Source organism: Trematomus bernacchii, unplaced genomic scaffold (assembly GCF_902827165.1).
Source record: "Trematomus bernacchii unplaced genomic scaffold, fTreBer1.1, whole genome shotgun sequence".
NCBI classification, from domain to species: domain Eukaryota; kingdom Metazoa; phylum Chordata; class Actinopteri; order Perciformes; family Nototheniidae; genus Trematomus; species Trematomus bernacchii.
In genome coordinates, this window is record NW_022987635.1 from 86679 (window position 1) to 158767 (window position 72089).

Sequence of the window (72089 nt, forward strand, 5' to 3'; positions counted from 1 at the left end):
AGATAGCAGAAAACATGCATTATTGTACTCATGGGTGGAGTTTGACAAAGGATTACTCAAAAAGTACACAGTAAAAGTACTTGATTGTACTTGTGGTAGTAGTCCAAGTAGTACTGAGTCCAACAGTATCAATTTCACTAAGAACATATTGCAAAAAATCATTTTATCTCTCATCAAAGATATCAGAATACATTAATTTGTGTACTCAGGACAGGAGTTTAAACGAGTATTACTCAAAAAGTACACAGTAAAAACACTTGACTGTACTTGTGGTAGTAGTCCAAGTAGTACTGAGTCCAACAGTATCAACTTCATGTAGAACTTATTGCAAAAAATCATTTTTATCTCATCAAAGAGGGCAGACAACATGCATTATTGTACTCAGGAAGGGAGTTTGACAGGGGATTACTCAAAAAGTACACAGTAAAAGTACTTGATTGTACTTGTGGTAGTAGTCCAAGTAGTACTGAGTCCAACAGTATCCATTTCATGTAGAACGTTTTGCAAAATAATAATTGTATCTCTCATCAAATATAGCAGAAGTGGCATGATTTTGTTCTCAGGAGGGGAATTTGAGAGTATTACCCAGAAAAAACACAGTAAAAGTACTTCATTTTATTGTTGGTAGCAGTCAAACTAGGACTGAGTCAAACAGTGTCAGTTTTATTAAGAAGTTATGATAACAATTATTTGTATCGCAAATAAAACAGAAAAAACATGCATTATTTTACTCTTGTACTACTGTCAGTGCCGCTTCTCGGTGATTACCGTAAAGATGCTATTAATCGCGCACTCAAAAATGAAGAGCTGCTCATTTGACTAAGCAAATGCGAGAGACGGCTGAGTTGACCGCAGTGCAGTTAAAGACTGTCATATTGTCGTCTCACTGGGTCTGTGGATAGACGGTCTAATAAACTCTCCAGTGTAGGTCTATCATAGACCTACACTGGAGAGTTTACTTTATTTTAAAACATGACATGGTAACTAATGGCGGGACAACTGCAGCTGTAATGTTGCAAAATCATATCTCAGAAATAGTTAAAACGTCTTAATTTTCGGTTTCGCTGAACTAGCTCCCTCCCACTTTCAGCACTTCTCTTTTCCACAGAGGCATTGCGCTTTTACGCACAGTCTCTGCCACTGTGGAGGAGAGCGGAGCGCCATGAGGACCGTAAGTGTGTGAGAGTGTTGCTGCACCGTGCAACAAGATGATCCTGCTGCCTATTCTGTTGTCTTGTCTCTGGGGAGAACCGAGTCGGTGCCTGGCGGAGGTCGGAGGCTTCACCACTGAAAAAAACATCCGCCACTTCGCCGTGGCCACCAATACGGTTTACGTCGCTGCGGAAGATAAGCTGTACCAGCTGAACCACGACCTGACTTTGGTTCAAAATCTGACCCTGAGAGGTATCCTGAAGAACGATGCGCGGTTTTACCGGGGTTCTGTGACAAACGAATCGAATGCAACTTTCAGCGTGAACATATTGTTGCCGTTTGTTATAAATGGCACTCTGGTCAGCTGTGGTGTTATCGAGTGCGGGTACTGCGAGTGCGGGTACTGCGAGGTGTTGGACCTGAAGAACATTTCAAATGTTCTGTACAGGGAACACATCCAGGTGGGGTCTCCATTGCGCAACAGTGCGTCTGTCGGCTTCCTGGTGAATGAAGAGGGAAAGCATGCTTACATTCTGGCTGCCTTACAGAAAGACGTAACGAAATCCACAGGGAGCAGCTGTCCCACTGGACCAGAAGCCGTGCACCTTCATAACACCAATAACATCCAGAGAGGATCTATTTTTTCTACTGTTGGCGAGCACAATACCCATGTGATCAAACGTGAGGGCAGTGTGGAGTTTGTAGATGGGTTTCAGATCAATTCCATAATTTATCTGTTCTCCAACTTACCCTCAAGAAACACGGTCCGTCTCATTTGGCTCGAGGGCAAAGCGACTAAGAAGCAGACTCTGGAGTCTCTGCGGGGCGCGAACCTCAGCCTCTCCGCGGATGGAGGGAGAGGCGGAAGACTCCTCTCCTCCTCTGTGATTCCGGGGGGGCCGCCGGTGCTCTGGAGCGGCGTGTTCAGTGTGGACGGAGGAAAGACCAACACCGAGCTGCTGCTGTTTGACATCAGCCCGGATCTCAACATGACGGCCGATGCAGATCCGGACTTCTGCAGTGTGTGCCCCGTGAAGAAAACGAAGACGGTGGGTCCTTAGAGTCATTTGTTACATATGTTTCCCCTGGGAAAAACATTAGAATATGACGAGACTAATACTACTAATAATAATAAAAACAATAATAATAATATCAATAATGAATGTATTTATATTCAATTAAAGAAAATTAGCGAATTAATTAATTAAATAACAATGTCAGACGTACCAAGCACATAATTAAAGTTTATACTTAATTTCAAGCATTACCACAATGTAACCTAATACAAAAATATGATTATTTAAAATTCATTTGAAAATGCATTCTATTATTATATATATGCATATATGAGGAAAGCACTACATTGCGTCCTGATCTGATCATTTTATGGTAATGTTTTAAGAAAGGTGAGTTGTACATTTTCGAGGCTCTTGTGGAGTTGACTGCTATAGAAATGTTGTATAAAAGAATGACCGCAGTCACTGCACTTGTATCAGCTACAAAGGTACTAATTCATTATCAGCAAATTAGTTAGCATCCTATTTATATACTTAATTAGATGCATTTAGCGGTGAACAACAGTGGCAAATATAGTGGCATTTGATTGGAAATCTAAATGTAAACACATTCTGTTTGTGCATTACTTGTTACAACATTACATTTAATTTTCTTAAATTCTGTCCAATTATAATCCAAACCAGTTTGGACCTGGTAGACATTTAAATAAAAGTAATGTTGAATGGGATATGTACCCAAATAAATGATATATCATATGCAGATGCCAGCACTGCAGCTCGACAGGGCGACATTATGAAATGTTAAAATAAAAAATAAATACATGTGATTTCCCGTAACTACACCTAGTAACCTAGCGATGCATTTAACTGAGATTCAAGTAATGATAAGCTTTTTCAAGTATTATATTTAAAGCTTTCGTCTTCATGAAACAGTAAATACCTGTTGGATTCAGGTTTGATGATGAGCGTCTGTGTCTCTCAGGCAGAGACATTGAAGCCGAAGGTGGTGCTGTTCAGGCAGAAGTCCATGACCTCTGTGCTGGCAGTGAGACACAAGGCCTGGATGGTTTTCTTCATTGGGACGGGAGATGGTCAGCTCATGAAGGTGTGTATAACTAGTGATAACTATCAATGCCTAGAATACTTCAACAACACAGATGATAGTATGAATTGAATGCTCTCTTAAACTAACCAGTGTCTATGGAATAACTTAAAGGGGACCTATCATGCAAAATGCACTTTTGTACGTCTTTTATACATGAATATGTGTCCCCGGTGTTCCAGGGAACTCACCAAGTGTCAGAAAACACAACCCTCTCTATTTTCCTCCATACCCAAATCTCTAAAAAAGGGGCTGCAACGGATCTGATAAAAACTGATCCAGATTTGAACACTTCTATGTCGTCACAGAGGTGGCGCTACGGCTATTGGGCCAACTCTCCACCTATCAGGGGAATGTGGGGTTGGGCCACGGCCGGCCATTGCCGCTCGAAAGCGCTGGAGACGCTGTAGTACATATGCCAGGCCTGTAAGTGGCGCTGTAGTCTGCCACAAAAGCAGCGAAGAAGACTTCCCGCCCATAGTTACCATGGTTACCCTTCTGTTTATTCTCCGCTGTGGCTTTTTTTCTGCCTCCCCGAGGCAAGCGTTTGCTCCCGCTGCTTTAATTCAATGCAATCCCTCCCCGTCGAGGCAAGCACTGTAATTATCTCCGGTTAGTCCACCAGCAGATGACAAACACCCACCTCTCCGCCTCTTCCAAGGAACGAGGGGACCGTGCGGCAGAGTTTCAGTTTCTTTCGCCGGTCAAGATGTCCGTTAAAGTTTAAATCTTCCGGACAAAATTAGAAAAGTGCCGGTCAAAGGTCTTCTTTGTTATTTATTGAGCTTTAAAACAAATGAATAACGACTCTATAGGCCTATAATAATATAATAAAACCATAGACTGTATATATAAATAAAACACGGAGGACGGAGATCTTTTTTTCTCCCCCTCTGACTTGATCAGAGCACGGCTTCCCTCTCCTGCAGGGGGGCGTGGTCAGCTGCAGCTCACAGAGATCAGCCCCGTAGACAGCAAAGAGCACATAGAGCGAAATGAGGCATGGCTAAAATGCATGATCTGTTTGGTATTTTGAAAACAGAAACGTATAAATATACCTTATATAGGTATGGCCCTACAATATATCATTTAAATATAGCATGATAGGTCCACTTTAATAAAGTCACAAAAAAAATCTTTATATATATATATTTCCTGAACAACAGTGTTTTTTTAATGACAGTTAGAAGGGTGATGCTCCAAAAGAAGTAATATTCTCTTAAAAGCTTCCATTACAACTTTGAATTTTTTGAACTTTGGAACCATAATGTGATTTATTTGATGGGGTTGAGTGCAAAATACATTGGTAAATTTACATTTCAGTCTTCTTAGTGACGTATAAAAAATAATTTCCAATTTCTTGTTTTAGTCAAGACCCCCTTCTTGATGTTGTCCAACTCCTAGATACAACTATTGATATGCCCTAGAAACTCTTTATACCGTAAGTGCTCCCTCGCAGGATTAAAGACTCAAACATAAGTCTCCGCTGTAACCCGCTCCTGGACACAATAGGCTCTTTCATGCTGAGTTTACTCTTACAAGTTTCCATAAAACCCCTTGGTGTTTCTCCCAGCGTGCAGCTAAGAGAGAATAATTGCTTTTTTATTGACTCAATGACAAATGTAACACATGAGGTAAAGACCTCTGATAGTTTGTAGAAGAAATGACCAGTCTTTCCTTTTATGCGATTTTATGTGTGGTGTACACCTAAATGGAAGCTGACATTGTATGAGACAAACTATGCATTTTGCCATAATCATCATCTCGCTCAGTGTACAGAGTGTAATACTGTTTAACGCCTGTCCTATTTATCATGAAATCAAATGTGATGCAACACATCCTGTAGTGGGACAGCAGGCTCACTGACATGTCACTATGGCTGTTTACAGGGTTGAGTGGAGCAGGACTAACCACTAACCAAACTAATGAGAAGAAAGCCACTTATTGACCCCACAACAAACCCACTTCCTGCCCTTTACCTATAAATATCTTAGATCCATGTAACAGTTCAACAGAGGCACAGCCGAATTGCAGAAGAAAGAGTTCAAGGCCATTTTACTGCAGTATTTGTCACTTAAAGGGGACCTATCATGCAAAATGCACTTTTGTACGTCTTTTATACATGAATATGTGTCCCCGGTGTTCCAGGGAACTCACCAAGTGTCAGAAAACACAACCCTCTCTATTTTCCTCCATACCCAAAAAAGGGGCTGCAACGGATCTGATAAAAACTGATCCAGATTTGAACACTTTACTGACGTCAGTAAAGTGGCGCTACGGCTATTGGGCCAACTCTCCACCTATCAGGGGAATGTGGGGTTGGGCCACGGCCGGCCATTGCCGCTCGAAAGCGCTGGAGACGCTGTAGTACATATGCCAGGCCTGTAAGTGGCGCTGTAGTCTGCCACAAAAGCAGCGAAGAAGACTTCCCGCGCATAGTTACCATGGTTACCCTTCTGTTTATTCTCCGCTGTGGCTTTTTTTCTCCCTCCCCGAGGCAAGCGTTTGCTCCCGCTGCTTTAATTCAATGCAATCCCTCCCCGTCGAGGCAAGCACTGTAATTCTCTCCGGTTAGTCCACCAGCAGATGACAAACACCCACCTCTCCGCCTCTTCCAAGGAACGAGGGGACCGTGCGGCAGAGTTTCAGTTTCAGTTTCTTTCGCCGGTCAAGATGTCCGTTAAAGTTTAAATCTTCCGGACAAAATTAGAAAAGTGCCGGTCAAAGGTCTTTTTTGTTATTTATTGAGCTTTAAAACAAATGAATAACGACTCTATATAATAATAGGCTATAATAAAACACGGAAGACGGAGATCTATTTTTCTCCCTCTCTTCTGACTTGATCAGAGCACGCTCCCCTCTCCTGCAGGGGGGCGTGGTCAGCTGCAGCTCACAAAATCAGACCCCTGCAAAAACAGTGCTGGAAAACAACAAATAGAGCGAAATGAGGCATGGCTTAAAATCATGATCTGTTTGGTATTTTGAAAACAGAAATGTATAAATATACCTTATATAGGTATGGCCCTACAATATATCATTTAAATATAGCATGATAGGTCCACTTTAATAATTCTCAAGCGACGGCCAGTCAGAACAGGCTAAATAGGTTTACAAATCCGACCCAGGCCACAAAAGTGTTAAGATCCTGAAGCGATTTTAAAATGCGAATGCACCACACATAAAGAGAAACATAACAGATATTCTTATCTCTTATCTGAAAGACGCAACCAAGAGTTGATCAAAGTGTTGCATCACACACTGCAGGGTGTTATCATACCAGAGAGAGCAAGCATCACCTCTAAACTAGGGATGTCCCGATCACCTTTTTTTGCTCCCGATCCGATTCCGATCATTTGATTTTGACAATCTGCCGATACCGATTTTTCCCGATCCGATCTTTATGCAATGCATTAAGAGAAAAAAAAGGAGAAAAGCATTCAAGTTGTCCCTTAAACCCCACGGATAACGGCTGGTCATCCAATGCGATAAATTCAGCTATTCTTGGCTGTTATTTTTTTGGCCTTTTCACTGTTCTGGGGCAGTTTCTCTTTCCTTTTAAAAGTCTCTGAAAGTGTCGGTTGTTTCAGTGCCGTTACCTGAATGGCCGCTGTGTACTTGTCGTGTTGTTGTAGGTGTTTGTTTCTCAGGTGGCGTATTAGATTGGTCGTGTTGAACGTAGCTCTGTTCTTTCCACCACGCGGAACCTCCGCCTTGCAAACATTGCATATGGCTGTTACACTGCCTTCACTTTCAATTTCATAATACTTCCAAACTCCTGACATTTTCTCTGTCCCGGGTCACCAGCTGAACGTAGCCTCTCGTTACACCAGCTGAACGTAGCCTCTCGTTAGCTTACTGCTACTATTAGACACTGCGCCCTGCCCACTCTGTTGCCAGATTTGAGAGAAATAAGCAACCAGGTCTATGAAAATAAGCCCAAAAGAAGCAACACATACATGATGTTGTGTAATTTAAAACCAAAACTAAGGCCTCAGGATGACTTTAAGACGTGGACATGGTCATTTTTGTTTTGTAACATTAAATAAAATAAGAAAAATATTTTATAAAAAAAAAAAAAAAAAAAAAAAAAAATTCCGATCCCCGATTTTTTTCTCCCGATTCCGATCTTTTGAAAATCACGTGATCGGCTCCGATCCCCGATCACGTGATCGGATCGGGACATCTCTACTCTAACCCAATTGTAAACTAAATGGAGACCAGCATAGTGATGTAGTCATGCTTTGGGATGTGAATAAAAAGCAGGAGGCTCAACAGGTCTGAATGAGACAAATGGTTGTGGAGACAGCCAAAGTGGGTGGTCTATTCTTCAGTGATAACTGTGAGTTTAGATATTTGTCAGTACAGTAGCATGCCAGCTAACCACCGCATGGCAACAACAGCATCTGCCATGAATCTTTCTTATTGGCTATTGGAGTCAAACATGTGATGATGTGATCAAACATTAATTAATGTTGATTAATGGAGCAGACCCAATAAAACAATCTGCAAACAGTTTGTGATGTTAGGAACTGGATCTGTTCTCCCACCACCAGATCATCTGAGAGGAACATCCGTACTGTCCTGGGTCCTAAACTAGATTTGTTCTCCTAGTGACAGGGGGGCTGAATCCAAACTCTCTCTGAGTCTGTCTTAAAGGCTGCTGTCTGTATACACTGAGACAGATTGCGAAAATTAGGTGTGGCTGGGCTGATATGTGAGTGGTCAGGTTATTTCCATAGCCAGAATATAGCAGAATCATAACCTGTGCATTGGTAAATGGGAAAGTAGAGCAACACAGTGGAAGTGACATGATGTGAAGATAAGGACAAACGTCCAAATTGAGAAATACTTTTTCTATATTGGTGTGAGATATTAGTGGTGTCAGCGGACAACACATCATCACCATTAGAACAAAAAGGATAATGGATTAAGGTTTTCTTCAACAACCTAAATGGTTTTGGTTATTAGCAAATGGCTGGACATGTGAGAGAGGCCTAAACCACAGACTCACCAGGAAATGCATCTTTCTCTCTCCTGAAACACCACACAGTTTTCTGAAGAAATTGTGGTGTGACAGCTGTAGAGCTGAGTATAAATGCTGGCTTCATTGTGAGAGAAGAAGCTGAGGAAGTATAATTCCGTGGAAGAAACACCCATTGTCATAGGCGGCGCATGAGGCTGTGCGGAGTTTAAAGCTATCAAGTCATATTACAGGAAAAAGGAAATACAGTTTAAACTGCCGTATGCAGGGAAGACGCAGACGTGTCGCACCTATCATTCATTTCACATTATCAATCATATCATATCATAATAGGCTATATCATATATTTCCAGTCAGCTTCTCGAGCCGTATCTGTCCGTGCAACACTTAGTGTCACATACTGTATGCAGAAGTATTATTTTAAGCAACACATTAAGTTGACGAAACACTCAACTCAAATGTAATTAAAGTCAGATCCACTCGTGTCTTAGACGGGGCAATGATATCATAAACCTGTTAATGTACGCATTCAAACCATAGATTCAAACACTCGCTAGTTTAGTTATTTTTTTACCAGCTGTTCTGTATTCACCTTGCAGGTGAAACTATGTGGCTTTTATCCTGGATTATGTGTTTAAGTCATGGATGTTTAAAGTGTAACTTCTTTATATTTGTCTAATATTATAGTTTACTTTTATGTTTAATGAAGTATGACGCTGCGCTTTCAGTGTGCTTGTCCATGTTTGTGATTGGTCAAATGTTGCTAACCCCGCCCCTTTCACGTGAACACGCTCTCCGACGGAAATAGAAACCATGGGTCGATTTACCGAGTTGATAACCAGCGTCGTAGGACCGCTTAGCGAGATCTCGTTTGTTAGGGTTAGTTAAGATAACTCAAACATATCCAGGGTCTGTTGAACTGGTTTCGTAGTACAGGGCACTGGTGGATAGCAGCGCTAATGTCAAAGAAACATACATCACATTTGAATTTGACCAGGATTCAGTGACAAAAATATTTGGGAAGGCTTAGCCTTCCCTAGCCTACAGTACCCGCCGCCCCTGCCCATTGTATTAAAAAGTTGTATACAGCTCCCAATGTGTAAGGATATGATACAGTTCAAGTTTTAAATAGAGCAGTGGACAAAAGTTGTCACTACATAAAAAAACAGCTGAAGACATGACCTCAGTCACCTCAAGATACAGTTACCTTCTGGTGGTTTTATTTTAGCATAGTCCGACTGTCCATAGAAGTTCTGACTGGAGGATCCAAGAGTTCAGGCAGGACTGTGTCTATGACAGTATACCAATGGAACAGGGTAACAATTAATGTCATTGATTACACCTGTGCTAACCCTACTTTTCATACAAACACTTGCAATGCTTCTCAAAATAAACAACAGAATTATAATATGTGTTGAAAAAAATCTGCAGCCAACATACTTGTCACATGTTATGAATTAAATCAAAATAATATTTATGTTGTCACTAACACTGTTATTCTCCTCTGACTGAGATAGTGCTATCAGAAACTCCTTTTGTCCTTACCCTGGTCCAGGTCACCTGGTCTGCCCTGGCGTTGCCATACAAGCTTACAGCTGGTTGCTCTTTGAACATGAATGTCATGGTTTTAAATGATATATTTATATTGAGAGTATTTCCTTTACTCCAGCAAGCAAAAAAAACCTTTTAATCCAATCAGTAAACCATAACTTTGATAATTAACAGCAGGGCACCTCTGTCTGTCAAAAACCTGACAAAGCTGCGTTCCTGTTGTCAGCTTTCTGTGGACCAGAACTTTCAGAGCTCCTGTCCCAGGGTGCTCTACAGGGCCGATAATGACCGCAGAGTGTTTCCCAAAATGCATCTGGATCCAGTGGATCTTAAACATGTGTACATGTCATTCGAAAACCAGGTAGGTGCTTTTACATGTACAGTACAATGTGTAAAGCGAGCACTGGAGATTATAAACGTTTTTCAGATTTGTTTGTGTTTAAAAAGTGTTGTTAGATTGCTATGTTTGTGATTTGTCCTAGATGAAGCGTGTAGCTGTGTCAAAGTGCGGCACATATACAGATGTGCAGGCCTGCTGGTCTGCACAGGATCCTCACTGTGTCTGGTGCGCGTCTACCATAAGGTCAGGAACACAACACCTGCACGCCAGTCCTTCAAACAAACATAAGTATCATACTCTCTATTAAAATGTCATTTTCTCTTGCATAGTTGCACATTTGAAGATGACTGCCCAAATTCAGACTGGTTATCCATCCCTGATGATTCTCAACAGAAAATGGTTTCCTACAAAGTTATGAAGGACAGCACTGGCCAGGTAGAGATTATATTAATATTGAAATATAATGACAATAATCATCATGTATGACTGTCAGTTATTGGTTTTACACTCACATCATTCCTCTCTCAGGTCACACTAAACATCCACACACACCTGACTGTGGGACGGCAGGCGCTGGATAAATATTCCTGTAATTTCTCTACAAGTTCAAGTGACTTCAGTGAGCTTTGTAGCAGGGAGAGCCCCTTTCCAAAGTTCCCACAATGCACCTGCATTCTTTCAAATAGCTCACTTCCTGCTGAAGGTCAGTGACTTCTAATGAATATATTAATGCAGTGAATTAAATACCATGATTAATGACAATTGGGTCCCCTGAAAGGCGCTATATACATTTAAGTTATTATTATTATTATTATTATTATTATTATTAATTGTAAAAGATTCCTATAAGATAAAAAGTGAACAAAGCTGTCGTCTCACAACAAATATCAAATCATTGCATAAAAATGTGCATGTTGCTGCTGACAACTACAACCAAGACTCTAACAATTACTGTATAATGTTCCCTCAACAGGCCGCCATGTCACTGTTAGGATTAGACTTGGGACAACAATATTAATGGAAAAACTGAAGCTCTCCAACTGCCCTGACATCAGGGGACGGCCAGCTTATGTCCTGTAAGTCCACTGCCAACATGTCAAAATATATGTAGAAAGATTATTGATTCATAGAAGATGCCCAAATTGAACAAGCAAAGAACATTTGAAGGAGAGAGGCAGAGGCATGTCTCAGTGACGCATACAGCATTGCTATCTTAGGGTCTACGTGTTGTGTCAAGTCCTGGTGATTCATATTCTAGGTAACAGCCTCAGCTAACAGCATTGGTTTTCTCTCAGGTGTGGAGAGTGTGTCAGGGCTGGATGTGGCTGGAGCAGAAACGGCTGTACCTGGGCAAACCAAGAAGTGGGGAATGTAATAATGCATGTTTTTTTCTAACATAGTCTCCTCCAAGTGTTTCATTCTTACATCAATTGACTGAAACCACTGCTTTCAAAATTGTCAAAACAGATGAACTAGTTAGGAAATAACCCTATTTTAGGTCTAACCCAGCCTGATTTAACTGATCATCAAAACAAAATGTCAGGTTTGGTTTAATTTGAATGAGAAGCTCTAACAAAAATACAAATAAGACATTATAGTTACTGGAAGCAAGCTGCTTCTTAGTTATTTAGCCCAGCTAACATTAGCCGTAACAGGTGCTAAATTCACTGTTGACAGTATCTTTAAAGTGAGTGTCACCCTGCCTAATTCTCCCCTCACTTGCTCTTGCAGGACAGTGTTTGCCAAAAAATGGAGTCAATGATGAACTTTTCAGTGAGTTTGACCCTCAGTTATCATACACATTATTTCTCTCATAATACCCTAATTCACATTCAGTAAAGAATCAGCATAAAGGAATGTAATAAACCTGATTTATCTTTGCGTGTGTTTCACTGTCAGAGACCAGAGATCTCCTCCATCACACCCAGCAATGTGTCTTTCTACGGCAGGAATCACGCCGTGTTGTCGGGTTCTAACCTCAGGGACGTGATCAGAGTGAGGATTCAGGGCGACACGGAGTGCACTCCACAAGAGTGAGTCAGTTCACCAGTGGTAATATGAGTGGTATATTACACCTTGATATGCTCGACAATCTGACAGCATTGACAATTCATTGGATAATTATCAAGTACTTTCCAGTCCATGCTATAATGTGCACTGATCTTTCCTACAGCTAGGAACAGGATTTATGTAAAATATTGTTTTGCTCCACAAACGTATTCTTTAAGGTTTTAAGAAAAATGAGGCTTATGTTGGGGTTCACACGTGCTAGCAAATCTGGATTCATTTGGTGTTAAGGAAAACCCATTCTCTGTCCCATTTTCACACATTGCAATCATCAGCACTGGAACAGAAGTACATTTTGGCATCAACTTGAAACTAAACAGTTTTCAAAAATATTATAATTGTTTTACTTTGTTGTATGCTCAGAATTTAAGTTTTGAAACACAAATGTTTTGCTGTTTGCTATGTTAAAGGCATTCTCCATTTTATCATTCTTTTATAACGAAGTCTTCACCATGAGTACAAAAGCAGTTTTAATTGGAATTGGCAATGCCTGAGAGTCTGGGTAAGGGTTGTGTTACAAACACAAAGAAAGTTAAAGTGAGTTTGGAGTTGAGGGTGGAGAAGAGGTATAAAAAGGTCGAGGAGAGAGATGAAAATGTGCCTCAACATAATTATGCTCTGGTTATTTGCATATTTCTTGTATTTAATGGTTGTTGTGATTTATTTAGTTCCCTTACATAAGGTGAATATTGATCTCAGCTGCAACTGCTCTCTCTGTTCTCTGATCAGATCTCCTGTGTGGAACAACACTGGTGGGAGACTCACCTTCCACATTCCCAGGGCAGATATTAAAGGCGTGGTCAAAGTATGTGCTGTCCTCCCAGATGGTAGTTGCCATGGCAACACTAAAATCACCTACCAGTCATCCCCATCATGCACCGATATTACACCAAGCAGCACCTGGATCAGGTAAGCCTGGATTGGTTTGCATGTTTTCATCCCAACAAGAACATCATGGATGAAAATCTTGAATCCATTTAGTATTTCCATCAGCTACTGAGCTGCAGAAAAGGTTCCAACAAACAGAAATGTTTCAGAAACGTTATGTTCTGATGTCAACTAGGGCTGCACGATATATCGTGTTGTGACGATAATCGCGATATGCGCATGCGCGAGTCACATCGCAGGATGTAGGCAAATTAACTCAAACACGTCATGTTACAATTATTTTGCTGCTTGCTACAAAAGGAAAACTTGCGGCTCTCATTTCAGGGGTACTTGAGTGAGTGGCATGCAGGCTCTGCATGCACAGCAAACCACCAATCAAATCTCCAAAGCAAACGGACCCCGTGATTAAAGGTAGAAACACTGAATAAAGTAGTTTCATGTGTTTCTCCAGGGCAGTTCGGCGCTGCTAACCGAGCTAGCTCAGCTTGTTGCTCTGACAACTTAAGATCCAGACGTCTGTGACTAAAATCCTTCATCTGGTTAAATATAGTTAGAAAAATACCAATTGTATAGCATTAAAGTTCAAGAAAGGATGGTTTGCGGACAAACATATTTTTTCATATCGCAATATATATCGCAGGGGGAAACAAATATCGCAATATCAGTTTTTTCCAATATTGTGCAGCCCTAATGTCAACAGAACATAACAGAACATAACGTTCTGTTATGTTCTGTTATGTTCTGAAAAGCTTCTGCTGCTAAAAGAAGCTTTTCTGGTTGCATCTCTAATGGAGACACCTCCACTTGGCATTATTCTTGTTCAACTTTCATATACTAGTTCATGTTAAACAGTACACACAGTACACACACACATACTTGGATTTATAAGCTCATTGGGAAAAGGTATTGAAAGTGAAAGACCATCAGAAATCACAATCTAATCAATCATTATTGAGATTAACTATGAACAAACAAGACCATCACTGTATTCAGCCTCTGCGGATCCATTCAATGGAGAGGAGTGATGAGGCAACATGGGTGATAAGAAAAGTGCTATAGGAAACATGATGGTTACATCATGGTAATTACAAAGATATAATTACTGATATGACATTTGATTTGATACTTAAAAACATCTAAAATACAGTGAGAACATAAATAGGCGATCTTCTGACAGTGAGTTGTTAGTAACACGACATGGCTGAGACTTATTCTAAGAACCAATGTCAGTGAGGAGGGGACATTTACGGGTCGAGGGTCATGTCGTGGGCAAGGACAGCCACTTCCCAGAAACAACGTCTTTCACCATGAGACCACTTCCCTCTGCAGTTGCACTAACTGAAAGTGCGACTTCTGCTTTTGTTATAACACGTCTTTCCACACTGTTGCATGGGTGCAAAAATGATATGTTCAAATCAAGAGGCGATAAGCTAAGGCGACTGCATTGGTAAAGAGCTGTTCTAGTCTTAGTGAGCAGTCAAATCACTTCACAACACACAGAGGCTCTGCTCATATAAACATCACACACAGACATCAGGAGCAGTCTTTTGTTCAGTTTCTTCCAATGTAGAACCACAGAACCTCTGGCTGCTGGAACACTTCTCTACCTTACAATGATGTGATAGCATACTTAAAGAGGCCCTATTCTGCTTTTTGTGGTGTTCCATCTCCTGTAGAGTGTTCTTTAGGTTTTTGTGCATGTGAATGGTCAGCACAGGCTAAAATCCCTGTGTTCCCTCCAGAGGGAGTTTATCCCTCTTTAAGAATATCGGTTGTCACTTATCCAGTGAGTGTGCACAGCTTTTCAATGCGCTACTTTATTTGTTCTGATCATTGTGACACAAGTTCCTGGATGCTATACAGTATGTATTTTGGCATGTTAGCTGTAAGGCCTAATAATGTTTTACATGACCTCCCAACCATTCTTCTTTGATGGCAACAATTATTTAGTGGGAATGCTGATACAGCATTCCAACTATATGTTATGCTACGGACAAAAAGTTTATTATTATTATTCCGCCGACTTATTTTGGCCCTCTTCTCCTCCCACATTCAACATCGCAGAAACTCCGTTCAAACATCAAAACGTTCAGCTCGGTCGGGAATCGCAGGCTATTACTTTTCTCATTCATAACTTTCATAATTCCAGAGATACATCCCATAATTCATCACATTTTTAACCATTGAAGTCAATGGAGATATTCTTCAGACTTCAACAAATCTTCATGCGACTTCAACTGCTAACTGTTCATTCATACTTTCACTCAGAAACCTCATTCCAACTTTAAAATGTTACACATCTTTCTGACATTATTCGTATTAGACAACTTTTAAATCTGATTCTTACTTTTAGAGATATTAAACATTGTTCAGACCTTGTTAAAGAGGTTTTCTTCAGATTTTAACATTAACTAGAGTGCGTGATGTCACAGCTAGAGTGGAGCAAATCTTGAAATTTGCCTTCATATATATTTTTTAAACTGCCATAATTCCCAAACCCTACATTCCTGAGACATAATTTTTCATGACAAACGTAGGAAAACATCTCGTAGCTTGAAAAATGACAAATAATTAAGCAAAATAATTAAACAAAATGCCTCTTGAGGGCATGAAGTGACAAAAACGTTCAACATGTCTCCATTAAAACCCATTGTAATTTCAGGCTGATATTTCCTCACAGCAGCAGCCGCACACCTTTAGTTAAACTGCCAAAAAGGCCACATTATTTACCCGAAAGTACACAAAAATTACACTTCAGATGCTCAACTTCCTTGACATGCTTCACGTTTGGAAATTTCACAGATATCTGTTATCGTTCTTCCACAAAACGTTCACATGTAAGAGGTTTATCTCTCATTCAGAACAATGCAAACCTTTGATCTCTTCATAGCTCGTTAGCTCAACTATAAACACCTGTGTAATGGAACACGATGATGTCATCACTCCAACTGACAGCAGTCAGTTCTTCTCTCTCTCTCTCTCTCTCTCTCTCTCTCTCTCTCTCTCTCTCTCTCTCTCTCTCTCTCTCTCTCTCTCTTTTATTTAATGTATTTGGGTCTACAACAGATCATACAAATGTTTGTGTCAGTAAATGTGTACTAACTAAATGTGTACTAACAGAGTGTTTGTGAAAATAACGGGGACAGAGCTGGCTGCTGTCAGGCGACAGCTGTGCGGCGTCATCACAAACGGACGTCGCTTCACGTGACGCTCCGGAGGAAAGGACGTCCCATTGCTCTTAAAACTAATTTCCCTGCTTCTCGTGGTTTCCTTGCGTCTCTCCATGCTTCCCTGGTGGGAGGGACTAAACGCAGGGAAACGACGCAAGTGAGGGACGCAAGGATTCCATTTAATCGACCTGAGATGCAGCCACAGACACACACTCTCTCTCTCTCTCTCTCACACACAATGTTCCAAACGGCCCAAAACTTCACAGGTTTGGTAACGATGCAGCCATCAACGCATCTAAGCGTAGTATGGGGTGTCATCAAATGCCGTTGCCATGGCGACAGACCACTCGCCATGAAACACGATGTCGCTGTAAGTCCAATGGACACGGTCCAATCATCCCCCAATCTTCACTTGTATATCACCGGTCCATGCCTCAACAGCTCTACGCGAAATGTGAAATCTCACCATATGCCGTTTCCATGGAAACGAATCCCTCGCCATAAAACACGATGTCCCTTTAACTCCTATGAAAATGTTAAAAAAGTGCTCAAAATTCACATGTGTGCTAACAGTCCAGCCGTGAAGACATCTACGAGACAGTTTTGAGATTTCTTCAAATGCCGTTGCCATGGCAACACAATGCTCGCCATGAAACACGGTTTTCTCATAACTTCAGTGAAAATGCTTCAAACGGCCCAAAACTTCACAGGTTTGGTAACGATGCAGCCATCAACGCATCTAACCGTATTATGGGGTGTCATCAAATGCTGTTGCCATGGCGACAGACCACTCGCCATGAAGCACGATGTCGCTGTAAGTCCAATGGACACGGTCCGATCGTCCCCCAAACTTTGCTTGTATATCACCGGTCCAGCCCTCAACAGCTCTACGTCAATTATGGGGTTTCTTCAAATGCCGTTGCCATGGCAACACAATGCTCGCCATGAAACACGGTTTTCTCATAACTTCAGTGAAAATGCTCCAAACGGCCCAAAACTGCACAGGTTTGGTAACGATGCAGCCATCCACACATCTAAGCGTATTATGGGATGTCATCAAATGCTGTTGGCATGGCGACAGATCATTCACCATCAAGTTAGTTCAAAAGTTTGCAGTTCAAATATTCTGCTGCTTTTCCAAGCCTTTTTACTTTCTTTTCTTCTCTCATCACACATTCAAGCCCCCCAGTGTTCATGTATCATTTCAATCTAAATTCTTCACTTTCTTCTTACACATTACATTTCAGCATAGCAGTTTAGCATCAGATTTTCAGCATAAAGCATTCCCACTAGCAATTTCTTCAGGAATTGCATTCTCTAGTTATTCTCATTATTCTGTTGTTTGTTACCTTTATACTGTATAAAGTAGTCACAGGTGTGTGTCATATCACGCTCCATGGTAAGAAAACGCTTTCTCTGGTATTGAATGTGTATGTCCTCTTCTCTGATTGGTTGCTGCTCTGTGTCATGTAGTGGGAAGAGGAACATCACTCTCATGGGTTCCCACCTGGAGCTTGTGGAAGGGGTCATGCACTGCCGCTGCTTGGAAGGGGTCATGCACAGCCACTGCTTGGAAGGGGTCATGCACAGCCACTGCTTGCAGGAAGTCATACCCAGAAACAGCAACTATCAGGTGGGTCTCTTTACACCACACTATTCCAGTGTGTTGTTCTCTTACTTTATGTCATATCACATCATGTCATGCTGCTTTGCTCTGTCTCATTATACGTCATGCTATAATGTGTTATTTTTGTTACGCTACAGTATGTCTTGTTATGTTGTTGTTGTTTTACATTAACCAGTGTAACATTGTTTCATGTATAATGTTGTATTTCCTCGTTTCCCACTACATTTCTTTATTTACCATGTCAACATCATCACCATGTCATGTAATGCCATATACAGATGTTTTTAATTGTGTGCAGAATCTCACATATGAGTCCCCTGCAGCTGGAAAGGGGGTTTCTGCTGTCGAAGTGTTTCTGAAAGTAGCCAATAAGAGCTTGCCCTGCCACAAAACAATGAGCTACCATCCAGAGCCCGAGTTCATCAGCTTCACATCCACAGTGACAGGAGAAGATTTGCGCATCACCATACAGGTAACGCATATTTTTGTACATGCACAAACAAAGGACATGTTTACACAAAGGTCATTGTTTGTCTAATGTTTCCGCACTCGCCACATTACTGAAACTGCTCTACTCAAGGTCACAAATTACATTCTCCTCTCTGCTGACTCTGGTTCCTTCTCCATCCTCATCCTTCTTGACCTAACCGCCGCCTTCGACACCATTAACCACTCCATCCTTCAGTCCTTAATTGGCATAACCGGCACCGCCATCTCATGGCTCAAATCCTATCTCTCTGGCAGAAAACAATTCATTTCCATCAACAACTGCAAATCCCCCACCGGTGAGTCAGTCACTCACGGCGTCCCCCAGGGCTCTGTAACTGGTCCCCTACTTTTCATCATCTACATCCTCCCAGACAGATCCTCCGTCAACACCAACTCCGGTTCCACTGTTATGCCGACGACACCCAACTCTACCTCTCTAGAAAAACTATTTCTGCAACCACCCACTCACCAACTGCCTCACTGACATCAAAACATGGATGCAAAACAACTTTCTGAAACTAAACTGTGACAAATCTGAAAAAATCATGGACCAAACTCACTAACCTGCTCCATCCAGGACTTCTCTCTAAACATTGACGGCTACATCGTCAACCCCGCTCTCACTTTCCTCCCTCACGTCAACCAGGTCACAAAAACCGCCTTCTTCCACTTAAAGAACATTGCCCGCATCAGACCCTCCCTCTCATCCACCGCTGCTGAAACTCTGATCCATGCCTTCATTACATCCCGACTGGATTACTGCAACAGCATCCTCTATGGTTCACCTGCATACATCCTCAATAAACTACAATATGTCCAAGACTCCGCTGCCCATATGTTCACCTCCACCCGACGCTCCGACCACATCTCCCATATCCTCCAGGGCCTCCAGTGGCTCCCCATCAAACACCGGATTGACTTCAAAATATTACCTCTCACCAGAGTTGGGTGTAACGCGTACAAAGTAACGCGTTACTGTAATAATATTACTTTTGTCGGTAACGGAGTAATGTAACGCGTTACTTTTATAATTCAGTAATCACACTACAGTTACTAACATTGCCCGACACGCGTTACTTCGTTACTTTTATAAAATCAGTAATCACACTACAGTTAGCCTACTAACATAAATAATTACTAGATTCTCCCTTTGACAGACAAGAGGGATTTCCGCCGCAGGTTTTTATTTACGTAACATTTGCGCGACTTGCAGTGCATAAACATGGCTGAGACAGCGATAACTTTCGAGGGGTGGAGCGGTATGCCCATTATTTTGAGTTCGTCCGAAGAAAAACACGCAAAAACAGCAAAACAGCAAACACGCAAAGTTATATGATTAGGCCCTCTGTGTCGCGAGCGTCGACGGACGGACGGGGGTGCTAGTGGAGCATTTGCGCTTCAGATGAGGCTCCCTCCGCAAAATGAAGCACCCTCTGCAGTCTGCGTGATCTGCCTGCAGGGAGCGACGGCCCAGCGAGTAAAGTAACGAGTAAAGTAACGCGTTACTTTATGTAGAGAGTAACGAAGTAAAGTAATATATTACTTTTTTTTAAAGTAATATGTAATAAATGTACTTTCTGCCTCTCACCTACAAAACCATCAACAACCTTGCCCCCCCCCTTTACCTCTCTGGCCTCATCCAACCACACACCCCTACCCGTCGCCTCAGGTCTGCTGACACTAACCTACTACAGCCCATCAGGACCAAGCTCTGGACCTGGGATGACAGGGCCTTTGCTGCAGCCCCCCCCTCCCTCTGGAACTCCCTTCCCAGTCACTCACATCGAAAGGCCAACACTCTTGAATCCTTCAAAAAATCTCTCCCCCCCCATTTTACTCCGCACTTGGATTAGGACTACTGTTTAGTTCTTGGTTTTTCTTTGTACTGTTTCTGGTCTGATTTGAGGTAAATTGTCTTTGAGCATTAGGAAAAGCGCTATAAAAATCCAATGTATTATTATTATAATGTTGTCATTTCAGAAAAAGGCAGACGGACTGGCGATGAGGGAAGCAGAGTTGTCTGTGTATGGTGTTCAGGAAGGAAACACTTACCCCTGTGTAATGAAGGACAAAGAGACCAGTAATGAGATTGACTTCCTCATCTGTGAGATTGAAAGGACACCCTTTACTAAATTTCAGAAGTTAATGGTAAATCTTGTAACACCAAGCCACAATAGAGAAATAAAATGTTAGTTTTATTGAAAAAAGTAAACATGTAATACTGCTCTCGAGAATTCCTTTCAAATATGTTTTTTTTCTGCAGATAAAATATGGGGACAGGACAGTAACCCTGAACGCCAGATCTTCAATCCATCTGTACCCGGTGCTGCTTGTCCTTCTGCTGATACCCTGCATTTGTGTTGGTAAGTATAGGGTGTTATGATTTACCCACTTCCAGCTTCAGGTCGAACTGAACTGGAAAATAAACTTTTTTAATTTGATGCCTCTGCACCAGAGGCATTTTGTGTCCGTGGTGGCCCCTCTGTCTGTCTCATTTTTTGCGAACACGATATCTCAGGATCACCCGAAAGAGAATATCTTCAAATTGTACACAAACGTCTCTGTCTTTCAGTGGTGGTGATCATCTACCGAAATCAACAGAAGAAGCTTACTGCTAAGATGAACAGGCGTATGGAAGACCTGGAGCTGGACATCAGGAATGACATTAGACAAGGTCAGTAGCAAACATCATGGCATCTGTTGTTTAACGTAGATGAGGAAAAACCAGGTGCTTCAGATACTCACATTTTAAAAGCAGTGTGGGGGAGTGTTGTTCGCAAAAAGCTTGTGAAATATAAAGATATCTCTTGTTGTGCCGCATCGATATTGATATTGTAACTTGTAACCTTTTTTTAAGCTCTATCCAGTCGAACAATATGATAGATAAACCGGTGGAGGACTTTTCTAACTTTTCATTTCGCATAAGGTCAAGATTGGTGATTTGTATTCAATTATTTGCTTTATGAACAAATACCTATATAATACTAATCAATACCACATCTGGCTCAGCTGTGTTTGGTTTTTGTTCGCATGCCATCACTAAGACTAAGATGGTGAACGTGGTTTTGGATGTTGAAACTGTATCTGATCGTACCTGATAAGCAGTGGCGAACCGTGACTTTTATACCTAGGCCCTCTGACCCCAGTATTTTAAATACAATTAAATCAAGTTATTTTGGTAAAACATTTTTTTTTTATTGTTTTCAAATATTATTATTTAGAATATCTTAGGCCCTCAGAGAGCTCGCCACTGCTGATAAGTGACTCAACCTTATCAGACTCTGGCTCTTGTGTTTAACAACTTCAATAGACACACGCACATGCAGTTCCCTTTTCTTTAGGTATTGTTGGTTCAGAGAGGGCCTTTATCAGTTGAAAGGGGGAGAAAGAGAGGAGGACATTGCCTGGTTGTTCGGCCGGCTCTGGATTTGAACCGGTTTACTCGGCAGCGGTTTACGTATATGGGCCATGCAGTTCCTCTTTATGATGTGAAATGCCCTTGTTCCTTTTTTCTAATCTAAAACCAGAAGGCCTCATTTCTGTTGGTAATGAAGTGTGAGATCAGTTAGTGAGCAGCTCCTGTTTTCTTTTCCTCTTTTTATTTTTGACCTGTCTAATGCTTTAATCTGGCATCAAAGAGAAATATGAATAATGTCTAACACACACATGTCTGATTCTCTGAACCGTCCTCCTCAGGTTTTGTGGATCTGCAGACAGAGAAGGCTGACCTGATGGAAAATGTCGGAGCGATTCCTTTCTTGGACTACAAGCACTTTGCCTCCAGAATCTTCTTTCCTGAGGTACATTGTAAAATGTGAAACATTAAACATAATACGATCTCTGGCAGATTTCCAATGCTATGTTTTGTTATTCAGGATGACTCTCTGATGAGGCTGTGTATCAAAGACATTGGGCAGGTAAGGTTTACCACCAGCTGTTGATGATGTCAGCACCATGTGTAGCTCTTTCAGTGATGGGTTGTTGTGTCTGACCTGAATCAGGATGTTGTAAAGGTCCAACTTGACGATTGTTGCCAAGGCTTGTCCAGGCTGCTCCAGGATCAGCTCTTCCTCACATCCATGGTGCACGCTCTGGAGGAGCAGAAGAGCTTCACCATCAAAGACAAGTCAGTGTTAAACTGGGCCTGTGATATTCAGTATCAGCCCATCAGATGACTAACTGTTTTAGGTCTAAAGATGTCTTTAGTCCATTAGTACCTTTTTCATGCTGAATGACTTCTTACCCAGAACCCTTTCATGAGCATCCTGCCTGTCGCAGTCTCTTCACTTTTATCCTTCTGATGATTCATGGTTTTCTTGTCAGTTGGTCAGTCATGACAGCTGGGTCTATAAAATACAAATAAACTCATGGTGATGCTTTTTTTTTGCTTGCTTGTTCACCCAACAGTCCAGAACCCTTAGATCCAGCCAATCATAGGAGCTGAGAGCAGATAGTGCTTGTACCAAAAAGTACATTGGTTTTGAAAATAGTTGCCGGTTGCTGTCTGACTAATTGATACGTTGATGAATTGTTGAGAATGCTAGACTTTTTTTTCTCTTCCATATTGTCCTTCTTAATCTTTAACCAGTTTGTCAATGCTATTATCCTGTTGCATAATCATTTTATTTTCTCTTTGCTTCATATCCTCTGCATTCACATCCTGTATGCTGTCCCGTTCTACGTTGGTCTCCTCACCTCTATATATTATTTTTCAGATGTGCTTTGGCGTCATTGCTAACCGTAGCGCTCCACCATAACTTGTCGTACCTGACGGAGGTGATGGAGGCTCTGCTGAAGGCGCTGACGCAGCAGAACAGCAACGCTCAGCCCAAACTCCTGCTGCGGCGCACCGAGTCCACCGTGGAGAAGCTGCTGACCAACTGGATGTCCATCTGCCTTTATGGCTTCCTCCGGGTGAGCTGCTGTCACCTCTTCTGTTCCATAAAACTCTGGCTGGATACACTTTTCATGCCGAATAAAAGTTGTCCTTGTCCTTTAAATGTGATGCAGCAAAGCATGTCTGTCCTGTGATGGACCTTTGATTATTCAGATATTGGTTTCCAGGCCTTTACTACATATGTATAAAGTTGAGTTTTATATTGATCTGGGTCTACAGTTACATCTAGGATTAACTTGCCATGCATCAACATACCTTTCTGGTGCATAGGTGAGAGTGGGGTAAGATGAGACATGTTTTACTTATGTTGTCCTCTAGGCAAGGAAAAACAAGATTGAAGACAACAAATAACCTATACTTCAGGTTGTCTTCAATCAATCAAATGAAAATAATGCATCTATCACAGAGGGCCATGAAAATATGACTTCTAAGTGGTCTTGTGGCAGAAAGAGATAGTGAGGCCCACTCACTTCCTGTTTCTGACTGTGCAGGAGAGCGTTGGCCAGCACTTGTACCTGATGGCGAGCGCCGTCACACAGCAGACCGCTAAAGGCCCCGTGGACTGTGTGACCGAGAAGGCTCTGTACACACTGAGCGAGGACTGGCTGCTGTGGCAGGCTCAGGACTTCAGCTGCCTGGTACACACACACACACACACACACACACACACACACACACACACACACACACACACACACACACACACACACACACACACACACACACACACACACACACACCCACACACACACACACACACACACACACACACACACACACACACACACACACACACACACACACACACACACTAAGTAGAACTACCAAATGAGGTGTGTCACAGGTTGAGTCAGTTGGGCTGTTACATGTGGAAGTGATCATTAACACTTTCCAAATCTTATTTCTTTTGTAGTCTTTAATGTGGTACGTAGTCTACAAACTGCACCTACTTAATGCCATGTCTAATGATGAAGTACAAACACATGATTTTACATTTCAGAATTGTGGGTAACATGCTCCTATGCTCATGATTAGAAATCATCCTTAGCGGGGGTTGTTCCGCTGACAGTGTTGAGTCAGTGCGCTGCGGCTGGTGCTAAACCACTTCCCCCTCCATATGATTTCAGGCCCTTTGGAACATGCAGTGTACAGCTTTAAATGTTTGACTTTGCTGTATTTATTGCTTTTATTACAACATATGTTGCACAACAGAGAAGTTTTGAAATAGTTCAAAAAACACACTTGCAAAACATAAATACACATGTCAGATGATTTTATTGCAAAAAATCTAAATGTGTGGAAATGAATTCAGGTTATTCACCTTCAGACATGTCAAGCAGAGTTCAAACAGCTCTGGACTTCTGTTCATCTCTCTATGTGCTGCTGTAAGACATAAGGCTGGAAATGAGGGTGAAAGGTGTGTTATGAATGGTGACAAGACACTAACTAGTAGAAAGGCATGGGTTGGTCAACAGCCTATTGGTATATTAACCATAAGATGTCTTTTACTGAACAAATGTCACATGACACACCAATATAGGATAGCCAGTTTGTTATTCAAAAAATGACAGTTTTAGTAGTAGTAGTGGACGAACAATCTTAAAAGGCTTTAGAAAATAGGAAAAACAATAGTTAATAAGAGGACATTCCATATGTCTTTTCTTCACTTTAATGCACTATTTCTGAAGAGGAGTAAACTAAAACACATGCCATTTCAGGCTTTGACAGAAGGGGTTAAAGGAAGCAGCTCACAGTCAGACTCATGAAAAAACATCTGACTCAAAGAAGTGAAGTGTCTCAGCATTTCTAAGATTAAACTGAAATGACCTCTCAAACGTTCTGAACAACCTTCCTCTGAGCTCCTCACAGCCGGAGAGAAGCTCCTGACACCGGCAGGCGGCGGTCATTTAGTCTCAGTTATTTGATGATTTAGGTAAAAGAATAGAATTTAAGTGATGAAATACAACCACAAGAAAAATAATCACCTTACACTGAGACAAGAAGACAACAGGATTTAAGTTGTTAAGTTGTTGTTAAAATGAAACAATGTGCAGGTCAGTGCATCGAGTTCAATGCATGTCAGGCACACACTGAACCAACTGAAACCTTGACTTAAAGGTTAGTTGAAAGCAATAATATTAAGTTGAACAAATGTTTTTTATTTTAACTAAATAGTATTTCTTTCAACTAACCTAACATAATTATGTGTAATCTGTTGATATAATACGTGTAATAAAAATCAACGTTTCAGTTGTTTCAGTGCAGCCTAGCTGTGCTAACAAACATGTAAGGGATGGACACATAATGTAGTTATAAAGCATGTAATATTATTGAAACTGAGAGAGCAGAAATGTACGATTGAGTAGCTTAGCATGACTTGGCATGTTCAGAAACCTGAGAACTCTACTTCAGCAAAACCTGTGCATGCTTTCCCCCATATTGTAACTGTTACTCCCGACTGTATTGTCTTTAAGAGACTTCAGTCTCAGTCTAAAGCTAGAGTAAGGATACTGCTATCAGTAGCACCGTGTTATGTGAGCTTGCCGCTAACAGAAGCTAACTAATGCTACTAAGTTAGGCAGAAATCAATCAATTAATCAATTTTATCAATTTTAAAATCATCAAAAATATTGAAAAATTACACCAAATCAGTGTATTAAATAGTATCAACCTATAAATAAATATATAAAACAATTAATGAGACTTAAAAACGCCATAATTAATAATAATGTTCTAATCCCTTAAACACTCAAAACGTGAACATTTGAATATCCGCTTCACCAATACACAATATGTTTCACAAATGTCTCCCACTAAAGATCCCCTGTTTCCTCCCCGCCAAAATAAGACAGAACTGCGTATCTGTGAGTCTCTAAGAGTTAATGTTGTTTTCGCACATTCAATGTACATTTGCAGGAGTCAACACACCAACACTGATGGGTTATCTTCTAATGTAACACTACACTGTTCCATCCTCAGCACTTTGTGTGTGTGTGTGTGTGTGTGTGTGTGTGTGTGTGTGTGTGTGTGTGTGTGTGTGTGTGTGTGTGTGTGTGTGTGTGTGTGTGTGTGTGTGTGTGTGTGTGTGTGTGTGTGTGTGTGTGTGTGTGTGTGTGTGTGTGTGTGTGTGTGTGTGTGCGCGTGCGCGTGTGCGTGTGCCCCCCCCCACTGCAGCCGCTCCCCCCACAGCAGCCACTTTATCTGATCTTATAAACCACCATCTCACTTACTACTCACTTCCAACCATTGAATGGTGTGTGCATTACATGCAAAACTGCCGAAAGGAAATAAGATGCTGTCCGATGACACATTAACTGTGAAATCCCTGCTGTTCAGAGGCTGAAGGTGCTGTTCGCAGTGGGGGGGGGACGGAGAGCTCAGCGAGCCTCTGGAGGTCGGCGCTCTCAGCTGTGACTCGGTGGAGCAGGTCAAAGAGAAGATCCTCAACACCTTCAAGGCCAAGTTTGGGTTCCCCTACAACACCCCCCTCAGGGACATCCATATTGGTGAGTGACAGACCGGCTTCTCAACCCTTTATATATTTTAAGAACCAACAAAGAACTGATCCCACTAACATCCTTGTCTCTATGGATGAAGCCTGATATTTATAATTCCTCTGTGCCAATGAGCGCCGTTGTTGTCCAAAATGGTGAAATACATCAGTGGGTCACACTGTTGCACTATGGGACATTTCCTTCAAAAAGAGGAATACTTTCTCCTGTTTGGAAAACGCGCTTTCACACCGGAGTACTTTTCCCAGGAATAGTTCCGATAGTTCTTTGGATTTTGCGCTCACACCAAAAAGATCTGGAACTAGAACCTAGTTTTTGCGAACCTTTTCACCCCCAGATAGTCCCAGCTAGAGAGCAGGGACTTTCCTGGGGAGAAAAAGGTTCCAATTTCTGATTGGCTGGGCGAATTGCAAACCACGCCCCGTAAAACTCTGAAAAGTTTTGTGAAGCCGCCATTTTTATTTGCTCGCATTAGCATTATTAGCATTAGCCCAGCGCACCAACAGAGAGAGACTAACTTATGGCAACACAAAAGAAAACATGGGAGCGGTGGAGTGATGAGGAGGTGTCGGCGCTTCTGGCGATTTACTCGGAAGGCTTCTACTGAAGCCAGTCGGACTGGCCCAGTCCCCAACTCCGGGGGACTCCGGGACTTCGGGTGGTGGTATACGCCGTGAAGTTGTTTGCGGCCTGCCAGTAAACCCAAAGCAGAAGAAGAAGAAGTGACGTCAGCGGCTTCATTTGCGTAATCCTCCCTCAGGGACTTATTTCGGTGTGAACGCGATCTACTAGGACAGTTCCGGGACTAAAGAGTTCGGCGGGACTAAGTACTGGGAACTAAGTACAGCAAAGTACTTGGTGTGAAAGCGGCTTTTAACTAAGAACTATAAAAAGAGGCCTTTTAGATAAATTACTGAGCTGCTGATAAAATCAAACTATAGATTATTGACTCATTTTCTGACTTTTTAAAGGTAACTCTAAAATCTAAAATACATATTTAGCTTACTGACCTGTAGTGTTATAAATATATCTAGATTGTTTTGGTGTATGTCTCAATTCTTTGGAATGAAGTAGTGCCCAAAGGGACTCACATTTGTGGTGAGCTACTTTTCACACTGTGTGTAACCATAACCTGCTTCCCTTTTCCTACCAGAGTATGAACGGGATGGGTTATTTTTTCCTCTGGAGGAGGTGGATGCGAGCTCTGAGGTCATTGGGGAGGTGACCATGCTGAACACACTCAGGCACTACAAGGTGAGGACAGGGGGAGGGGTGGAGAGGGGGCAGAGCACACTCAGGCGTTGTTCCTCAGACCCCATTTAAACGGGAGCGCAAACAGACCGAATTCGTTATCAAAAAAGTATTCCGTTCACACGCATTCGGCTCATTTAACGTGTCCGTTCACACGAGACCACTGGAAACGCTGTAGTATGCCGTGCCTGTAAGTGGCGCTGTACTTCCGCACGAGACCACTCGAAAGCGCTGGAGACGCTGTAGTACATATGCCGGGCCTGTAAGTGGCGCTGAACTTCTGCCACAAAATACACCAAAAGCAGCGAAGAAGACCCCCGAGCATGGTTGCCATGGTTGCCCTTCTGTTTAAGCCCCGCGGTGGATTTAGCAACATGTAGTTCATGTAATTCTCCATGTCCACTTGTTGCTGATGGTTGTGGTAGAGGAGCTGTAGATTTTGCACTAACATCTGTAGCATGGTCAGTAGCTACTGACAGTAGCTACTGACCATGCTACAGCAGTGAGCAGCGGAGGCGGGGCTATGGCTTCATCGTTATCAGGAAATGATCGTATAGGGCGTACACACTGAGCCGTTTGGCCCCCCAGAGCGTTCCGTTTGCAGATCTATCTACCTTGGGACCCGTTATCGTTTGCAGGGTCCGTTTCCGTGGTTCCGTGGCGGCCTCGTGTAAACACCGCCTCAGACTAATCCCATTGAGGGGGGGCAGTGTTTATCAGCTGGACCAGCTCCTCTCTCAAAGACACTAATGTCGCTGTTCCTGCTTCCTCCTTCAGGACAGGAGCATACAGGTATTTTCTGTGGTGCGCAATGGCTTGACAAAAACTGGATTTAAAATGTAAATAACAAACCCCTCATTGCAAAGCCCACCCTCCATAATTAAACATTGACAGCTTGAATCTTCACATGCTGGAACACCTGAAAAGTCTCCAGAAGAAGTGGTTTAAAGAAACAAACAAAAAGGTGACGCAGCACATTTCCATACAGAAACGTCTCTGCTGAATGCAACCTGTTATCCATATTTATTTATCAAGTGATTTCACAAGTGCTCAAAGACGCTTTTTGATTGGCGACTGCAATCCAAAGGCTTCTTGGAGCACTTCTTAATTTGCTGTTAAGACTCATCATTTTCTGTAGCAACAACAGAATAGAGATGGACCGACTGAATGTACTGCATGTTATTGAAAGCAGAGGGGAAGTTTCTCCATTACTTAAATCTAACAGGAAGAGAGCATTTGATATAAAAGAGGAGAAGTACTGGAGGGAAGAGTGGTTCCTAATGGCTTCATAATGGGACTATGGAGGCGTGTTGTGCTCGATGTGTCTCTTCTGTCAGAGAACCGTCACAGATGGACTTCAGCATGAGATCATTTACAGTCAGGCAGACAATAGAACAGAGGTGTCGCTCTCTGGGGAAATCCTTGTTACATCTAATTCTGAGAAAATAATGTTTTAATTAAATTACAATAGAGCAAAAGTCAAATGAAAATATTTTCCTAAGTTTAGTCTAGGTGTAGTGATGGACTCTGACCTGAGTTTCAACAGTCACATTACAATTATTAAGTCTGCATACTATCACCTAAAGAACATATCTAGGATTAAAAGACTAATGTCACAGCAGGATCTGGTAAAACTTGTCCATGTTTTTTTTTTGCGACTACTGTAATGGTGTCTTCACAGGTCTCACAAAAAAATCTATTAGAAAGCTGCAGCTGATTCTTACTAACACTAAGAAAGTGGATCACATCACTCCTGTTCTGAAGTCCTTACACTGGCTTCCTGTGTGTCAAAGAATAGATTTTAAAGTACTGCTGCTGGTTTATAAAGCACTGAATGGTTTAGGACCAATTTATATTAACGAGCTCCTGTAAAACTATGAACCATCCAGGAGTCTCAGGTCTTCTGGGACGGGTCTGCTTTCTGTTCCCAGAGTCAGAACTAAACATGGAGAAGCAGCGTTTAGCTAGTATGCCCCGACTATCTGGAACAAACTCCCATAATCCTGCAGGTCAGCTGCAACTGTTAATACTTTTAAATCCAGACTAAAAACGTATCTTTTTGCCGCTGCATTTGAGTGAGCTGTTCATATCCACACTGCAGTATGGCTTTTATTCATGTATTCTATATCTGTTGTGTTTATTTGATTATCTTTGCTTTGTAATGCCTGTTTTTAAATGCCATTTTATAATGTGTTTCTGCTGTATTTATTCTTTAAGGTCTTTTATTTAAATTTGCATAGCACTTTGAATTGCCATGTGCTGAAAGGTGCTATATAAATAAACTTGCCTTGCCTTGCCTAAGTTCCAGAAAAGCAGATGTCTCTCTGCTTCTCATCGCAAACATATCCATAAGGGATGGGCACGCATTCTGTGCAAGGCACCTGGGCGACACACAGTATCAGGGGGTTTCTAAGGCTGACTGGTTTCTTGTTACCAACACACACACACACACACACACACACACACACACACACACACACACACACACACACACACACACACACACACACACACACACACACACACACACACACACACACACACACACACACACACACACACACACACACACACACACACACACACACACACACACAATAAAACCAAACAGTGAAATGTGAAAACGACAGCGTGGATGATGTACATTCATGCTTTCATTTGAACTTTTAAAACATATTTCTAGCCATTTCATCATGCAATTATTTGTTCTCATCTCATGCTGTTATAGTCACTTCACAGACTATTTCCCTTTTTTACAAGATGATGCATGAACATTTAACATGTTGCTATTTATGAACCTGTGTGTGTCGGTGTGCTCCTGAAGGTTCCTGATAGAGCGACAGTTAAAGTTCTTTCCAGGAAAACTCATCCTCCTCTGAGCCCGCAGGGAAGTCTAAAGGGTAAGAGCTGACACTTCAAACTGTTTGTGAAGCGAATGCTCTTTTCCTTCACTAGTCAGCTGTGAAAGTGAATACCTCTCTCATGACGTCCACTCTCAGAGGTGACACTGGATAGCACATTTTAGACCTAGTAGAATTGAGCATTTGAAATCCCAAGTTCTCACCTCAATGTGTTAAAAAACAGATATTTCCTTTCGAAATGCTTAGGCGAAATAAATGAAGCTTATGAGTAATTGTTGCTACAGCAAAAATAGACCAGAAGTTGGCAGATAGAGGACGCTTTTTATTTACGCTCATGATTACAGTTTATGTTTCTTTGTTCTCCTTTAGATGACGAGAACTTCTCTGGGAAATACTTTCACTTGGTGAGTAGCAGTTTGTGTTTTATGTGTGCTGTGGAAGATCATTTGAAGTCACAAACTATTCATTAGTGCACATCTCAGAAAACTACTAACTGAATGTTTTTTTAAATGGCAACTTTCTGCAGATTGATCCTGATGTAGATGAGGGGAAGAACCCAGAGAGGAAGAAGTTAAAACTAAAGGAAGTGCACCTCACCAAGCTGCTCTCCACCAAGGCAAGAGGAACTAAAGTTACTGAAAGCAGAGTCCGTATCGCACACCATCTCCACGCTTCAGAGGAAGCATGTTGTTTCAGTTTCTCTCGCACTGTTGATTGTGGGTTACCCAAAACCAAGTTTGTGGCAAACGTATACATAATAACTATTTGACTAGCAAGGCCCACCTGACAACAGTGTGATATGAGTAGATTTGATCAAAGAAAGAGTCCGGGCAGAGGGAGACTCAGAGTGGGGGTTCTGTCACTGCAACATTTCTGCTCGGGCTGATTACGGGCCCCCCAGATGGTGGATATAAATAGCCCTTAGCAATGGTTAGAGACGGGGTGAGGCGTGGCCATGCTCCTGAAACTAGGTTAACAAATGAACTTCAAAAGAAAACAAACATTTTTTTTTAGTACTTCTCTTTTATTGATGATGGAAAAATGATATTTGATAGTACAGCGTTCTGTACAGTTGTACTGTTTAATTATCACAGAGAAGAGGGAATTTAAACATATTTTGTACTGATGTGAACTTTAAGGGACAGCAGGAAATGACATCACCTGCTCCTCTCTAAGGTGGCCGTGCATTCCTTTGTGGAGAACCTGTTCAGGTGTATCTGGGGGACGCCGCACTGCAGGGCACCGCATGCTGTCAAATACTTTTTTGACTTCCTGGATGCTCAAGCAGACTCTATGAAGATCACCGACCCAGATGTCCTGCATATCTGGAAGACCAACAGGTATTGTCTGATCCGGGTGAAAAGATTGAGTTTTAGACTTTAAACGGCCGCTTTCCTTTCTGACATGTCTTTTTGTTACTTTGCAGTTTGCCTCTGCGCTTCTGGGTCAACATCCTGAAGAACCCCCAGTTTGTTTTCGACATACAGAAGACTCCACAGCTGGACAGCTGCCTGACCGTCATCGCTCAGGCCTTCATGGACTCCTTCTCCCTCAGTGAGACCCAGCTAGGAAAGGTACTGCTCATCATTTACCAACTGGCAGCTTCTCCTTTGCCTGGTGAGACAGCAGGTGGAGGTGGAACCATTGGATGAACCCTAATATAAAGTGAAATCATACCTTTAATACCATTGTGTTCCAGCATGCACCAACCAACAAGCTCCTCTATGCCAAAGACATCCCCAAGTTCAAACAGGAAGTCAAGGCTTACTACAAGCAGATCAGAGACCAGCCACCAATCACAGACTCAGAATTCAAGGAATTCCTCCAGGAAGAGTCAAAGGTAATGTCCTTTTAGTGCAGAACCTTTGAACACAATGACCAGCAGTGAATGGATGAGTCACTCGTTTGTTTTGATTGTAGAAACATGAAAACGAGTTCAACGACTCTGTAGCCCTCAGAGAACTCTACAAGTTCATACAGCGCTACTTCACAGAGGTGAGTTCATCTTCACTCGCTTACATTCATTCACATTTGATTTAGTTCCATATGTGATCTGTTATATTCAATGGCGAATTATATTCTTAGATGATAACAAACGGATGATGTTGTGGATGTGGATTTGTTAAGTGTGACTCAAATGTGACGTCAACTAGAAAATAAAGGATTTGAGGAAATCAGGTAGTAAATCATCACAAAATGATTCCGCCAGCTCAGGCATCATTGGTACACTTTTTATTAGACGTTTAATTTTCAGCAGCGCTCAATGGTGGGCTAGAACTTTGAAATCTATAAAAATCAATTAAAAAAATCTAACTATAATTTAAACACATCATTGATTTAGAGTTTTATTTTTAGAAATAAATGTTAGTTGTTGCAACCTTAACAAGTTTAGGCTCCCCGGTGCAAATAACAAAAAAGTCAATTCATATTCTGGAAAAATACAGTTATATATTTAAACTGTGTATAAATGATATATAAACATTACATTTGACTAAAGACAGAATAGTACTGCAGGAAATACAACTGTACCTGTAATTATGGCAGAGGAAGTGGAACATGTTTCACTTCCTCTGCCAAGCTTAATAGTTGTGTTAGTAAGTGTTGCACGCATGAGGGACACACCATCAGTGGGAAATTACTGTTATTTAAAATATGTTTATGATTTTCCAAATTGCTTGTATTCCAACCCTACAAGAGACATATATCAACATAATAAAAGCAAATAAAAGTCAATAAAAATACTATTTCAAATGTTCTATTTGAAACGCAAGATGGTCACCAAGAAGGAGGGCCAGAGAAAAATGACATTTGACATGTTTTAGCATTCTGGGCATGGATTATATGAAATGTCATAGATGGGACAGAAAATGTCTTCAAATTCTGGAATGGCCCATTTACGCTGGTGCTTTCTGCTTCATGTGCACCATGACTGCTTTCTGTATTCTTCACTGTTTCCCTTTGTTGTGGGATGTATCGTAGATGTCGGCAGCAGCAGTTATTTCACACTTCTGCTTTTTTTAGCTCGTTTCCTGCTCTCCTGCAGAGCTTTATATGAGCACTACAGTTTTCTCACTTTTACACTTTTACACGATCAATTAACTGAAATGTCTGGATAACCCACACAACTGTTGTGGTGGAGACTGTCAATCGGGGGAGGGAAAGGGGTCTGACATGCGGTAAAAGGTTCCAGGGTTGGAATTGAAGTAGGGAAGTTGCTGTCATTTGGAGTAAGAGTAGCTACTAGGCTAAGAAGGCATTTGGAGTAGGTTTTCAATATGCTCTTTACTGTCTTTTGCCTTTTCCACAGATCAAAGAGAAGCTGAACCTAAATGGAGCCCCTTCTGAGATGATGGAGCAACTACACCATGTTAAAAACTCTTTTGATGAACTGAAGAGCTGCTCCTGGAACTGAGCAAGCCTTCTTCCTCTCACATGACACAAAACCCAGCTGGACTCTGAACTCTGGGAAGTCCTTGGCATCTATAACATTGAAGTGATGCGCAGTCAGTAGTTCACAGTTTATAAAAAAAGATGCATTTACTGAAATCAGACATGTAACCAACACGTATGTCAATAAGAACCATTCTATGTTCTGGGGTCTGGTCGCAGTTCCTTTACGTAAACAGATTTGTTGCCACACAATCGTGTGATTCTAGGATCTTGAGTCATCTTGAATAAGTCAAACCACTGATATCAGAAAAAACTGTATCTTCTAATCATTTATTTCAATATATGACATTTACTCTGTGTATATACATTGTGCAATTCACAGATGGTAGAGCCATGTTATTTAAATCGCTGTATAAAAACTTTGTTTTTTCACAGAAAGCTTCAGAACAAATGTGTGTAAACAACAAACATCTAAGTACAAAATGCAGCCCTGAGGATGCCAGGCTCACTTTGACATGAAGGTGCAGCGGCCTTACAATGATAGAAACACATGTAAACGCTGGCCTCTCTTCTCACCTCTACTTTGTTTAAATACGCCAATAAATGATGCTTCCATTTATATAAAAACACTGCTGGTGTCCTTGCTAATGCAGTTCCAATGGGGTCAGAGGTCAGGCTGGGGGGGGTCCCTCAGAGAGCCCAGGTCCTGCAGCTGCTGCTGCTGGGCGCTCTCCAGGTCCTCCAGCCGGCGGCGCAGCAGAGCCAGCTCCCTCTGGTGCTGCTCCTCCTGCAGGACACAGTGTGACGTCACTACAGCGGTTAGCCACATGAATGCCCCCCTGCCCCCTGCCCCCTGCCCCCCCCCCCACACACACACACACACACAGTATTGCTATTAGGCAAGGGTCATTAATGGTGTTTCATTTTCACTTAAGATTTTGAAAACAAGACACTGAAAAACTATTACTATGCTGCATTCTGTTTCACACTGAAGCTCTCCTGTGGTCTCCGGCCCCTCCCCTGTTTCCTGTTAACTCGTTAACAGAATGCTTCAGTCTGACTTCATTCAATCAAAGGACCTGTATCTCGATTTGATAGAAACAACTCATTTTCGCTGGTCAGGACACGGCAGGGCGACAAGTATGACAGTGTTATAATTGAAAGTATTATGGTGGGCAGATTCATCGTTTCCCAAAGGGTGGAACTACTTTCTTTGAGCTGCTTTTCATTTGGTGGAGCAGTTTTGTCTTTAAAGTGATGGACAAACACGTAATAATTCACATGTAGGATATTGCAGTACTGTAGAACAATCATAATCACAGTTGTGAAAAGCAGAACAAGAATAGTTCTACTCGAGCCAACAAACGGCTTTCATTAATATCATAATCAAAAGAGGTCTTTCCAGGAGAGAGATGGTCCATCATAAGTGTGTATATCTGTGTGTGCCTGTGTGACTTTTTCATCATGGATAACCATAGACTGAGAGAGTCAGTACAACATAGTTTCCTGTTTGCTGTGTGTCGATCTCAGAGTGTATTCATCACTCAGACACTGTAAGGGCGTGGGGAGTTAAACAGTCAACCTCAACATGTGGCTTTGTTTGTGATATGTGATTGAAACAGAGATTTGTTCATGTCGCACTTCGGATGCTCTCCACCCTTTCCACCTCCGCCCACAGGGTGTGACTTTTTATTTGTTTGTGTGCGAGTAAAGAGAGAATCGAGATCCTACCACTTATAAACCCAACTTATACTGTTGCTGCATTGCATTCTGGTCTATTTCCTGTGTGTTAAAGGTGCTCTGAGCCTCGTACATTTTGACTTGGAGCTGTTTTTTCGTCCATGAACTGGCTGCGACTCATAATGCTTACTGGGATGTTGGCCTGCTGGCCCTCAGACCCGGGGAGGAGGGGGGTGGACGTGGAGGTCAGGAAGGCGTGGCCGGCGCTGTAGGGAGCATGGCCCCCCAATAGGAGGCGTCGAAACTCGTTGTGTCGACGCTGCAGCTCCTTCATCCGCCTGCTGAGCGGAGGCTGCTCCTCTGAGGAAGAGGAGCGTCTGACAGAGAGGAAGAGGGGAGATCACACACACACACACACACAACTGTTTACCACACCTGCCAGCCGTTAAGCAGCTCATTCATTTTTTAAATGTTTATAGCTCTGCTGCAAGGATTTGAACTCCGACCAGGAGATATGACCACATCACAGCGATCCTGGCTACCTGTTGCTTTTAGAATCGATGTTAGGATTTTATTGCTGACTTATCCTTATAAGTCAGCAATAAGGATAAGTGACGGGGTGTAGGGCTTTAAAAGGTCAGATAAATAACTTGGGGCGAGGCAAGTTATTTATCTGACCTTTCAAAGCCCTACACCCCGTCCCGCACCCTGAGCTCCTCGGAGGCCTCGCTGCTGGTCGTTCCCAGCTCCAGGTCCAAACACAAAGCAGACAGCTGCTGGCAGAGCTGCTGGACTCTGGAGATCAGGGCTGCAACACGTCAGCTCATTTATGTGTGTGTGTGTGTGTGTTTTACTTTGTGTTTTGATGCTTTTGTTTAAGTCACTGCTTCTCTGTAGTTTTATGTGAAAGCACTTTGTAAATAAGTTTTGAAAGGTGCTATATCAGTAAAGTTGATTCCAATTATAAAAACGTTGTACTTGTTGGCTGCAGCAGCGCCCAGCTCCAGCTCCTGAATCCTGGCCTCCTTCAGCTGCAGCTTCTCCTGCAGCCTCTTGTCTCTGTGCTCCGTCTGCGCTCGCCTCTGACACACACACACACACACAGAAAAAAAGAATAAGTAATCAGATTACAGTTACACTTTTAAAATTTGGACAGTCATTGAGCTCACAGGAGAAACAAAATCACTGTTACGTTGAAGATTTTTTTTTTTCCCTGCGCCCGGGTCAGCTGTGAATATACCCTCTTAATCCGGGGGGTCTACGTCTCATTGGAACAAGCATTTACAGGTAGAGTAGACCAACCACTAACCGCTAATGTTAGCCAACTAACCTGTCTACTTCTACTGATTTTTGTTAAGGACTATTTAAATAAGGTTTGAGTGTCAAGTGTGAATAGAATACTTAAAGTATATTTACATGCATCATTACCACAATTAATCTGATGATGATCACAACAAAGGAAGGACAAGCTGGACCAACAATCCAGCCTAACTATGAACAGACAGAAACATTATATGAGGCGGAACAATGTTAACAGCACAAATATGAATTAGTAAAGTAGTGGCCGGAATATTTGCTTGCTTTTGACTTCATCATCAAATTCAGTAGGCCAACACTTGGAACAGGAAATGCATGTTTATCATTTAAAAATCACATTTCTGATACAGAACGGTTTCTTCTTTTCTAATGTTACATTGTTGTCTTCTCTTCTCTGTTATCACAATATAATTAGTAAAAGCAATCTTATTGATATTTATTTTCTATTTTCCTTATATGCGTATTTGATATTGAGGTAATCGGAAAGTAACGGATGTAATCAGGATACATTACTTGAATATTGGGGTGGTTCAATTACTTTTCTTAACAAGTAATTAGTCATTGTAACAGATGACACTGTTTAAGGGACTCTTCCCCCCCCCTGACTCTCCCCCCCCCTGACTCCCTGCACCCTGAGCCGGTCTCTGAGTGTAAATGTTAAATGAGAAGAGTGTCACAGCAGCGGTACCTTCTTCTGTGCCGCCGCCGCCCTCTGCAGCTTCTCCTTCACCTGAGAGTATTTGTGCTGCAGCTCAGCGTCTCCCTCCTGCAGTTTGTGTCTCTCCTCCAACCACTCCACCCGACGCTCCTCCACCAGCCTGGAGGGAGGGCAGCACAGGAGAGACGACTCACAACAGTGTTTAGTAGGCGCGTCATCTACATTGCATTTCTATATGTTGGTAACCCTCTATCCAAAGTAAACATGGAAGACAGTGTGAGGCAGCAGCAGCACCTCTCTGCCTCCTGCTGGCTCCTCTCAGCCTGAGCCCGAGCCCCCCTCACGTCCTCCCTCAGGCGCTCCAGGGTTTCTCTCAGGCGCTGGTTTGCCTCCAGCAGCTCGCTCTCAGAGTGAGACAGCGTGCCAAGCTGAACACCTAGTTCCTGGTTCTGCTGTTGGGTCATACAAAAAACACCTTTATTTCAGCCCTACACCCTGGCCAGGCTGTGTGACAGCATAAGTCACACATGGGGGTGTGGAGGCTGGTACCTGCTGCAGGTCAGCCGTCTCTGCTCTCTGCCTCTCCAGTTCCTCCTGCTGGACGCTCTGCTGCTGGAGCTTGCCTCTGTAACCCACAACACGAGGCACTGAAGGTCATAATGAGTTAGAGATTAAAGGACATGCCGTCACAAACAAAAGCCATTTTTCTTTGTATGATTTGAAGTTTCCTTTCTTCTAAATGTGTTGCAGGAAATAAACTGTGGCCTTTACGTGGATGTTATTTATTGTATGTCAAAGATAACTAAACCTTTAGGCAGCCGGAAAGTCACCAATAAGCGGGAAATAGCCCCCTGGTGGATACAACAGGTGAGTGTCCTGCTGACCTGAGGGAGTGCAGCTCTCTGCGGACAGACTCCTCGGCCTGTTGGGAGCTCCGGAGCCGCTGCTCCCACTCCTCCTGCTGGCCGTGCTCTGCAGCAGCCTGCAGCGCCCTCTGCTGCTCCAGAGCGGCAAGACGGCTCTCCACCTCCAGCCTCACAACAGAAAGCATGACAAGTAAATACAGATAAAAAGATGAGTTGCAGAGAGGAAGAACAGTAAATGAGCTTTTTGATTTTGTACCAATATGTTTTCTGTATTGATGGCATTTCCACAACAACAACAAGGGGATTCTCACTTTTCCTCGTGCACGATGGCAGTTTTCCGGAGCTCCTCCTCACGGGCAGCCTGCACCCTCCTCACTAACTCCCTCTCTTTCTCAACCAGAATGTCTTTGTGTCTCTCTGCCGAAGCCTTCATCAACTCCACATCTGCCTGCAGACCTGAGACACACGTTACCATGACAATCTGAGGGTGAGGGGGGAAACAGGTTGACGCGAACAGTAAGAATGATTACGGATCCTGTGTTCTTCTGCGGAGACAAATGCTACATATGATCTGAGATGAGAGGGTCTGACAGATGACTTGTTAAGTTAAATCAACTCTTACTCTCATGATCAAAGTAAACAAAGTGCAGAGTTAAATATGTGCTGCGAACACTTCAGCACATACAGCAGCGTTGGCCTTTCTTAGACAGGAGGGCGATAAAGAGGCAGAGATGCACACACAGGCTCTCAACAAGTGCTCTAATTTATGAAGGTTATGTGTGTGTGTGTGTGTGTGTGTGTGTGTGTGTGTGTGTGTGTGTGTGTGTGTGTGTGTGTGTGTGTGTGTGTGTGTGTGTGTGTGTGTGTGTGTGTGTGTGTGTGTGTGTGTGTGTGTGTGTGTGTGTGTGTGTGTGTGTGTGTGTGTGTGTGTGTGTGTGTCATACCATCAACCTGCCCCAGCAGTGTGTCTCTCTCCCTCTCCAGCTCCCCTTTAGAGCGGGCACACTCGAACCTGGTGCTGTCCACCTCCAGTTTATGGGAATGCTTCAGGCTTTCAATCTGAGAACCAAAAAAACCTAATATGAATCAATTTCACTTTCAAATCACATGTGTGTGTGTGTGTGGAGAAACTGTTGTGTAACACATTGTGTTGTGTTTGTCATTAATACTAAAGGTGTTCATTGGACTGACCCTGGCTTAGCAGCCCAGACAGTGCTGTGTGATGATATGTGGGGGGGTCAGCGTACCTGTCCGCTCAGACTAGCCCCCTCCCTCTCCGCTCGGTGCAGCCTCCCGCTCAGCTGGCTGTTCTGCTCCTGTGTAAGGTGAAGCTCGCTCTCCATCCGCTCCAGCTGCAGACGCAGAGACTGACGCTCCGCCTGTCACACCAACAACCGTTAATCACATCCAACAACCGTTAATCACACCAACAACCGTTATTCACACCAACAACCGTTATTCACACCAACAACCGTTAATCACACCAACAACCGTTAATCACACCAACAACCGTGAATCACACCAACAACCGTTAATCACATCCAACAACCGTTAATCACACCAACAACCGTTAATCACACCAACAACCGTTAATCACACCAACAACCGTGAATCACACCAACAACCGTTAATCACACCAACAACCGTTAATCACACCAACAACCGTTAATCACACCAACAACCGTTATTCACACCAACAACCGTTATTCACACCAACAACCGTTAATCACACCAACACCGTTCACACCAACAACCGTTAATCACACCAACAACCGTTAATCACACCAACAACCGTTAATCACACCAACAACCGTTAATCACACCAACAACCGTTAATCACACCAACAACCGTTATTCACACCAACAACCGTTAATCACACCAACAACCGTTAATCACACCAACAACCGTTAATCACACCAACAACCGTTAATCACACCAACAACCGTTAATCACACCAACAACCGTTAATCACACCAACAACCGTTAATCACACCAACAACCGTTAATCACACCAACAACCGTTAATCACACCAACAACCGTTAATCACACCAACAACCATTAATCACACCAACAACCGTTATTCACACCAACAACCGTTATTCACACCAACAACCGTTAATCACACCAACAACCGTTAATCACACCAACAACCGTTAATCACACCAACAACCGTTAATCACATCCAACAACCGTTAATCACACCAACAACTGTTAATCACACCAACAACCGTTAATCACACCAACAACCGTTAATCACATCCAACAACCGTTAATCACACCAACAACTGTTAATCACACCAACAACCATTAATCACACCAACAACCGTTAATCACACCAACAACCGTTAATCACACCAACAACCGTTAATCACACCAACAACCGTTAATCACATCCAACAACCGTTAATCACATCCAACAACCGTTAATCACATCCAACAACCACAAAAAAGGTCACATTTATAGTCAAATTATAACATATGAACAAATATCTTTATCCTAACAATTAACAAAAAGATAAATACATGAAATCTTAAACGATATCCTTCATTTGAATAAAGGTATTCATGGGGTTAAATAAGTTGGTCTTTTTCATAAATGAACTTTCTTAAATGAATAGAACTGGTCAATTTGGTCAACATAAATACTTGTAGAGGACTAAGCTGTGTGTGTGTTTGATGGAGAGAGAGAGAGAGGACTAAGCTGTGTGTGTGTTTGATGGAGAGAGAGAGAGGACTAAGCTGTGTGTGTGTTTGATGGAGAGAGAGAGAGAGGACTAAGCTGTGTGTGTGTTTGATGGAGAGAGAGAGAGAGGACTAAGCTGTGTGTGTGTTTGATGGAGAGAGAGAGAGAGGACTAAGCTGTGTGTGTGTTTGATGGAGAGAGAGAGAGAGGACTAAGCTGTGTGTGTGTTTGATGGAGAGAAAGAGAGAGGACTAAGCTGTGTGTGTGTTTGATGGAGAGAGAGAGAGGAGGACTAAGCTGTGTGTGTGTTTGGTGGAGAGAGAGAGAGAGGACTAAGCTGTGTGTGTGTTTGATGGAGAGAGAGAGAGAGGACTAAGCTGTGTGTGTGTTTGATGGAGAGAAAGAGAGAGGACTAAGCTGTGTGTGTGTTTGATGGAGAGAGAGAGAGAGGACTAAGCTGTGTGTGTGTTTGATGGAGAGAGAGAGAGAGGACTAAGCTGTGTGTGTGTTTGATGGAGAGAGAGAGAGGATCCAAAAGAGGTGGGGAGAAGGTGGGCTATTGCTCATGATATTTCTGTAAGTTATTAATAAATGACTCTGAACCCTGCTTTGTCACTCCCCCCTAACCTGGGATATTTTCCAGTAAGAAGACCCAAAAAATGAAGCTGTACAGTTTTCCATTGTGGTTTAGGATCCAAATGCCACCTGAATGAAGCTTTGAAGCGATCCAAATGCCACCTGAATGAAGCTTTGAAGCGATCCAAATGCCACCTGAATGAAGCTTTGAAGCGATCCAAATGCCACCTGAATGAAGCTTTGAAGCGTCAAACTATTTGGAAGCGCTGTAACAAACATAAAGGAGAGCAGCCGTCTCACCTCCATGGACTTCACCGCCGCCTGACTCTCTGTCAGCTGTCTGATCTGGATGCGCTGGACGTTCTCCGCCTGCTGGCCTGAGTTCTCTCTCTGGGCCCGGAGCTCCGCCCCCTCTGCCTCCAGGCCCTTGAGCCGCAGGTGGAGCTGAGCCTTCTCCCTCAGCAGAGCCTCCACTCGTCTGCCATCACGCAGCGGGTCTGAACCCTGGTACTGAGCAAGCAGCTCCTCCCGCTCCTTCTCCAGACGAGACACCTGCCAACAGAAAGGGATCATCCACAGTATTATCTTCTTTTATCATTTCACGGCAGTGTAGGACAATTTAATAAAAACACAGTTCTGACTATCAGACAACACAGACCTCTGCTTCAGAGCGGATCCTCCTCTCCTCCAGAGTACGAGCATGTTCTTCCCTCTCATGGTCAAACTGGGACTTGAGAAAAGTGAAGTCATACCGCAGCTTGTTGTACTCAGACCTGTACTTCTCGGATTCCTGGAAAGAAAATGTGTACACGGACTGATAACACTTCTAATCAGTGAGAAGAGGATGAGAGCAATCAGGCAGACAACATGGAAATCAGCACAGACTGTCAAAGATTGTCAAAAGCCACTCGATGCTGACCTCTTGACCATTGCTATTGACTTCATAGAGCAGGAATTTAAAGATAATTCCAACATTTCCTTCTTCAATAGAAGCCATTTGCAGCTATTAATCATTTTTAATAACAATTTCCAAAGTGACGTAATCGATAACAGAAGAGAACTTTGTTCTTAGCACCGTTTCACTGTTAAGAGATGTATTCGGTGCTGTATTAAATAATAGGGTTAATCACAATGTAAAGTCTAAAAATGTAAAAAGTATGATTTTAACTGCATACAATATATAATGACTACATAGTAGTAAGGGTGGGGGACTCTTTCACTGACCCATGTTCTCCCTCATAGGTCTATGATAATACAAAGGACAGTATATGATTGACATCAGGGCTTGACACAAACGATGTCCCATGGTAAAAGAAAACGTGTTTGGAAAGCAGCGACCTCACTATGAAAAATGGATGATATACATGTTTTCCTCTGATAATGGGACAGTGTGATGTAATCAGCGGAAGGGAAGCTAGTTAATGTTAGCAGCCAGTAATGGTATTGTCTACTAAAGTTCTTGTAGCCTGACATCCCTATAATACTTATGTGCCATACAGACACAGAAACATGACCGACCTCCTCGAGTTTATTGAACCTCTCTCTGACTGGAGCCTCCATCTCCTGCTGCACCTGAGCTCTGAGCAACTCCAGCCGCTGGGGGGTCATCACCTGCACAAAAACACACACATTTGTAGCCAGAAAGTCGATTAAAGTTATCTTACGGAGACGCAATTTTAATAATGAAAAACAACAATAATTACATCCTTGTGGTTCGCTCCGCCAAACAGTCAAATTGAGCTTTAATCCATAGTGTCATCACTTCATCATTATTCTATTAGACATTTGTTGGAAATTTGAACGAAATTGTCAAAATGTAAAAATATGAATTCTAGAGTTCTTGCCAATGACGTGTTAGGTGTGGTTACAGTAAACTTGACTTTTGACCACCACATTCTTAACTTTGTGCTGTCCACAGCACAAAGTATGTATTTCAACCATAACATCAGTGAAACCCAACCTGTCCTTTGATCAATGAAACAGCAGAAAAATCCATGATTCTACCCAGTTTCATTGTGTGAGACTCATCACAGGCTTCGTGTACCTGCAGCCGAAGCTCCTCCAGCTCCCTGGTTCTGTCCAGCAGGTCTCCCCGGAGCTCGGCCAGCAGCAGCTGCAGTTTCTCCTGCTGAGCCTGTCTGTCACTCAGCAGGCGCCTCAGCTCTCCCTGCGCCCGGGTCAGCTCCTCCTGCAGGCTGCAAGCAGGATGGGAGTGAGCGCAGTGCACAGCAACTGAAGCACATCGACTCATACAATCATAGCCAGGGTCAGTGTTGTTGTATGGTTATGGAGGGATGGTTTCTATGAGATGTTTTCTCTACTACTGCAAACACACAGTGTTCATAAAGTAATATTATATTTTCTTTTGATTCAGTTTCTTCCCTCATAATTCGTACTCAATACAAAACAAAGTACTGCCAAAAATACTTAACAAGTTTATATTAGATCAGTTGTACCTGGTGTGTTCAGCCTTCAGTGTTTTGTAGTTGGTCCTGTGGTTTTCGCACTTCATCCTCTCATCAATAAGCATCTTCTGCAGCTCCATCTCTGCACCCCCCAGCCCAGCAGACAAGCCCAGCATGGCTGCAGACTTCCCCATCCCAGGCTCCAGGTTCGGAATGAAGGGTGGCGACTGGCCGAGGGCGGAGGAGGTCATCTCGCCTCTGCAGCAAAGAGCCAGACACAGGAGATAAAGAAGGCTTTCTGAACCAAACAATAGAACTGCTGTGTCTTTATTTAGAAATGAAATAGGGTTGTCAGCTAGCTTTGTTCTTTTCAGTCACAAACACTCCCTGCTAGTGTGGTGAGGTGCTTAGAGAGGGCAGAATTGGGCTTGCTTTGTTGTCAGTTAGTTTCCATGGTGGCATTAAGGAGAGTCCCCTGGCTACTTGTTCAAATCACAACCTCTCAGCAGAGGCGCTCTGAGTCTTCTCCAGTGATTAGTCGGCTCCCTGCTGCTGTGGAGGAGCAGTCAGTGATTGACTATTTAAGCTCTTAACATCAAGCACCCTGTCTGTCTCATGACTCATAAAGCTGTCTCTGAGCACAACGAAGCTACCTTCAGAATGTAATTATCACAGCATACACTGTAGTTTCATATAGACTTTAAAACCATAAACAAATAAAGCTAGGTAACCTTACCGTCAGAAACCAGAGATATGGTATTTAACTTAATGTGCACTGACTGTTGTTATCTGGCTCCCTTAAAATAGTTACAACCAAGCTACCGTTAGCCTGAGCTGAACAGAGACACTCACAACAGCCAGTGGATCATCAGTTGTAATGTGCTTATTTAGATTACGCGTTTATCTTATTCCAGTTATAACTGGCGTCCCAAATCCGTCTAAACTGCATTGAGTTGTTTTTAAATGTCCCGCGACTTTATGCTAACTAGCCAGCTAACATTGGCTACTTACGTGCGTTCGTTATCGGACACTCCCTCCTCCTGGCGTTTGTCATGCAGTCAGAGCAGTGTACTTTAGACGATCAGCTATAAACAAAATTCAGACACGAAGTCATATTAAAAGCGCAGAAGACTCGTGAAATCTATTCACACAGCCTGGCTACCTGTAGGCTGACCTAAACAAGCTGGAGGCTGGAGCTAGTGACATTAGCCTGCCATGGCTAACGCTGTGTGCAGCTCATACTGTGTTACAGACTCCAGCAGCTGAAAGCCCCTTACCTCTGTTAGAACTTGGAACTTTCTTTACTATTTTTTGTTTTTTTCCCTAGCAATTGTTATACATCCATGGTGATAGCTAGCTAATCTGAAAACTACAAACTGTGGGATCATGGGACATTTTTCCCGAGGTGCATTTCTGTTGTTGAAAACAGCTTTTACGAAACCCTATGGAAGGACTTTTTACAATTAATACTTTCGTACTGGCAATATGTACTTTGCTATAACAAGTTTGTGAGTAATGTTACCTATTATAATTATAACGTAACTGATAAATTGCTTAACCTCCAAGTCTCTACATATTGACTGAATGCATTCAGCATTCAAATGATTCATACATTTGAACTATGTTTCAGTAAGCATCGTTTCTAATATTAAATTGCAAAGTGTTAATCCTGGTAATCTTAACTTGTATTTATTGTACAAAAATGGTACTGACCATCCTGCACCCCCCTCAGTAAGAAGCAGCTGTTGAACATATAGTAATACTACTTAAAACAGCATGTAAACCTTTTGGTTAATGCAAGTCATATTTTTCCACTGGTCCAACTTTACAATATATTTGGCCTCGCTTAAAACACAATCGGCTGCATTACAGAAACTACTTTTAAAAGGATTATCTGTGGCTAAAACACAAGTTAATTTCATTTTAGGGACAAGATTAATACAAGTTTACCTTCAACACAATTCATCTTCAAGGTCGGTAATAAGTCTGCAGCCTAACCAATGAATGTTAACGGGGGGAAATGGTTTATGTGCATTTGTCTCAACTTTAAATGTAGTTCTTTTCATCAGAAAATGTTTGTGTAAATAAAACAAATAAGATAAATGCTCCTTTATGAAAGGAAGTACAATAAATAAATCCTTTTTTAGCAACCACATGAAGAGATAAAGCACTGCTCTCAATAATTTGAGGTCCGGATAACAGTTTCTCTCTAATAATCTGGAGTGCAGACATGATGGAGGAGCACAGGGAGGACAACAATAATACTTTGTGCCCACTAAACAATGAGTTGGTCAAGCCAAGGACAACAAAAGTTAACATACAACGCTCTTTCGTGAAATATGGGACATTTTCTATACCGTTAATTAAAACCAGCTACATAAATTGTGCTCTGCTCTTTAGTTGAAGTCAACATGAAAAAAATGTATTCACGACAGACTTGCAAAATATTTTTTTTAACAATCTGGGGTAATGATAACACATTCAAAGATCTTAAAAGATCTAAAAACCCAACCTGAATCATAGAAAATTAGCCTATTAAAAAAACAACAGCAATATTAATATATATATAACAAGTTTTTCTTTCTGATGTACACGGGCTGATGCTTTCAGAGTTTTACATCTTTTTCTTAGTTGGGTCAACATCATATTTCTTATTACTTATCAAAATAATTCAGTAACTAAAATACCCAAGTGGTTAAACTTCCTATGAAAATATATTTACAGGGGAATAATTAAATACGTAAGAAAATAAATTAACAAAACTGTAGGTAATGTAAGACAACACAGCGACGTACAATCGCCATTTTCCTGAGTGCACATATTGTCTTTCCAAAAATGGGTGTCATTGGTCCACACACTCAGCTGGAGCTGCAAGAAAGAATTGAAAAAGCAAAAAATAAATTATTAAAAATAAAAAATGTAGAAAGAGAAAATGAAGAATCTTGAGCTGACTGGTTACCTGTCAGCAGCATCTAGGTCAGCCTCAGCATTGCTGTCAGCTTTGGAGGCAGACCCTCGCAATTTAATAGGATCTAAAAACACAGAGACAGGTTGAATACAATTGGAAAAACATATAATTCTGGTAAAAAAATGAGCAGAAAATAAAGTCCAGCTCCTGCACCTTGGATCCAGCGGATCTGCGTGGCGGGGCCGTAGCCCTGCTCGTTCTTAGCAGCTATGCGGAAGACCACTGCCGGCCGGTTGGAGGCGGAGCAGTCGATCTGGGCGTTCTCCAGTTGGGTGGAGCTGACCGAGCAGGATGTCTTGGTGCCGCGGTATATCCTTATGAAGGCCATCTGACCCGGACGCTCCGAGCTGGTGGAGCGGCTCTTCCTCACCGCCATGTACATGGAGTATTCCAGGATCCGGCCTGATGGGGAGGGGGGGGGCGTCCCACGTGATGTGGACCGAATCGTTGGCCTGTGCAAAGAAAGTGTTTTAAGGGGCAGCTCTTTCGTAGTTTATGCAGGTTGTCAGTGCGAGTCCCATATGTGTCACCTTAGTGATCCTGACAGCAGAAGGCGCTCCGGGGAAACCTGGCAGGCAGGTCTTGAACTCACTGACCGGGCTGAGGTCTCCCTGGCCGAAGCAGTTGATGCCTGCAACTCTGAACCTGTAGGTCTGCCCTGGAGCCAGCTCCTGCTTCTCTCTGCTCTGGTAGTCCTGAGGCCCGGGACACTTCCTCTGGAGGGAGGGCTGATGGGAAAGCAGAGGATATACAGAATCTGTGTGGTGAGACCCTGGGGTGTCCCTGAGAAACTAAAAGTGGTCCACGTGCCCTAGAAGATTTTGATGTTGTGGAAAAAAATTCTGTCAAATAGTATCTGTGTTTATTGAGCTTTAAGAGAATTGAAAAACGTTCCTGAATGTTGCAGCTGCAATCTGAGTAGGAGAATATTATACAATATGTAATAATTTAGGAAACAAGGCAGACTGGTAAAACTCAAATGTGCTACGAGAAGAATTTTATCTTAATGGTGTGAACGATCTGTCCACTAGAAGGACTGTGGCACAACATGGAAGTGAAAGCCGTGCAAGGGTTATTAACATTTCTTTATTTAATTTGCAATAAAAAAAACGTGTCCAAAGAAAGATCTATAAATGATTGTGATAAATAATTGTGACTTCAATGTTAATCATTGTGATAACCATTTTGGCGAAAATGTTGCAGCCCTAAATAAATCGCCTGGTCTATATTGACATTTCAACAGATTTTCACATTTAAAAAAAAAAAAAAAAGGACATAAATATTGACTGGATAGCCTTGTCTAAAATATATATTAAATAACAGTAAAAACTGTTTTTCAGTCAGTTTTTATTATTGTATTTACCTCATTAGTGTTTGGTGGCCGGCTGCTGCTGGCTGCAGTCGTCTGGTCAATGTCTGCAGGTAAATAGTAATGGCTGGCCTCACAGAACAGTGTTTTGAACACACCAACATCAAACCACACCTCCTCTGGGGTCTGATGGACCTGGAGGAGAGAGGTTTCAGTCTGAGTTTACACTGAGCCCAGTAAGAGCTAATGATTACTGTACACAGGTGCGTCTGACCTGATGTGTATGGGAGAGATCTGATGTCTTGTCCACTGGCAGTTTCTCTGTGAAAGAAAAGGACGCCCTCAGTGAGTTTTACTTCATGACATGCTGCAGTGTGATTTGACTCCTGAGCTTGAGCAGCATCAGTACCTGGCTGCTGCTGAGCTGAGCTGCTGACCTCTGCTGATATGTCCGCTGCACCACCTACAGCTCGCACACAGAGAGAGAGAGCACAACAGGTCAGCGGATCAAAGCCAAACAACAGCAGCTTCACTAACACTGGAGTGAGACAGCAGAACAGACCTGTTGTTTGTCCTTTCCCTAACGCTGTGTGGGAAGGAGAACATTACTTTTTACATGTCGTGAGTTGCGGCAGGGCCCCTGACATCTACCAGGTTTTTCTCGCTGTGTGTAGCATTTTATTTGTTTCCCCAGTCACACCAGAAAAAGTTATCAAAGTGTGTTTGTCTGCCGCATACTCGTCCCTAACTGACGTCACAACCTCAAAACCCTTTCCACTGAGGCCATAATATGTGACAGGTTCCTAAAATGAGGTACAAGAAATCACAATATATCTCCTTGCTTGCAGCATTGCAAAATATCACAGCAGATTGAATCATACCCTCTGCATCATGACCCATTTGGATGCAGCTTTATTACTTTAGGCATACCTATTGCCTATTTCATTATTCCGAAAAGGAAAAAAAACGAGTGGAAGTACTCCACTCGATGCCTAGCATCACTGGACAACAGGACTTACTGCAGCGCTTTGTGTCACAGTCCTTCTCCGTGTCCCTGCTAGCACTGCTCTCTGCTTTGCTCTCCGAGGACTCTGCCCTAGTGTCCTTTTGTGCTGAACCAAGCTGTAATTCAGAGAGAAAAGTAAAGCAGAACATATTTTCTTTCAAAATAGGAAGAACTGCATTCAAATACCTGAGTAACAGTGCCCAGTTTAATGCAGAACTCAGGGTTTTGTTTACTTGATGATCTGCAGCTGGGTTCATTCACAAGGCAGGAAATGGACTGCATTCATAAAGCGCTTTTAATCTTAGTGACTACTCAAAGAGCTTTACAACACAAGCTAGCATCTCTCAGAATAAAGACTCTAAATGTAAAGAAATCTAAGAGAACAGTACTGACATGTCTGTAGTTGCTCTAGTAGAGGTTTCAAGCAAGCCAAGGCGATACTAAAAGGTGGATTTAAAAGTGTCTACCTGTGGTGATGTTTCATCTTCTTTATTAGCGGTTCCTCCAGTTGGAGGTTGAACAGACTGTAAATCTGAAAGGTGATTAAAAAATGTTCTTAGAAAAGGTGTGCATCCTGATAAACATGCTGCACATTTGTTTTCAGGTGGTGAAACTGCTCTGTACCCTCTGTTCCTGTAGAGAGTACCTCAGCCTTCCTGCCCAGTGCCTCTGCTCCAGTGAGATGGACGGCTTTGGCAGGTGAGGGTGTAGGCTGGATCTGAAGGATGTAGAAGTCTGCTGCAGACAGGGGGCGCCACGCCACATGAAGCATGCTGACGGTAGACTTGATGAGTAAGGGGGCCTCTGGGGCGGCTGGTCGCTCTGCGGACAGAACACAGAATATGAGATTGAGGAAGTGCATCTGCTTTCTGATGTTTTCGCAGCACTAAAGTTTGCATCACAAGGACCATGGTGGACACTCGCGGATATGGAAAGTATGAATACGCCTTTAGATGACTTTCTTACCAGCTGGGTGTCAGTTCTCACCTGTTTCCAGGTACCACAGGTCCTTACAGCAGACCTGGTAGTTCCAGCTCTTGCGGTACCCGTCCCGGCCGCTCCAGATGTAGAACCTCGACCCCACGCTGGCAGCACAGTGTCCGGCCCTGGCTTTGGGCAGGAAGGCGTACGGATCGTCACTCTGGGGTCCCTGACTGTGCAGCTGGTACTCAACATTGTCTTGTTGCTGTGAGCCAAGATCCTGCCAGCTCATAGTGTCTGAGATAGGAAAAGCAGGCATCAGTGAGTGAATAAAACACATAGCACATAGCTTGAAGTTTCCTAAAACAGTAAGGCTGAACATGCTGCTGACAAAACCTCATGTTAAAAAATGATTTAACACCAAATGTTGACAAGAATCACCAAATGAAGATGCTCTCTCTAGGGTTTTACCCTGTGTGGAAATCAGAGTAATGTACTCACCTAAGTTGAGTACAGTTAAGGAGTCACTGCAGATCCATTCAGGTTCTACAGCAGTGTGCAGGTCTGACTCTGGGGCAGGAATCCAGCCACCAAAAACAAACATCCTGCAGACAGAGGGACAGTTCGTCAAGGCTCTTTGGGTCAGCTGTTATATACAAATTAGACCTCTGCTTTAACAGAGACATGACACCAATAATGGCAAATCCCATACTTGTTTCCAATAACACTGGCAGAGTGAAGGCTTCTGGGAAGTGGTGTGGAACCTCTGGTTTCAGGTGTCGACCAAACCATTGTGTCTGAAGAAAGAAGAATGATAATATTAAGGAACTAAAAATATAAAAAAAGAGATATTTCTCAGTACATGCACATTTGAAAATAAGCCGACAACAGTTTTTACATTTAAATCAAGGTTTAGTGGCAATTTAATGATGCAAAATATTTCAAAAGTTCCTTTCTCAAACTTGCAGCTAGTCAATATTATCTGTCAAAAAAAAAATATATATATATATCCTACCAAGATCAAGCTGCCAGAGGTCGCCTAACCGGGATCCTTGCATCCCACCAAAGATGTAGATCTTCGGGGAGCCGAGCCCAGTGTAGGAGACCGCCGTGTGGGACTCCCGTGCTGAGGGACCCCCCCCCCTTTGTCTCAGGAATGCTCCAACCTCTTACTCCTGTTAAAGACTGCAGCTCCAGCTCATAGAAGTCACCCATGTATCTAAGATGGTAAAAAGTCAGAGGTTCTATTGAACTGCATCATTGTGAATAGATTAACTTTGGGTTTCACTATTTTATGTTCATTAACTTCATTATTACATTTAAACATTGTAATTTAATATAAACAGTAACATAATAAATAAAATAAAATGCCAGTAAGAAGTCCTCACAACTACCCCAACTCGATATCCAGGTTTGTATTCATGTCTCAAAAACAAAGCCTTTGTTTTCGTTGTTGTGTTTATTCTTTTGACTGTACCTTGGTACATTGCCATTGGCGTCTTCACTATCATTGGCCAGCCCTCCGAACAGGTAACACTTGTTCCCCACAACAGTGAGGCTGTGTCCGATCCGGGGACAGGGGGGCAGGCCGTTCCTTGGGGCCCTGGGCTTCAGCTTCTTCCACAGCCAGCGACTAGCCTGAGCCACACGGGATCAAAGTCAACATTTGAAAAGTTTCTTCACTGAAGCAACTTGGTTAGAATCCAGACTGAATATCTGTGGTGTCATTACCTGGAGTTCATAAAGGCTGTTGGTGTATTTCCCAAACTCCACCATGCCGCCAAAGACCAGAATCCGGGTCCCATCACAGACGAAGCCATGGGCAGCACATCCGGGGGGGATGTCCCCCCTCACCGCAGGCAGGAACCACTGCTTTGAGACTGGACGAATGCGCATCAAGAAGTCAGACACTGTATTAGACAGAACATCCTGGGGAGTGCTGCATTTTATACATTTGATAGCATAAATCCTATTTTGGACACATGTAGCTCTGTTAAGAGTTATAACAGTCAGTGTGTTTAAGATGGATTTAACCAGTGGTGGAAACTTTAGTAACTAACTACATTTAATCAAGTATTGTACTCAAGTACTTAAAAAAAAAAAAGTATTTGTACTTTACTTGAGTATTTCCATTTGTTGCTACTTTAAACCTCGACTCAACTACAATTCAGAGGTAAATATTGTACTTTTTACTCTACTACATTTAATTTAACACGGTTACTAGTTGCTGATATGGTATAATGCAGTACTGTACAACTAATCTCCTCAGTGCTTTACATATCTACATTTGGTCAACATCTTCAAACTAAAATAAGAACAGGATAATATAATAATAATCTGTGAAAAGATAAATACTGCAACCAATACTTTTACTTTGATACTTGAAGTGGAGAGGTCCCAGTTCACCTCCTGGGCCCTGCCGTGGTGCCCTTGAGCAAGGCACCGGACAACCCCCCCGCCCCCCTCTCCCATTGGTCCCCGGGCGCTGTGCAATAGCTGCCCACTGCTCCTAGTACTAGGTTGCGGTCCAATAGTCCAAAAATCAGCTCCTAACGTCTAACCCTATCGTCTATCCCTTGACCTCTGTGTGAAACGTCACGGGGTTAAGGGATAGTGGATAGGAGAATTCAAAAGGACTTAGGAGAAGAGACTGCGGTACTTTAGAGCAGTGGTTCTCAACTGGTGGGTCGCGACCCAAAAGTGGGTCGCGGACCCGTTTCGAGTGGGTCGCGGATGTGTGAGTGAAGAAAAAAAATTGAAAAAAAAAATTGAATTTTTTTTTTTTTTTTTTTTGGGGGGGGAAAAGTCAAACTTTTATTTTTAAGGCCCGATTTTCTAACGCTGTGCATGCAGTCGGCGTTGGACTGGAAGTACCGGAGACCATAAACGGTTTTGAAAACTTCTGTCACGATCGTCTTCTCAATAAAATATCTTTGCTGATGTTTTTTCGGGTCTTCTGACCAATCAGAATCAAGATTGTTGCCGGAAGTCCCCACGGAGAATAACTTTGCGGTAGAACTCTTCTTTATACATCCATGGGTACAACTTCAGATAAAAATGAACACATAATGAAATATGACCCCCGGTTTGATGATTGACAGGTCACAGAACAATGGGAGCTATCTACCCTTACCCACAATTTAAAGTAAGTCACACAGACTATCTCCTCTTTACTCTTCTCACAGCAAGCTGTCAGAACTAAGTGAAAAACAAACAATAGCATAAAATATTATTAATATGTCGGGTAGTAATAGATTTATTTATTTTCTTCTCAGAGTGTACCAGAATGCGTAGTTTATGTTAGTATTTCTAAAAATCTCCTGGGGGAGAATCCCCCCAGACCCCCCTGCTGGGGTTGGGTTTTCAGCATGTGTGCCTTTTTATATAGTTCAGCTTTGATTCCATCATCTCATTAAACCTTTTTTAAAAGCATACTTTAGTTCTGTGAAGGGATATAAGGGATATATGCACTGTACTTCACTTTCATTAATATTGTATGCTCAAAAGCGTATATATTACAGCACGATTTTTTGTTGAATAGATTTGAGTGCTTCAAAATGTTGGGTCGCGATGTATTGACCAAGTAAAAAGTGGGTCCCGAGGCCTGACCAGTTGAGAACCACTGCTTTAGAGAATCCGACTGCACTTTCACTATCCAACGTGTTTATGATGCGCCAGCGGACGTCATAAATGTGCGTCTGCTGCTGTGGGGAAACTATGGAAACTACAGTTTTCTATACAGCGGACTACAACATGGATGTTTAATAAGAACGAGGGACTACTGTAAACTCATCTAGAGACTCTGGAAGGTTCCTAAGCTAAATGGACTAGTCGAATAGTCCATTTAGCTTAGGAACCTTCCTAACGGAGTGAAATGACCCGGAAGTCCCTCAGTGGCAGCCATGATAAGTGCCGTTCGAATTCTCTAGATGATAGGAAAGGAGGTTTCAAACTTCCTTTATAACCTCCTTTAGCTTAGGGACCAATGGACCTCCCTAACCTAAAGGAGAGGAGAAAATGCTGCCCCACAATGCCTTGCAGCCGCAGCATTTGCCGTCACACAACAGTCGGCCGTTCACGGAAACAACCGATTATGAACGAGAAGTGATATCATGAAAGTTACGGTGCTTATTAAGCATTTTAAAACGTATGTGGTAAGTTGCCAAAGTGCTTTGTTTTGAACGTTCATCAGTATTATAATCAAAAAGAGAAATATGAACGTTAGTTTTTACTGAAATGATCAAATAAAGTCAACATTTCACAGTCTTTACTGAGCTGTGTGGGGTTTGTTCAACTTTTAAAAGATGTTTGAATGGTGATATACACAGTGATAGATGTTCAGGACTAACGTTTATAATAAATACATTTGTATTGATTTTAAGATCTTTTCATACAATCATACGTATTGGGATCATTTGTATTAATGTGGACCGGAGGGAGAGGGAGACGAGCATAAGTTTCACTTTCCTTTTTTATTTCAATTCCAACTTTGTTCATGAAGAATATGTTTCTCTGTTGTCCACGTTAATAAAGCATAAAACAACAGCATCAGAGCACGGTGCAGAGTCTCTAGATGAGTTTACAGTAGTCCCTCGTTCTTATTATACATCCATGTTGTAGTCCGCTGTATAGAAAACTGTAGTTTCCATAGTTTCCCCACAGCAGCAGGCGCACATTTATGACCTCCGCTGGCGCATCATAAACACGTCGGATAGTGAAAGTGCAGTCGGATTCTCTAAAGTACCGCAGTCTCTTCTTCTAAAGCCTCATCCCAATACCCCTCCTCGACTCCTCTCTTCCCCTCCTCCGGGACTTGACCCGGAAATCGATCAAGACACGCCATTTTGAAGGACGTCCCAATAGCTGAAATGCACACGGAGGAGTCGAGGAGGGGTGAGGGAGGAGGGGTGCGGGAGGAGACGAAAAGGAGGATACACGAGAGCAGACTACGCGGAAGTGTTTTCACTACTCGCGTATAAAAGCCCCGCCCCCACCTTCACAGCTGGTCGATTTCAACACAGGAAAACGGAGAACTGGAAGAATGAGTGGAAAAGCGTCACATAAATGTATAAGTGCTCACAGCTCCGTGGGAATTATTATGTGCAATTCATTTCTTAAGGTTATACTAACAATTTAAGTCATGTTTAATGATCTTGAACGTCACTAAAACATAGCTATTAAGAAAGCTATTTCATAAATGGCTAGATCTTGATAAATAACAATTATTTGTATTGTTTTTGTTAAGATATTCAAGAGTTAAATTATTTAAAATTCACAGTCCTGAATGTGGGTTTGTGGTGAATGTGGGGATCTACACGACACACATTTTCAGAGTAAAGGCTTTCACATTACTATAATTATATTTGTATTTAAATGTAGGCTACATTTTACACCAAAACGGAACAACCATCATACATTGAATTCCTTGATTAACAAGAGAAAGATTCATTCATTTAAATAAATATTTAACATCAAATGGGCCGGTTCTAAAGGGTTATTCAGTTAAGCCCGATGAGAGGGGATACAGCTGTGCACATGTCATCATTAACAGACGTCGTTTAAAAGTGACATTTGAGTGACCGAGGACATCCCAATTAATACCTGAGGACTCCTCTGTCCTCGCGTCACCTCCTCGTGTCTCTCGCTCGCATCTTACGGAGGCGGAGCTAAGACGCAAGGAAGGGACGCGAGTGAGGGAAAGGAGGAGTCGAGGAGGGGTATTGAGATGAGGCTTAAGTCCTTTTGAATTCTCCTATCCACTATCCCTTCACCCCGTGACGTTTCACACAGAGGTCAAGGGATAGCCGATAGGGATAGACGTTAGGAGCTGATTTTTGGACTATTGGACTGCAACCCTAGACTCCTGGTACTAGGATGGGTTAAAATGCAGAGGCCAAATTTCACTGTGTGTGCTGTGAGCTCTGCATGTGTGACCATTAAAGAGGGTTTCATCCCTCCGATTCTATCGATTCTACCCAAGTCAGAGGTCGCGTTAACCGAATATTTTCCGTCTATGACGGATTCTTTTTTAACAATGACGGAAAAATCGGAAAGCCGTCCGTCATTTTGACAGATTAGAACAAACTCCAAACGGCGCCAAAGTTTCCCCGCAGCGGGGCTCCGGTATTATGCCGTGTTATGCATGCCAACAGGAAATGATATCGTTTCCAAACCTAACTTTGCCAAACAGATCAACTAAAGTATTTGCTTTACGCTGTGCGCGCTCCCGCGAGGTGCTGTGGGCATGCATAACACCGCGCTAACAGTTCATGAGCGAGCGTCCGCTGGGCATTAGTTCTTTCGGGTTAACAGAACGATACAGGTTAACCCAGAGTAACGTTAGTGTAAGTAATTGATGGGGATTACTGGAGCTAACTAGTGATGATGAAGCTGCTGTCAGATGGCGGATTACAATAAGAATATCCATATTGTTCAAATCATGCTGAAATTGTCGAGGACCTTTTAAATAAACAACAGCTAATGTCTGGGTCAGGGCATGCTAAAAACATTAGCCTGCTAGTTAGCGTCCAGCTAACGTTAGCTTACCAGTGTTGTAAACATGGAGGTCCTCCGCTATCCCTTCGTTTCCACCCCCGAACACAACTATCAGCTCCCGTATTGCAACTGCTCGGTGTCCGTGTCTAGACCGTGGTATCACTCCTGTGACTGAATTCACTTTTCTCCATTGCGGCTCCTCAGCATCAGTGTTCATGTTCTCCCGTTGGGAGCCCGAAGTTTGGCGCTGTTGACGTTTCAAAGACGTGGGCGGGGCGAAGGAAGCCCCTGGATATTCAATCGGCGAGGAAAAAGTAACGTCTCACTCTGACTTATTTACCGGGTAGCAAAATCTAAAAGGCGTAAGGTGATTGCAGACTAGTTGGCTGAATACATAAAGTAAAAAAGAGATAATACGGCGTTTTATTGAAGAGATAACTTATTTGCTGACTCTATTAACTCTGGTGATGTAACCAGGGTTATATTGGTTAAGCTTGGGAAATACCAATACAGAACAAGTGCATTACTAGATACAATGACATGTAAGCAAAGATTTACAGAAGAAAGGATACGAAATGGGGCTTGACCACTAAACTATGGGAATATTCAGAGGTGCGAAGTATGTACTTGTACTTTACCTGAGTATTTACACTACCCTTGTAGACTGTCTGACTGTCTTCATTTAAAAACTGAACATTGGATCTGCTTAAAGTGGACCTATTATGCTATATTGGAAAAACTATTTGTACCATGTCCACCCTGTCAGCAAGCCTTCCCATGACAGGGTGGACATGGTACAAATAGTTTGCCATAATTTCATTATTATCCAAATACTTTTTCCATTAACTGAAATATATTGTTGAGAAAGGGACTATAGCTTTCTGAAAATGTACATTTTATAATCACTATGTAATTACAATGTATTTACTCTTTGAATTTTGTCCATGACAGGGTGGATACATTTTGCTGTTTGCATGTACTTGCAGTTAATTTATAAAAAGTGTGGGAGCTTGACCAACATCCATTTCTAACAGCATAACGTATACTTAATACAATGAATATGAAGTTCAATGGAACATCTCAGCTTTTTTTTTTGGAAATGGGGAAGTCTCAAATGCACCGTGGTGATATTGACTCACCCCTCTTTTGCAATCCCTGTTGCAAACAGGCTGCTTTAAATTGAACGTCTGCTGCTAGCCACTAGTGATGGGAATTCCGGCTCTTTTGATTGAGCTGGCTCATTTGGCTCGGCTCACCAAGAAGAGCCGGCTCTTTCGGCTCCCAAACGGCTCTTCTATTTTCCCACATATACCTTTTATAATTCAATTAAATGTAGCCCTATTTTGACTAATTATTTATATGTATACACATATATCACTTAAATTATTCAATACATCCTTTGTACTGAAGTATTCAAAAGTAAAAAGTAAAATTGTAATATAAATGATTTGCTGTGGCCAATTGTTTTCATTGCATTTACAGACCCTTGTATCTCTCTGATACCACCCAATGAATGCACTGACTTTCTTGTAGAACCACGCTACACAAAGCAGATAGCAACACCTATAACAACTTAAGCATAGACATTTAAAAAAAGGACAGCTACTGTATTTTTGTATATTTGACATTTGTATTCAAACAAAAAGCCCTAACAAAACAGCAGGGCTCTATCTCAGTATAAACTATAGAACAAAATACAGCAACAGCTGACATAAAATCCTTAAAAATAAAAATAATCATAAATAAATAACATAATGAAAATAAATATATTGCAATGCTCAAAACAGCAGCAAATAACAGTCTCTATCATAAAAAAAACATAATACAAATAAATGTATTGTAATGTGCAAAACAGCAGTATCAAACAGCCTCTAAGAAAATTACCACCGTCAACTATCAAACTGTAACCTTTTCTTTTTCTTTTCAGGGCAGATTGGCATTGAGGAAGACCAAGTGCCTCAGCTTAGCTTAGAGGGGTTGATCCGGTTTCTTCTCTCTGTTATTATCTGCCCTGTTTTAGAAAAGATCCTTTCTGAGGGGACTGATGTGGCTACAATGCACAGTCGCCATGCCATGACCTTCACAAGTCGTGGGTACACTGAAGCCTTGGACACCCACCAGCTCAGCGGGTCTGCGGTTCTTGGGATAAGAGGCTCCTCCAGATAGGACCTTACTTCCAGCATCTGCTGAGGGATTCCTTCTTGCAATGTCTTCTGTTGCTCTTGCATCAAAGAGCCTCCAAACAGCAGACATTTGTGGCTCCACTTCTGGTGCCCTTGCTCCCTCTTCTCCCTCTTGGCCTCCTGGTGGTTGAGCTGGCTGGCTGCTGAGGTCGCTGAGGTGTTACTCTCTGAAGAGCCTCATCAACAGCGCAGTTATCATTAGGTTAGGCCAGCCTTTTGAACCTTGGATCGAGTACAGTAGATTCTGAGAGGACAGTGTTGTATTCCATTCTGTGGAACTTTCTGTCCATCGAAGTTGAGAGAGCAGTCACCAACTCTGTCACTTTCCTCTTGGTCACTTGTGTCTGGTTGTAGGCTGTGATTTTCTGCAGACCCCTGCAGAGGAGTAGCATTTTGGAGGATGTCACATAGCTGAAAAAAGAGAAAACGGTAACTCAGATTTTATATGGACTTTGCTCAGTTTATTCTTGTTTGATATTACTGACATTCACATCTAAAATGTTCCTTAATATTTTATTATATAAAAAAAGTGTCTTCCAATTTCCTTTATTTGGGATTTCTATATTTAGGGTTAAAAAAAACATCTTGCAATTTAGACTTTTTTAATTTAATTTAATTTTTAAATGTTACAGTATGTCCACTGTAGAGGACGTCTGGACCATTTTAGTTTGAAAAGACAGCCAAAATTAACAGATAGACTATGTAACGTATTATGGTTATAGAGTGATATTAATAAAATAATACATTCACCTTTATTTAAAACATAAATAAGTAATTGATCTGAACATTGCTGTTTATTTGGTCACTAAAAAACTACTTTGGTTTTTGGTGAATCTTTCCAGATCTTCAAAGACTTTGTAGTCGATGTAGTGGGAAAAGTACCTCATTGGACTCCAGTCGGCACGGGCTGTAGGGTCATCTTGACTAGTTTTATGGATGTGGTCTCCATTTGACTATGCTCATAGAAACAAACTTGGCATTCCTGAGGCAATTCTCATTTTTCATGGCTCCACTTAAAATAAAAACAACAATAAGACATACGTGCTACTCTTGGCCAACAGAGGGCCATGTCTTTCCAGCTCGTCCCTATCTGTCTCTATGTCTGTATCTGTGCGCTCATGGAGCCTCCTGCATATTCCCCCCCCCCCCCCCCCCCCCCTTCTTCTTGACCCTCTTCTATCCCAGGTGTGAAATCCTCATCTCTCTCATCATCTGAGAGCTCAAAATCTGAATCTCCCTGAACTATCTGGTACAGAAAATGTCTGCTTCAGTTCCGTCTCCTGCAACAATATTGAGTCATAAAGTCCATGAAGATGGTCCTGACGTCCACTAGAATGGACATTTATTAAAGAGCTTTTATTTCAAAACTTGAATTATTTAATTGCTTTCAGAACTAATTATATAGTTCCTCACATGTTAATAAACAAGAACATATATGATTTTCATGGTAAAAATTACAATTATTCAACAATATTTGACTTCTCCTGCTTCTATAAAATGTTGTTTTTGGTATGCCAGCCATTTTGGATGAAAATAAAGAGGAACTTCCCAGCATGCAATTTAAACCAATGACATATCACTGGAAAGACCAGGATGTCCTCTGTACAGTACATCAGGGATTGATAGAGTAGCTCAAACGAGTAAAAGGAGATGCATGTTAACAAAATGTCCACTACAGTGGACATTTTCAATGGGCTGGGTCCCAGGAGGATATAATAATAAATAATATAATAACAACTGTCAACTGTACCTCTCTGAGCTGATTTCCACGGTGACCTGCTCAAAGGGTTCCAAAACAGTGCAGGTCTCTAGTGCCTCCCATTCTTCTTGATCCAGAGCATCAATATGTGCATTGAAAAGGGCCAGGGTAGAGATGATTGCATCCTTTGACTCCAGAACCCGTTTCAGCATGTACAATGTAGAATTCCACCTTGTGACACAGTCTTGCTTGAGCCTCAGCTCAGGCATATCCATTTGGCGCTGAGTAGACTTCAACTTCTCTGTTGCTCTTGTGCTCTTATGGAAGAATTCTACCATCCCCTTCACTTTGTCAAGAGTGGGCTTCATGACCTTCAGGGCATCTCTTACCATCAGGTTGATGGTATGCGCGAGACATGGGTGGTGGGTCCATTTCAAGAGTTTAATGGCTTAGGTTATGTTAGCTGCATTGTCACTAACACAGCAAGCCACTTTATTTTCAATGTCCCACTCTTTTGCCACTCTTAGCAGTTCCTCTGCCAAGTGTGTCTGTCGCTAAACTCAAAACAGTCCAGAAGACAGGCCACCGTTTTATAATTTTCTATAAAGTGACATGTAACAGACATGAAAGAGGTGGTGGTTCTTGATGTCCAGCAATCAGTGGTAAGGCAGACTGCAGTAGCTTCCTTAACCCTGGCCTGCAGTGAAGCACGTTCTCTATCATACAGTCTCGGAACGATTTTTTGAGAGTGTTTTCCTGCTTGGAGGAACATACATTGGATTGAGAGCCTGTGGGAAGCTTCTGAATCCCTTGACCTCCACAATGGAAAATGGTTGGAAATCACTTGCAATCATTTTGGCCAATTCCGCCTTTGATATAAATTGGCTTTTTGAGCTCTGTGTAGCTGTTGGTTTTTGGGTACCTGATGCATGGTAGCTGCAGCAACAACCAACATACTCTCACTCCATAAACGTCCAGGAGCGACGCTTGGTCAGGGTCCCGAGGCGTGCAGTTGGGACGCTCCGAGGCTCCTTCAGCTTCATAAACAGACGCAAAGAGCTTTCAACTGATTGCAATGTATTCCCATCTGCGGCGGGATTTGATGCTCATGGAAGCACGGCATTCGTTTGTGTCGGAGGCTGTTAAAGGCAATGTGAGCGTCCATTCCCATTGGATAACGGAGAATTGTACACCCGGAAGTAAGTATTCCCCTTACTGTCGATTGATTTGACAGTGATATCTCCACTACTCATCAACTCAAAAACACCAGATTATCCTTGTTAATTACACAACATTGATAGGTTTTAGTGTGTGTACAATGCTTTTGTCACGTTTTCCCCTTCAATTCTGAGAAACAAGTCGTTTTCTATGAGTTTTGGATGGCCGAAGACATTACATTACCCAGAATCCTCTGTAGCAACCATAGACTGTATATTGCAACAGGCAACAGCTTCGGTTCATGTTAATTTACAAACTCTTCAACTACAACCGTAGTTATATTTAAAAACATGTTTCTAACAAAATACATGTAATGTAAATTAAAATTGAAATGTGAAGGAATGTGTGTATATTAACTGTGGGTTTTTCTCTGGAAGTTTTTCCTTGTACGATGTGAGGGTCAAAGGACAGATGATGCCGTTTCTCTCATACTGATATTCCGCTATGCACGCTGGGATTTGGTGTTTATGCGATGTGAAATCCGAAAACATTTAAAAAAAATTAAATAATACATTATTCCGAGTGTGCTTGCTTTTCTCTTTGAAAGTCATCACATAACGGCATTGTAATACACGTTTTGGCTGCATTAAATATTACATATCTGCCGTAGTTAACTCTATTGATAGAGCCCTGATGAGAACACTTCTAGACAAACAGGAACTGCCGCCAAAACTGAAAACTTGACGTGGATCTTAAATATATAAGCAATTAAACAACATCTTACATTTCTTTTCACACAATACGTCTCCTTGCAGTATCAACACTAATTCGGCTGACTTTTATATTTGATCCAATTGGTAGATAGGCTGTATTTACGCCATAACGGTGCACAGCTGATAGAAAGGGACACCTACTGGTTAAAGCACGTTATTGCATTTTATAATTGTATTATTCAGGCCCCGGTGCTGTTATCCATGTGTGAGAAATTGGGGTGGCATAGTATTGACATTTTGTTTTATTGTTATTTTATGAATAATGTAAATTATTTTTTTTTTTCTTGTGCCAAAGGAATGTTTTTGGTTAACTGCTGCTGTATGTCACACTTTCTTTTGTGTATCCACATGGTTCGGCCATATGTGTGATGTATAAGGCATCTCACTTTGTCTAGACTAGAGGGTGTCATGTGTTATTGCTAGGCGCCGGGTAATGCTCTGATTCTCTTATCCTTTCAGTAGGAAGCTTATATTGCTGATTCCATCCACTCTGTTTGTGTATTTCATTGCCGATGTGTTGTATGTGTGGATTGTTTTGGTACTCATAATTTTGTGTAATTCTAGTGTGGAGAGTGTAACAGTTGTAAATATGCAGTGGGGTTTATTTGTAAATCATTTTGTATAATCACACAAATTCTGTGTTCTTCATTTATTGAATGTTCAATACCTGACAAGGTCAGAGATCAGTGGGCGGAACCTCTGAAGTGTGGTCGCTGTGCTCAGAGGATTATTTGTATGGTGACTTCCCCCTTCATATTGTGTCCCTCACGTTTCATCGCCCTTTCTGTAAATGTTCCACGTGAGAGGAGTCATTGTGAGGGAAACTGAATATAAGACTGATTTGTTAAAACACAAAACACAACGCAGAGACCGGTTACGTGTGTGTGTGTGTGTTTGTGTTTGTGTGTGTGTGTGTGTGTGTGTGTGTGTGTGTGTGTGTGTGTGTGTGTGTGTGTGTGTGTGTGTGTGTGTGTGTGTGTGTGTGTGTGTGTGTGTGTGTGTGTGTGTGTAGGAACATGAACCCCTCCCGGTGAGCAGGAAGAGGGTGACGTCAGTTGTCATTTGGCTCCGCACTGTGTGTGTGTGTGTGTGTGTGTGTGTGTGTGTGTGTGTGTGTGTGTGTGTGTGTGTGTGTGTGTGTGTGTGTGTGTGTGTGTGTGTGTGTGTGTGTGTGTGTGTGTGTGTGTGTGTGTGTGTGTGTTTACACAGACGGGAATACTGAGCCAAAGGAAGTGCGCCGGTTCTCCGTCTGCGCGTCCTGACTTCCTGCTCTGAGTTGGACAGAAAGGAGCTGCGGACCGCTCTCAGACAGCAGCAGCATGGAGCCCCTCACACACACGCCGCTGTAGACTCACACACACATCCCAGACGGACAGAGGTGCGGCGGCCGTCCACAGCAGGGTAGGTACAAGTTTCGATTTACTTTAAACTTTTTCTAAGTTTATAGGGACGCAAGGAAACTGCAATTAGCTGTTATGATATTTGCTCAAACTTGCATGGTTTCAGATATTAACTGTAAAACTGAAATCCACATTGAAGCTGGGCGTAAAATGTTAAATCTGTGCGTAATAAGCGTAAAAGCTGTGCGTAAAGGTGGTCGCCTTATGCGTTCTCTGCTTTGGCACATACACATGCTTTTAGTTTCCAAAATAAAGTAATAAAAGAGGTTACTGTACGAGCTGCTATGGAAACATTTGCCATGGCTCCTTTAAAATCTAGTTGTAGACTTTCTGGTTTGTCTGGACCTCGCAGACTAATTGCAATGGGCTTCCGGATTGAAGCTGGCAGCAGACAACATCTTGAAAATGAGTCACTGGTGCAAAACAAAGAACCATTTCAGTTCCAGTAGAACTGCCCCCCCCCCCCCCCCCCCCCCCCCCCCACGTCTGATACATTCCTGATCAGATAATTATAACTGCAGAAGGTGAGCACAGATCAAACACAGTCTGACATAATTCATAGAGGAATTCTCCATATGTAGTGTGTGTGTGTGTGTGTGTGTGTGTGTGTGTGTGTTTGTGTGTGTGTGTGTGTGTGTGTGTGTGTGTGTGTGTGTGTGTGTGTGTGTGTGTGTGTGTGTGTGTGTGTGTGTCTGCGTGTGTGTTTGTGACTGTCTTTGTGAAAGTGTGTATTTGTTGAGATGTTGCTCAAAGTAAACTTCAGCATCCACTTAGAGTTAAAAATAACATCTTAATACAAAAACATAGGTGTGTGTGTGTGTGTGTGTGTGTGTGTGTGTGTGTGTGTGTGTGTGTGTGTGTGTGTGTGTGTGTGTGTGTGTGTGTGTGTGTGTGTGTGTGTGTGTGTGTGTGTGTGTGTGTGTGTGTGTGTGTGTGTGTGTGTGTGTGTGTGCGTGCCTGCCTGGTGGTTCCCAGTGACAGGACGTCCTACCTCCTGCAGGGGGAAGGCCTTTCCGGGAAGACGCCCCTGGAGCTGAATGACAGGAAGTCCTCGTTTAGACAGACAGCACTGCACTGCTCCCCTCACTTAACACACACACCCATGCAGGAAAAGGAAGCGGTGGAGGTTGTGTGTGTTGGTGGCGATGGGTCATTGTTTGCACCACACACACTTTCCCCTCTCTGCTGGGTGGTATCCTGTTAGAATGACAGAGAGAGAAAGGAACATTTTCATATTTGATTATAATATAAAATGTAAATCGCTTCATGTTCTCCAATGCTTCTCCTCTTCTGAGGCTAATGGTTGCCATGGGGATATTCTCATAGTGACAAATTAAATCTGTTTCTGATGACTTATTTGTTGTTTGTCTTTTGGCAATAAGTAGTTTGTACTTGCTTCTAATAAAGGAAGATTAAATGAATTAAATCAAAGTGATGGAGAGAGAGACAGGGTGGCGGAGAGAGAAACAGACAGACACATCAACCTTCACTACATCTCTCATTTGAATAAAAAAAAAGATACAAATAATAATAATAACAATAATAATAATTTTTAATAAATGTTATTGAACGCAGCCAAAGTCTCTGAGTCCATGACTTAAAAGAGTCTGAGTTCATATGTAAGATATAGATTCAATATTTTGTTCACATACTGCAGTGAGAGAAATGTTGGGGTTGTTTACATGTTGACATGCTTCGATGAATAGTCGATTCTGATTCGTTAATCACGACATTATAGTCTGTTTTTATCACGAGTAAGAGAGAACTGCTATGAATAACAGACTGTTGGTATGGACATCGTTCATTTAGGGGTGCAATGAAATTATTTTAAATTATTTATTCTGTCCAAGTATTGATTAATGTAGCATAAGTATAAGAGACACAACATGTTGAGTCCTGCATCAAAAGTTTATTTAGTTTTGCAATAATACCCTGCTTGCTGTACCTCATGCGTTACATGTGTGTGAGTGGCTTCAGTGTGTGGATGTGAGGATGTGGAAAACATGGCCGCCTCTGAAGGCTTGTGGACTTTAGCAGCAGTGAAGGAGCGTGGTTACCAATTCCTTGTCCTCCCTGCCCACCTTCCTTTCTTTCCGTGTTTCTTAAAATGTCTTCCATGGCGTATGAATACCTTTGTCACTATCTGATGAATGACCCAAATGCAGCACTCGAGAAACCAAAGACTATTGGTAATATACTTTATTGGTATTACCAGAGCAGAGGGATACCAGCAGAACAGTAACAGCCGGATGACGTGCAGACAAGCGAACCAGAGGACAGCAGGCAGTCAGGGCCGGGCAGAGGGTCAGGGAGCAGGCGAGGCAGGCAACGTAGGTACAGGCAGGGTCAGACAGCAGGCAAGGCAGGATAGTCCAAGGACAGGCAGGATCAGGGAACAGGCAGAGCAGGCAGGTCAGGGACAGGCAGGGTCGGAACCGGGTAGGCAATCTGGTAACAAAAGCGTGAAAGACTAGCATGAAGGCAAAGTACGATCTGGCAACGGGTGTGTGTCTGGTGAGGGTTTAAATACTGGCAGTGACTAATGGGTGCAGTAGAGAAAGAGTGAGCAAAAACGTGTGTGTGGTTAACAGGTGAGAGGTGAATGGAAAACTACTGGTGAATGATGGAGCAGACTGTGACAACCTTAACAGTCTAAGAGGAAATCGTTTTAATATATGAAAACATTTAAATACATCTAAATACCATGTAAATAGATATAAAGTACCTTTCAGTTACTTTATATTATTCTGCAACAATTTCCTTGACATGTCATGCAAGACTGAACTCATTGAATTTAAAGTTTAAAGCTGCATTAATCAGCAATAATATCAACGATAGAAGTGTTGCGAACATTGACAAATCAGTAGATGATTATCACCTAACAACATGCCTCCAAATAAATGTTAATGTTATGTTTGCACACATTTGAAACAACAGGTGGTAAGGCAATAATATATAAAATATATCATATTTGTGCTGTAAAGTATTGCATCTTGTTCACTACAGAATGGTTGTCTAGTGACTGTCCTCTCACTGAGTCTTGCCTCTCCTCTGCAGATCGCCAGTCTCTCCTCCGTCATGGAGAGCTCCATCACTCTCTGGCAGTTTCTGCTGCAGCTGCTCATCGACCAGAGCCACCAACATCTGATCTGCTGGACGTCCAGCGACGGAGAGTTCAAGCTGCTGAGGGCAGAGGAGGTGGCCAAGCTGTGGGGGCTGCGCAAGAGCAAGACCAACATGAACTATGACAAGCTGAGCCGAGCCCTGCGCTACTACTACGACAAAGTATGCACATTTTCAAATGATTGCATTGTTCTTGCTTTGGTGTTTTATCATTGTCCTAAGGGCCTTGAAACCCAACTGAAATTAAAATGAGAAATCTTGTCTTGTTGCTCTGCAGAACATTATAAAGAAGGTGATCGGCCAGAAGTTTGTCTACAAGTTTGTGTCCTTCCCTGAGATCCTGAAGATGGACCCTGCAGCGGTGGAGTCAGGCCACAGTGAGGGAGGGGGGGGGGGGGCTGTCAGAGCCTGAGGCTGAAGACGAGGATGGGGGTGGGAGGAACCAGTACCACCTCTCAAGTCTGTACTCCTCCTTCCCCGTCAGCTCCCTGCAGCCCCCCTTAGAACCTCATCGTCCCATCAAGACAGAACCCAGAGCCGATCGCCATCGCGACAACTCCTCTGTCATCAGATTCGTAACAAACCGTGGCCACTCCTCCCTACCCCCCACCCCACCCCCATCCTCAACTGAGACCTTGGATTTCTCCAGACCATCTCCTCGGCTGGCCCGCTCCTCCTCCTGCTGCTCCTCCCCGCCACAGAGCCCCGCCCACACACAGTGGAAGGGGCGGAGCTCAGAGACTGATGAGTTAGAGCTGACTGCTCAGCCTCTGAACCTGTCCTCTGGGCAGAGGGAGAGAGTGAGGTCGCATGGTGCACCAATGCCAGAGAGGAGTAGATTGGCCAATAGACGAAAACACAAAGGCTTGGAAATCTCTGCCTCCTCTCTCCTGCTGACAGGAAGTGACCTCGTCTCTATTGCTCTCAACAGCCCGGCGCTGCCTTCAGGCTCCCTGACCTCTGCCTTCCTTACCACACAGGTACAACATCACACAGAACATGTAACACCAGACCATTCACACATAGCTGTCCTGCAATACAGGTGGTTTGAGCAAAGACAAGAAGAACAAGACTAGGTAGGAAGATACATTTTGTGAATGAAGGAAGTTAAGCCTGTAGACAGGGAAGAGATGGAAGGAGGTGAGCTGGAAGAAGAGAGGAGGTGAGTGAGGAGGAGGTTCATAAGTAAAGCCATATGTTCCTGAAGCCCCTGATTCACTGACAGAAACACACTGACATACCAAGTCTGTCTACATGCAGGAATTCAGCTGATGTATAAATATAGATGGAGCAATGATGGGCTTCTGAGTGTACACTACATAGTTCATGGAAACAAAAGTATATGCTAAATCATTCATTTCTGATTTTTTTTTTAGATTTAGTGTTAGCAAAGAGCTGTTGGTTATTATCTACAGCCCCTTATTCACTTCCACCAGAGGCCTGTACTAGAAGCAGGATGTGCGGTTAGCGAGGTGCCTACAGGGTTAACTCAGAGTTTTCGGTACTAATGGCGCGTTTCCACTACACGGCCTCGCTCGGCCCCGCTCGGTATGGCTGGGCCTCGTTAGGACTGGCTCACTTTATGGCGCATTTCCATTACAGTTTAGGAACTGGGGCAGTATCTATAGTAACGCAGTGTAGGCGGAGCCGTGACGTGATCTTCAGAGGACCCCAGAAAAACAACACAGCCGTTAGCCGTTAGCACTCAGAGCTCACAGCTCCTCATATATGTTCAGAAACTAGACAAAAGTTAAACAAGTACAAACCACAGACTGCCTGTGTCATGGTGAATACAGTCGCTGGTTTATTTATGTCTGTATAGGCCGTTGTTGTGAGTGTGGACGGTCGGAGCATATACTGCGTTAGCTTAGCCAATCTCCATTTAGAAAACAAGCATTTTAAAAGGTTTTTCCCCTGCCGTCTGTCTGCAGACTTGACAAAGCATTAATTCATGGTTTTTACTAACCGGTATCAGTATGTTGTTACTTCGGCATCATTTTGAAACGTGTATTACAATTAAATCACGGTCAAATATGTCCATCTTGTTGTAGTTGTAGCCCCCTTGCCAGCGACGCTCTCTCTAGTTTAGCATACTCAGCCCGACTCAGCCTCGTTGTCTCTGGCCCTGGACCCACGATTTTATGAGGCCAGAAAAACTGTGAATTAGGACCCGCCGGCCGGTACTAGGCCAAGTGGAAACGCAACCAAAGACGGGCCGCTGACGTCACAGCCCTCTTAAACCGGGCTGCGCGCTGTAGTGGAAACGCGCCATTAGACGCTGGTTCACTTCTCTTCTGGGAAGATCGCCATGGTAACTAATGCTCAACACCTAACTTGATCCAGGGCAGGTTATGTTTGAGATAAGAAATGTGTTTAATTCAGGGATGTTCAAGGTTTAACTTCTTTATATTTGTCAAATATTATTATTAAGGTTTGGTTGAGTTACCGAGTTGTTATCCGCTTAGCGAGATCTTGTTTGTTAGGGTTAGTTAAGTCAGATAACACAAAGATATCCAGGGTCTGTTGAATTCTTCGTACAGGCCTCCGGACAGAAAAGTCCCTGTAGTTATCCCTGTTCATCAGAAACCACTTTATGGTGATTACGGGTGTCTCTTTAGTCAAGCCGTGAGCTCTAGTTCAGAAATCAGACAAATCTAAATACTGACGGTACACCATAAGCCAGTCCTTAGAAAGTAGCTGGAAGCGAACAGCACCTAGACTCAAACTCCTGCTGAGTGGTCCAAACAAAGAAGAGTTGAGAAACTAAAATTACCTGAGAAAAATGGAACTGGCAAACAATATTTCAGAAGCACAGCTTTTAAGAGAAAACAGATCCTCAAATGTATTTGTTAACATTTTAACTTTTCTAAAAGAAACATTTGAAGAGGATTTTGAGCTTAGAGGTTTCTGGCTGTTGTGATAGAACCAACCGTCTAATGTTTCCATAAAAGAACCAGACAGAAAACCAAACTGGCCTTAGGCAAATATGAAGTGACAGAAGATAGACGAGACTGAAGAAAATAGATCTCATGAATTGTGTATGAGCACAGCTTCCTGACCTGTTAAATCAGTCTGACTGAGAGCCCAGGTTGACTCCGGGCTCTGAGCTGGGGGAACTCCTCTCTGGACTGCCAGAATAAACATTCATCTCAATCATTTCCATCCTGGTTTATTCATACTATTTTCATTATGGCATTTGTCAATGCAGGCTCCATCTGGTCTGCTGCTCACTTCTAGTTCTCTACTCTCCAATATCCATTTCTGGTCAAGCCTGAGCCCAATGGGACCCCTCAGCCCTGCACAACTACAGAGCCATGCCCCCCTCTTTCAGGTAAACACACACATAAACACTCACAAACATTTGGTATTGCTGCACACTTTGAGGGACTCATTGACGGCAGGGCCAGTCACTGTGTGAAATGTGATTGTGCATGATGTTGAATGGTTTGGCATACATCTTGATTTCATGTAATGTAACACTCACTGTCAAGTCTCTGATGTATTCTCTTTCATGGCATGTGTGGCTGGTAAGCAGTAAATACAGGTGTGTTTTTGGATGTCACTTCCCAGAGTTATCTTTTTCTGGAGTGTCGAAATAGACACCTGGTTTGTAGTGTAGCAAATGCAAGGGCTTTTATTAGTGGGCAAAAGACTCATTCATCAATAGATGTATTAAATAACACATCCTTCCTCTTACAAGTAGAAATCAGGGGCAGTAAACACACCCTTGCTAAAGTTCATCCACTCGGGGGGTTTGCTGCTACAAACTTACTTGGCATTTTACTACAGTAGTCGATGGTAGCTGATGCTATGAAATGTTAGCTAACTGTAAATACTGTAGGTGATGCTGTCAGTTTACTGACCCTAAACCTCACTTGGTTCTCCTCAGTATTGGGGTGCAAAAAAACACTTGCAACATATTTACTAGAGGAACAATATAAATATGTATAACTTGAACAAGTCAATGGGAATTGAGAAATTCTTTAGTACAAGCTTAGCATCAATACATGTTACCTTTTATCTCAGAATGAATGTTAACTATTGTTTTATTGTGTGTTTACATAATTACATCAGTTGATATCACTTTTTCAAATACAAAAACTACAAAATGGAATACACACTTTACTCTGCTTTCATGCCAGGTTTCATTTCTAACTATCCTGTGGAAAAATAACAATCTAACCTTTCTTTAATTGATGAACCTTTCAGAGAAAACACTGGCCTGCTGGTAATGGATACTAAATATTTGTATCTTTATGAACAGCAAATCCCTCTGTTCCAACTGCAGGAACTTTAGTCACTTTACACGGCAGACTTACCTCAAAAGTAGTTTTTTAAACATTTGTGTATCTGTAAGTGTGTGTGTGATTCACTGCGTGCCAGGGTTTCACAATAAGTCACAGATGTTTCCGTTCTAAAGTGGACAAAAAGAGGGGGCAACTTCCTGTTGGCTAGGGGGAGCGGACTGGTTGGTCAGGAACCTCTCCCATCAACACACACACACCCACACACACACACACACACACACACACACACACACACACACACACTCGATGTTGGTGTTCTATCAGGT

The 72089-nt window shown here is 42.5% G+C and overlaps 4 protein-coding genes across 9 annotated transcripts in view; 2 read left to right on the forward strand and 2 right to left on the reverse strand.

Moving 5' to 3' along the window:
- The first annotated feature begins 1044 nt into the window (after window positions 1-1044).
- LOC117484688 (plexin-C1-like) lies at window positions 1045-34732 on the forward strand. Its single transcript, XM_034133108.1, is given in 32 exon segments — window positions 1045-2201; window positions 3151-3273; window positions 10029-10163; window positions 10285-10385; window positions 10472-10577; window positions 10671-10845; window positions 11116-11218; window positions 11438-11513; window positions 11874-11915; window positions 12042-12175; window positions 12939-13118; window positions 17741-17900; window positions 18193-18366; window positions 20364-20531; window positions 20647-20746; window positions 20956-21057; window positions 22080-22183; window positions 22259-22300; window positions 22385-22509; window positions 23099-23297; window positions 23772-23918; window positions 26617-26640; window positions 26642-26786; window positions 27946-28046; window positions 30868-30943; window positions 31274-31308; window positions 31431-31520; window positions 32081-32244; window positions 32331-32478; window positions 32604-32744; window positions 32825-32899; window positions 34212-34732. Coding segments are annotated over 32 exon segments (4593 nt in total). The 5' UTR covers window positions 1045-1208; the 3' UTR covers window positions 34317-34732.
- Window positions 34611-46807, reverse strand: cep83 (centrosomal protein 83). 6 transcript variants are annotated; one of them, XM_034133110.1, is made up of 17 exons: window positions 45759-46807; window positions 45493-45566; window positions 44533-44739; window positions 44121-44271; window positions 43595-43687; window positions 42735-42866; window positions 42377-42628; window positions 40063-40194; window positions 39760-39874; window positions 39127-39271; window positions 38834-38983; window positions 38499-38574; window positions 38244-38401; window positions 37980-38109; window positions 36953-37056; window positions 36165-36351; window positions 34611-35081 (listed from the first exon to the last, which is right to left on the reverse strand). In XM_034133110.1, the coding sequence occupies exons 3-17, from the start codon at window positions 44730-44732 to the stop codon at window positions 34959-34961; spliced, it is 2148 nt and encodes a 715-aa protein (XP_033989001.1). In that variant the 5' UTR covers window positions 44733-44739; window positions 45493-45566; window positions 45759-46807; the 3' UTR covers window positions 34611-34958. The 6 variants fall into 6 exon arrangements, 5 of the variants coding, with proteins under 5 accessions (XP_033989001.1, XP_033989002.1, XP_033989004.1 ...); XM_034133111.1 differs by lacking the exon at window positions 45493-45566; XM_034133113.1 differs by lacking the exon at window positions 45759-46807 and having other exon boundaries at window positions 38022-38109; window positions 45493-45745.
- A 108-nt stretch (window positions 46808-46915) lies between these two features.
- hcfc2 (host cell factor C2) lies at window positions 46916-57452 on the reverse strand. The gene is given in 19 exon segments (XM_034133109.1): window positions 46916-47349; window positions 47441-47513; window positions 47603-47870; window positions 47872-47901; window positions 47980-48177; window positions 48813-48953; window positions 49033-49079; window positions 49168-49221; window positions 49778-49880; window positions 50232-50296; window positions 50389-50586; window positions 50752-50982; window positions 51187-51290; window positions 51398-51482; window positions 51701-51827; window positions 51829-51904; window positions 52163-52323; window positions 52417-52565; window positions 57232-57452. Coding segments are annotated over 19 exon segments (2286 nt in total). The 5' UTR covers window positions 57398-57452; the 3' UTR covers window positions 46916-47339.
- Window positions 57453-64154: 6702 nt separating this feature from the next.
- The window catches only part of LOC117484687 (ETS domain-containing protein Elk-3-like), an 11930-nt gene continuing 3995 nt past the window's right edge, over window positions 64155-72089 (forward strand). Inside the window, 5 exon segments of the mRNA XM_034133107.1 lie at window positions 64155-64394; window positions 67451-67678; window positions 67794-67882; window positions 67884-68496; window positions 70725-70847. Coding sequence (XP_033988998.1) covers window positions 67472-67678; window positions 67794-67882; window positions 67884-68496; window positions 70725-70847 — 1032 coding nt within the window. The 5' untranslated portion in view covers window positions 64155-64394; window positions 67451-67471.

What these genes read in the sequence shown, in the direction of transcription:
- cep83 (XM_034133111.1), bottom strand. Translation starts at nt 44,732, where the DNA reads ATGACCTCCTCCGCCCTCGGCCAGTCGCCACCCTTCATTCCGAACCTG. An exon ending in CTGAAGGCTGAACACACCAG is followed by an intron (nt 44,272 to 44,532) that starts GTACAACTGATC and finishes TCCTGCTTGCAG; the next exon opens with CCTGCAGGAGGAGCTGACCC. An exon ending in CGGCGGCGGCACAGAAGAAG is followed by an intron (nt 37,057 to 37,979) that starts GTACCGCTGCTG and finishes TGTGTGTGTCAG; the next exon opens with AGGCGAGCGCAGACGGAGCA.